Source organism: Triticum aestivum, chromosome 5D, assembly GCF_018294505.1.
Source record: "Triticum aestivum cultivar Chinese Spring chromosome 5D, IWGSC CS RefSeq v2.1, whole genome shotgun sequence".
Classification (NCBI taxonomy): Eukaryota; Viridiplantae; Streptophyta; class Magnoliopsida; order Poales; family Poaceae; genus Triticum; species Triticum aestivum.
This window is the reverse complement of record NC_057808.1, coordinates 567452391-567523306: the sequence shown is the minus strand read 5'-3', so window position 1 is coordinate 567523306 and position 70916 is coordinate 567452391. Positions and strand designations below refer to the sequence as shown.

General features: G+C 44.2%; 4 protein-coding genes and 1 long non-coding RNA gene across 17 annotated transcripts; 2 read left to right on the top strand and 3 right to left on the bottom strand.

The window, feature by feature from the left end:
- Window positions 1–5898: 5898 nt before the first annotated feature.
- LOC123126304 (uncharacterized) lies at window positions 5899–8706 on the top strand. The gene is made up of 4 exons (XR_006461633.1): window positions 5899–6287; window positions 6772–6900; window positions 7044–7088; window positions 8312–8706. It is a non-coding gene; the product is annotated as an uncharacterized lncRNA (long non-coding RNA).
- Window positions 8707–13997: 5291 nt separating this feature from the next.
- LOC123123989 (putative disease resistance protein RGA3) lies at window positions 13998–21072 on the top strand. Its single transcript, XM_044544679.1, has 5 exons — window positions 13998–14390; window positions 15039–16211; window positions 18404–19306; window positions 19522–19677; window positions 19816–21072. The coding sequence occupies exons 1-5, from the start codon at window positions 14076–14078 to the stop codon at window positions 20437–20439; spliced, it is 3171 nt and encodes a 1056-aa protein (XP_044400614.1). The 5' UTR covers window positions 13998–14075; the 3' UTR covers window positions 20440–21072.
- A 9280-nt stretch (window positions 21073–30352) lies between these two features.
- LOC123126340 (receptor-like protein 56) lies at window positions 30353–31439 on the bottom strand. The gene is made up of 2 exons (XM_044546695.1): window positions 31231–31439; window positions 30353–31034 (listed from the first exon to the last, which is right to left on the bottom strand). Exons 1-2 carry the CDS (start codon window positions 31437–31439, stop codon window positions 30353–30355), a joined length of 891 nt encoding a protein of 296 aa, XP_044402630.1.
- A 5541-nt stretch (window positions 31440–36980) lies between these two features.
- On the bottom strand, window positions 36981–39797 carry LOC123126303 (disease resistance protein RGA2-like). Its single transcript, XM_044546667.1, has 5 exons — window positions 39595–39797; window positions 38824–38845; window positions 37355–37885; window positions 37243–37318; window positions 36981–37198 (listed from the first exon to the last, which is right to left on the bottom strand). The coding sequence occupies exons 1-5, from the start codon at window positions 39795–39797 to the stop codon at window positions 36981–36983; spliced, it is 1050 nt and encodes a 349-aa protein (XP_044402602.1).
- A 7940-nt stretch (window positions 39798–47737) lies between these two features.
- Window positions 47738–58115, bottom strand: LOC123123988 (putative disease resistance protein RGA3). Of its 13 annotated transcripts, XM_044544671.1 has the most exons (9): window positions 57757–58113; window positions 57429–57698; window positions 57278–57336; window positions 56825–57166; window positions 55853–56730; window positions 54014–55192; window positions 48773–51551; window positions 48235–48621; window positions 47738–48108 (listed from the first exon to the last, which is right to left on the bottom strand). In XM_044544671.1, exons 5-7 carry the CDS (start codon window positions 56183–56185, stop codon window positions 49011–49013), a joined length of 4053 nt encoding a protein of 1350 aa, XP_044400606.1. In that variant the 5' UTR covers window positions 56186–56730; window positions 56825–57166; window positions 57278–57336; window positions 57429–57698; window positions 57757–58113; the 3' UTR covers window positions 47738–48108; window positions 48235–48621; window positions 48773–49010. The 13 variants fall into 13 exon arrangements, with proteins under 13 accessions (XP_044400606.1, XP_044400613.1, XP_044400612.1 ...); XM_044544678.1 differs by having other exon boundaries at window positions 48235–48478; window positions 48773–48976; window positions 49069–51551; window positions 56825–57698; window positions 57757–58115; XM_044544677.1 differs by lacking the exons at window positions 55853–56730; window positions 57278–57336 and having other exon boundaries at window positions 56825–56957; window positions 57000–57166; window positions 57386–57698; window positions 57757–58115.
- Between the last annotated feature and the right edge of the window lie 12801 nt (window positions 58116–70916).

The following is a 70916-nucleotide window of genomic DNA, read 5'->3' as shown; positions in this document are numbered from 1 at the left end:
AGAAGATCGCGGTAAAACTGATATCATGTAGAGAGAATATTTGGTGCAACTCAATTGTATTCCAGGGAGTCGGTCATAATATATACACAGGATGTCTTGCGTGACAAGAAAACTAATCCTATCATATCTCTAGAAGTCAACTATACCAGGCTAGAGAACATAGGATAAACAATACAAATATGTCACGTTCAACATTTAATACCCGTGCCTTGTGTAGAATGTTTCGCAAAACCTGATCTATTGTAGTAAAATGTTTAGTTTTAGTCGGCAGTGCCGGTGTACATGCAGCTACCTAGCTGGTCCCTCCCACACTAACGCCTGCCTGCATGCCCGGCCAGCCGATTTTTCTACTTACTGTTGTGTAAATCTAAAATATTTACTTTTAGTCGGCAGTGCCGGTGTACGTACACTAGTAGAAAAAGAGGCTTCCATACGCCCCCATTAGTCCCCAAAATAATAGCACCGGGACTAAAGGGGTCTTTAGTCGCGGTTCGGGAGGAGACCCGCGACCAACTATCTGGGCCCAGCGCGCTCGGTCGACAGCTGGCGAACGGGAGGGGCTTTAGTCCCGGTTGGCCTGGCCAACCGGGACTAAAGGTCCTCAGGCTGGCCCGAAGGCCTTTAGTCGCGGTTGGCCAGGCCAACCGGGACTAAAGGTTAGACCTTTAGTCCCGGTTGGCCTGGCCAACCGCGACTAAAGGGATTTGAGGCCTCATTTTCCCCCATCGCCTTTTCAGTTTTAGAAAAAACAAAAGAAAATGATGGAAATGTCATAAAAATAAAATAAAATAAGTTTTCCATGTGATATGTGGTCTAGTTGTTGGGAAAATTAACAAATATGAATTTCGACTTTATTTGCAAAATCTCTATGGAAATTCTTAAAATGGGCATAACTTTTGCATACGAACTCGGATGAAAAAGTTTTTATATGAAAAATCATCTACTCGAAAAGTTACATCCAAATTTAACTGGGGGAACCCCGTTAAACATTTTTAGAATCCCAAAAACCTAACAGAAAAAAAGATACCGGGCTTTTAAGTTCTGGAGAGGCCAAAAAATTCAAAAAATTTCAAATTGTGGTCAAACTGTGGTCAAACAATGGTCAAACCAATTATTCTAGAATATTAGTGTTACTAAATAATTATTTCAGTTTTTTTAAATTTTGGTCAAATCTGGTCAAACTGTGGTCAAAAAAGGTCAAACTAATTATTCCAGAAATATTAGTGTTACTAAATAATTATTGTTTTTTAAAACAATAGTTTCAAACTCAAACAGTGAAATGTGTCACTTCATGCTCAAGCTAAATACCTGAGGGTTAATAGAATTGACATCCTACTATTATCAGGAAAACAACAAGTGCAGACTTGGAAACGAGGGAGAATAGAACCCGGAAGTTAAGCGTGCTCAGGCTGGGGGAGTGGGAGGATGGGTGACCGTTCGGGAAGTTAGATGATTTGGAATGATGAGGGGTGATTAGAGATTAGAGGATAAATTGAGCAGTGATGAGGGGTGGTGATTAGAGATTAGAGGTTAAAATAATTCAGAAATTTGAAAATAAAAAAAATTAAAAAAATTCGCAAAAAAATTTAAACCTGCGGAGGAGGCCTTTAGTCCCGGTTAGCCACTAACCGGGACTAAAGCCTTTAGTCGCGGTTCGTAAGAGGCGCGACTAAAGGGGGGGTCTTTAGTCGCGCATATTTAGTCCCGGTTGCACAGCCGGGACTAAAGGCCTTTGCGAACCGGGACTAAAGGCCTTTTTTCTACCAGTGGTATCTTGCTACGTGCAGCTGGTCCTTCCTTCCCACACCAACACCTGCCTGCCCGGCCATCCGGTTTTTGTACCTACTTCTTTTAACACGCTCGAAGATGATCATATACCACTCGCGCAAAAAAAACAAAGATGCTCATATACATGCACATACAACCATTCTTATAAATGCACGCATCCACATCTTTTCTCTATGTGATCCTTCAAGATACTTATCGAACATTGTCGGAAAGCCTGAAATAAATTCAAAAAAAATGTGTAAACCAGTGCCAAGCTTACTACTGTATAGAGTGTTGCTCAAAACTTAAATCTTTTTTAAGGAAACAAGTAAAAAGTCCGAATAGCTATGTTAACATGGGACAAAAGATTTTGGAGAGCTTAGATCCATCGAATTGAGAGTATAATAAAAACTTGTGCTTTTCATATTAAAAATTGTAGGTATTTTTTCGAGTAAAGAAAAAAGTTGTAGGCATGACTACTGTACTAGTCTCTGTCATATATATTGTACCATTAAGTTTTTATATAAAATTATTTTTATTGACGAACTAGGAATCATGCACAAAATTAACATGGTGATTTGTGAATGGCACCTTCAGAATTAATGAATCAAGGTGCCGAAATATATGTGCTAGAGAGAGAGAGAGCGTGCGCTAGACAAATGGAATTTCGATCGTTGTCACAGTCTTGAAACTTTTGTGTACACTTAAAAGAATATTAATTAATTAATGTCTTGTTGTTTGGAATGTATGTGGTGCTAACTACTCCCTCCGTTCCAAAATAAATAAACTTTGTAGTAACTTTATACTAAAGATAGTACAAAGTTGAGTTATCTATTTTGGAACGGAGGGATAAGCATTGCATCTGTATCAGACTATCACATGCCATATATAGCCCCACAGCCGATGATAGACCCGCAACATCCCAATGATAATGTACTATACTCTCTATTGGGGTAGGAAGGTAATAACTGACTTACGTAGACTGCTTCTCTCTTGGTCGGAAACTGAGCGGGGCCGCAAGCACGTGCATTAGCCCCCCCCCCCCCCCCCCCCCCCCCCCCCCCCACCACCAAAACAATCCAATAACAATGTTTGATTGTGCACATCTATTATGTTTATACTTGCAAAATAATGTTTTTATATAAATGGAACACTTAGGATTTTAGTGCAGGCGTAACCATTTATTATACTCTTTTCACTATTTGGGCAATAATTTAATTGATCTTTTATATCTTTATTAATACAAAGGAAAAACATTTATTATACTCTCTCCACTATTTGGGCCATACTTCTCATGAGACCCACCTTTATTTCCCATCTTATGGCCCAGACTGCTCGGTCTATTCGGCCTATGGGCCTTCAGCCCACAAGGTGGAGTAAAAACCAATAAAAGGAAGAAAAGGACAAGGTATATGGGTGGTGGGCAATGGCCTGGGTGGATCCTATGTGACGCCCATAGTTAAATAGCGGAGCATCCGCCTAGTTTGGAGCTCCGCTCCGTGGGCGTGTATACTGTTTGGTTTGTTGATGTTTTGTTTTGGTTTTTCTGTTTGTTGTTTTTCTTTTCATTTTTTCGGTTTTCTTCTCCTGTTTTTTCCATACACGTTCAACAATTCTTCAATATTTTCAAAACAAAATAAACAATTCTTCTATACACATTCAACATTTTTTCGAATGCATGATTAACATTTTTTAAATACCTTTTTAACATTTTTCAGATAATTGTTCAACAATTTTCAAATACCTCTTCATAATTTTTCAACATTTTGTAGAGTGTTTTTGTAATATATTTTAAATAATAAACTAAAGCAGAAAATAAAAATAAAAAACGTAAAAAAAGGAGGCCTCCCACGCTCTTGGGCCAGCCTATCTCGGTCTCCCCTTCAGCGAAGGTTCCCACCCTGAGCGACACTCACTGGTGTGGCCCAGTTAGCATTGAGTATGGCGTTGCCGGTGCTTCCTACAAGATTTACTTATTTATTTCCGTAATTTTTTTTGTTTTGTTTACTCCCTCCGTCCCATAATGTAAGACATTTTTTGACACTAAGCGCCTTACATTATGGGACGGAGGGAGTACTTTCTTTTAAAAAAATTATTTTAACATTTATGAAGAAAGAACTTCCCTTTTTTTCATTCAAACAATATTCACGCGTCTTTAGAAAGAACAAGATGAACGTTGATGAAACGTACAATGGATATTTTTAAAGTACATAATGAACATTCCTTTATTACACGATGAACATTTTCTAATACATGATGAGCACTAAAAAAACACATGATAAACATTTTATAAATATGCACCAAACATTTTTTTGAATATAATGATAAAAATTTCAAAAAATAAAGCAAACATTTTCTAAGTATACAATAACAAATTTTAATACATAACAAATAATGTTTTCATATGCGATGAACATTTTCTACATACAAGATGTACATTGTTTAATACCTGAAGAACAGTTTAATATACTCTCTCCATTTCACGATGTAGTGCCTATAGATTTTTTGTATCAAATTTTACAAACTTTGACCAAGCTTGTAGAGTAAAATATATACTCTAGAATAACAAATACATATCAATAGATACATCACAAGACATATTTTCATATTGTATAAAATTGATATTGTAGATATAATTAGCTTTCTCTAGAAGCTTGGTCAAAGTTTGTAAAGTTTGACTTATAAAAATATCTATATGCACTACATTATGGAATGGAGGGAGTATCATGAACAAATTTTAATACAAGCTAACATTTTTAATAAAACTTAAACATATTTAATAAAATATGAATATTTTTTTTGCAGGTAAAATATGAACATTTTAGATAAAGACAGAGCTTATATTAATAAAGGCTACATTTTTAATGCATCATGAACATTTTCTTAATATACAATGCGTCATAAAAATAATATACGACGGGTATTTATGTGTACACGATGTACATGTGTCGTAGTATCCATGGCATCGTCGGACTAGACTTGTTTTTTTCCCCTGTTCTTTTGCTCTGCTCAGAGCTAGTTGCTTGTTCCCGAAGATGTTCCAGCAATATCGGCTGTTTGGCTTCTGGATTTGCGGTATTCCGGTGGAGTTAGTTGCAATGGTGAGCCAAACAATAGCTGTAGCATCTGCAGGTTAAGCTTGATCGAGCTTCAGGTTGCAAGAAAACCGCGCCTAAAAGCGATAATAACGACGAAGAGCCGGTGTAAAAAAAATACCACATTTACACCGACGACGGGGAGCCATCGGGATCCCGAGCCACATAGGTCGTGGAATGTGACATACATGATCCAAATTACAAGGAGGATTAGCTTGTTGTTGTGTCTAATTAGCTAGATTTAGCCTATCTATAAATAATGTTGTTACTATTTAAATTTAGTGATGAGTATGATGCACTACTAGGGAAAATTCTAATACTAGCACTTGAAATACATATAGCAGTAGTGCTGGGTCCAGCGCTACAGCTAAGTTGTAGCAGTAGCGCTGGTCAGGGCAGCGCTACTGGTAAGTATGGTTAGCGCTTGAATAAATGAAGCGTTGCTGCTAACCCAGCACTGCTAGTAGATGCTTTCCAGCGCTACTGCTAGTATTTTTGCTTTCACAAATTTATACCCCCTACGTATTTGTGATGTATTTATACAGACTCATGTGAGGAAGAAACATGATTTAGATTCATTTGGATGAATGAAAAGTTGAATTAGGACGACGATCCTACTAATTCAACTTTTGGTCACTTTTGATCCATCCACATGAATCTAATCCGCGTCCTTCAACCAATGATATACCCAAGCCTCTATATCCGGCAAGGTTTTCGCGCTGAGATTCAAACACTTGGATGAAAGTGACCCATGGTGAGTTGTGGTTGTGGCGTAGAAAGGCCTTGTGGATACAGGTTTTTATTCAGATTTTTTGAACGGGTGTGGCTATCGCTTTGGTTGGTTTAGCGTTTTTGTACTGCATGTGGGGTAGGCTGATGTGTTCGGTGTTCTTGCGTGCTTATTTTGCGTCGCTGTCACGTTGGAATTTGATGCTTTTACGTATTTGAATTGGTCATGCGTTTGTCTCCCGGCCGCTGTTGCCCAATCGATACGTCGCTTTCTTCTGTTCTTGCCGCTGTTGGTCAGTAGTCATGCCGCTTTCTGATTATCATCGGTGTCGCTTTGATCGTGCTTTGCGATTTGGGTGCCGATGGGCAGCGGCGTCTTCGTGGAGATATTTCGCTCGGTTTCTTCCTCCTCTCCGTTCTGTCCGCGTGTCCATCACCGCATCATGATTCCGTCTCGGAGCAGCAGCGGAGGCTATGTCCCGGCATCCTCTTTCCCAACCGTCGAGGAGGACTGCCGCGGCTCTTTCCATGGGGGCCTCCGAGATGTTGACCGGGTTCTTGCACCGGCGGCTGCCTGAGAGGGACGCCCAGAGATACATGGCCTTGAATTGGACCATCACCAGCATCTGATCCTCTTCGTGGTGGCCATGAGGTAGGGCGTCGTCGAGACCCAGTCCCGCAAGTTGCAGTTCACCTGTAAGCACGCACGATTCCCTTTGCCCCCTTCTTCCCTCTGTAGAATTTATTTTTCGATCAGGCTGCGATGTGGAAGCTCATCTTGAACTGAAATTGGTGTGTGACTGTAAGTCTGTAATGAACGAGGGTGAAGTTTGGAAGTAACAGTTTTGTATTATCTGCCGCTAGCTTTTGTTAGTTCCATGCCATGATTAGGTCTATCTTGATGTGCAAACTGCAAACTAGACAGCACAGTCTGTAGTATGGGGCGTGTATGCAGTCATCTAACTTTTGATTGATTGTACAAGTGTTGTCCTTTTATCCGTAAAACCCGCATTAAAAAGACAGATAAATCTGTATAATTTTTCCAGTACATACAGAACTCAACTTATTTCCTTTACAATTACAGAGCTAGCTGTACTTATTCCATGTTTTCTCGTGTAATTATCCAGTAAGTAAAATAATGTTTTATAAGAATAATAAACAGGCATTTATCATTGTGTAGGATTCGATTGGTTCTTTATTATTTTGTACACAAGCAGACACGTTCCCATGATGAAGTTGAGTATATATGCACAAGCCTCACCTTACGTGAGAGGAATTGTGTACCATATGGTGTGGATACGACTCAAGGGTTCGTTTTTTGAATCCCAGACTGATGTTTTACTCTGCCTTTCTTAGTTTATGGGAGTTATTTGATTCCATATAGACCTCACAATCGACTGTTGATTTTCTTTGCTTTGGAGCTTTTGACAAGGAATATTAATGTTTCAACAGGTCACTATATCTGTTGGTTATGTAAGTGCATATGGACTACAAAAGGTGAACTCACATCAGGTCTTTTGCTCTTCCCTGTTCTGCAGCTATTTTTCCAGGGTTTTTTTGGTAATGTTAACATCCATGAAATGGCAGCAAGATGCATGTTAATGGTAATCTTAACCACATATTTATTTTAGATTGTTAAGCTTTTGGTAAATGTTGTTCACCTCCTCCCCACTAATAGTGTGTTTTCTAGAGCTATATCAGTTAATACAAACCTGCAAATAAGTTATACGTGGACATGTATTTCGATGTACAAACTCCATCATATTAACTACTAATGTGACAATCCCTGAACTAATGCTGCCTTCATATACTGAAACTAACGGAAGGAAGTTGTCTTCAGTTTTTTCTCATACCACCGAAGTTTCTCAGCGTTCACAAGATGAGGATTGCTGGGGTGTGCCCTTTCAGCTGAATTTTTCACTACTAATGTAAAGTATTATACATCACATACAGAAGTGCAATAATGTAAAAAAACGCTTCTGCTGGTAGACTAAACATACACAAGTGCAATAATGCCTGCAAGGGCGTCAAGTAGATTAGAGGATCTACGTCCAAGAGTTTGCCATGTCTAGAAAGGCGTGCTTCAGGTTTCTAGGTAAAACTTTGTGTCTTTGTGTTTCCAATTACTACGCGGATGATGTATCTCTTGCCTTTTCAGTATTCATCGACACTTATATGACCGTATGATTGAACAAGAGTTCTAGATTATCTTTAATTTGTACCACTGTTTTTTTGCTCATTCTCTTGCATTTTTTCCTGTTTACACAGCTCCAACATCTCATGTGAAAAATAAGTATTATGTTGCAGCACCAATTAATTTTGTGGAGCTTTTACCTATCATTAGCACCATGGTTCAGCCTCTTGTGAATTTATCAACCTGCATTTATGGTTCAGCGGCACCCTTTCTCATCGCTTCATGTAAAGATCCGCTAGCTATAGTATGGATATTATCAAGTTACTGTCAGCTGTCCTTAGCTTTGCTTCCAACGGTTGAATGGAGGAAGGTGGAAGTAGTACTCTCACCTTCCTCTATTTCACAAGTTGTGATGTAACTGAATGTGCGATTGTTTTCCTTCTAATGCATTCTGTCTTACTGAACAAATATATTTTTTATATGATCACACATGTATCCTTTCTATGAACACAAATTCAAGTACATGATAGCATTGAATTTGTATTTTTTTTTTCTGCTGCTTAGTGGCGTTGGATCTGAACTGCAGCTTACTGAACCTGATGGAACGAAGCCGCTCTGGCAGAGCTGTAATGTTGTGGCTGTTTTGAGATTCATAGGTCTAAGGAGGATAGATGAGGAGGGAAAGGATTTCGAGCTGTGAGTTGCAACACTCAACCGTAGCAAAACCATTTGTAGTTTCAGTGTAAGACTGAATTCTGATGATGCTTAGCTCTATTGAAGCCTTAAAAAGGGGAAAAGGGTTATAGATCTATTGAGATTTGAGCTTTTCTTATTAAAAAAAAAAGATGTGTTCCAAAACTGTTCCGAGTTCCTAGAGAACTCTCCGAGAGCTACTCATTTTGCTTTTGGTGTTTCGCTGTGACTATCACTGTACTACCAATATAAATTCAAATTGGATCTGATTATTGTTTATCTCAAGTTAACCAAAGACATTCTACTTCTGTTGCGTGATGCTATTCTAATCTATATAATGTTGTAAGACAATTCGTACTGTAGGTACACTGCCATTTCTTCAGTTTGGTTTCTGGTCCATCGTTAGTTTGAGTAGATGAAACAAAACAAATAAGATACAACTGAAGAAGATAACAGTCGTCATGGACGCAAGAGAACAATAGACCAATGTTCTATTTTCTTCCCTCATCAACCCATCGCTGACCGTCTATATACCCACCAATGAATATAATGCGTTTAATCTAGGTGTCGGCATGTACTTTCTTCTAAGGCACACCACGCGTGGTAATAATAAATGTATTGCATCTAAGCTTGACGTCTCCTTTTGTAATTACAACATATCTATGTAGTTCTCTCATTTTAAATTGAAATTCATTAGATAAAACAAAGACAACATATATGCACACCACATATCAACAGGGCGTGCGGCAGGCTATCTATCCAAGACTTGCCTTTTATAGTTACAACATAGGCTTTCATTTGAAGTTCAAACTCACCAGACAAGATAAATGCAGCATATATACATATTGCAACTTTGCTTGGACAAGGGCTCTCTCTCCTCGGAGAGGGCAAGGCCCTACAAATTCAATATCAATTTTTTAAATCTTGACTCGAAATCAAACTTTGCTTCACTTTACTAATTATTGTAAGGGTTTTGCTCTACCCTAAGTTAGGGCATGGATTCTAGACCTTTAATTATGTGCATATTATACATATTTTATTAGTGAAATCAAAAGGCCTAAAAATACATGCCTGACTTACAAACCAAATGCTGACCAAGGCTTTCAACTGTGAAGCCCTCTGACTTAAATTAGATTCAAGATTTTCTACTGGTTTTTTTTCTCTCAAGGAATTTGCTTGTTCTATGTTCTTGATGGTAGTGGTACTTAGCAATGTGGCATGTGATAGAACAAGATAGTTTGGCATTGTTACCGCATAAAGCTTCATGTACTCCCTCCGTAAACTAATATAAGAGCGTTTAGATTACTACTTTAATGATCTAAACGCTCTTATATTAGTTTAGTACATATTTACATGGGCTATGAGGAATTCTTGTGTTTTCAGTCCTGTAGGTTTCCACATATCATGACATATAACTCCTACTCTTTTTCCATCATATTCCTAAGTTTGTAAAATCCTATTAACTAAAGAAGCCCTAAAAATGACAAGAACAAGGGCACTGGTTAATACAAAAGATTCCTTACCTTACCTTTCATTATCAACCATCGTGGAACCTGAACCCATGCAACGAAAGGCAAACAGAACTATATACATAACCAGGATGGGATGAAAAAGATTTACATCAAGCATGCATGGAGTGGTGACCAGTGAGCATGGTGAGCCGTGGTTCCTAGAAAAAGGAATGCACAACACGGCTGGGGAATTTGACCGGTTGAAGTGTAAAAATAGCACTTCAAATGCACGAACAAGTTCAATCCTTGACCAATGGACCTAGGCACGCCAAAAACCTACAGTCAGTCAACCAGCTAGTAATAACTAATCATGATCATAATAACAAATTAGCATGATAATCATGATCAACATCATCGGCATATTAATATAAAAACTGTTGCATCATACCATCACCAACGACACTAGCTAATAATCATCATAGTAATTACCACCAACACTATTTAATCATCATACTCATAGTGTACTATCTAATCACCATCAACACTAACTAATAGTAATAATCATCATGGTCATTACCACCAGCTATTTAATCATCATAGTCATAGTGTAGCACATCATCATCTTCAAACTCATTCTAGCTAGCTAATCACTCATGCTACTCTCTCTCAGGTAAAATAGCATAAAACATGTGTAGCACTCTGCTTCATCATATTGGAGAATGCAGATGAATCTATCTCCTAATTGTGGGCGGCGCTTCTGATTGCTACCCCCTAGTACTTCTCTGCTATGATCCTTCACAATTTTGCTCCGGTCTTTAACTATTAAGACTTGCTCGCATTGAGAAATCATGAATGCACTCATGTGCAATGCAGGATATCTTTGCCGTAAGCTAACCATTGTCATGCGACCTTTAGGCTCGATCCAACGAGGCACAACATTCATCGTGAGTCCCTGTTGAAGAACATCATAGTAACATACTTAGCAACGAAGTTTAGCTTAAAAATAATGTATGCAAAAGATGCACTGAGGACAAATAGTAAAAATCTTACCATCTTTCCTAAATAGATGTGACCGTAGTTCAACACGCATACTGGTGGTCGCACGTATTGAGTACTAATATTTCGAAGTCCAGGAAAATAACCTGTATTGACAGTATCAAGATCCTCAAGCCATAAAACATAATGACCTATCTCCTCGCAGTTTAGTTCAGCTCCGGGACAGTAGTAGGTGATGTTCTACCAAACTCTCAACATGTTTGATTGAATGGAAATAAGTTGTCAATAGAAATTAGTTGCCAAGTATTTTTAAATAAACAATATAAATTACTTAGTAAATATGGTTGAGAAACTCACATAATGGTAGAACTGGAGGCGTCTGCACATCGACCCAGATGTCGATATTACCTTCAATTTCATCTTCCGGACGAATATCAAAGGTGATAAGCATATTAGGCTCAAATGCATAAGGCTTGCATAGTGTTCCCCATTTTTTGCATTCAAAATAAGAGTAGGTGTCTGCATTGTATAATTTTATGGCAAAAGTATAACCATGCTCGGTCCTCAAGTGAACTCTCTTTACCTCCATACTGTCCATAGTACTGAAACCAATGTTATCCAAGACATAAATTCTTGCATGTCAGGGGATACGCTAGTAGAATTGTAAAAAATTAAAATTATAAGTTGAAGCAAAAGAAGCAGAAGTCATGCTTAATTACGAAAAAAGGCTTGTCGTTGTGACTTACTGTATCCACTTCGAAGGTCTCATCCAGGTAGGTGAGGCTTGTCGCACAGGCCGCACTCGTCTTCACAGTATTCAAACATAATGAATTCCCTTTCGTCGTCAGACATTTCCTATGTTCATAGTTGAAACATTTAAAATCGATCGAAGGCAACTACTAGGAAACTCAACACACAGATCACTATTACTCAATATGCAACGGGTTGACTTTAGGTCTGTCGAGTCTTCCTTCCTAAACTCTTATCTCACGTATATGGTGGACACTCCTCACCTTTTTTCGACCGTCGATGATGGTCGCTACTCCTCCTTCCCCTAGTGCATAACAAATATCTAGCACAAGGAGAAGAAGGAGAAGCGACCCCCACGACAACAGTCGGCATTCTTCTTCTCTCATATATGGTGGACACTCCCTCACTGATTTTTCGACCGTCGATGATGGTCGCTACTCCTTCTTCCCCTAGTGCATAACAAAGTTCTAGCGCAAAGAGAAGAAGGAGAAGCGACTCCACGACAACAGTCGGCATTCTTTTTCTCTCATATATGGTGGAGACTCTCCCTCACAGATTTTTTACTATCATGTATGGAACCCCGACAGACTTAAAAGTCAACTTGAAATGTTGTTTAATTCTCTTTCTAGCAAATCCAGGGCACTCGATATTTCCTACATATTCTAGCAAATCCGGCATGACCTTTGCTAGAAAGGACATATCGAGCGCCCGAAATTTGCCAGAATGAAAATGAATCAACACTCCGGCAAAACATAGGTCACTTGGAGGTGTTTGCCTGGTCATCACATTGTCACAGCTACTCATCTACTACTCTACTACATCTATCAAAACATCTACATCATCATCGACATGGGGACTTGGCTGGTCTCACCTCGAGGTCGGAGGGGGTCGGTGACGGGAACGACGGGGACGGGATGATGCAGGGGCTCCTTGATTTCTACAAAAACAAAATATAAACAAAAACATTATTAGGACTTAGTGAAATCATATGTCTAAAACAGAAACCAAATTTGTAACCCTAAAAATTGAAAAGACCTATACATTTACTAAAAATACCCTAGTTCTAACCCTAACATCTATCCATCCATCCATCTATCTATATATCCATCAATATATCCATCCATCCATTTGTCTATCTATGCAATATATCAAAAATACAATAGTTCTAACCATCTATCTATTCATCTATCTATCTATCTATCCATTCATCTATCTATCCATCTGTGTATGCATGCAATGCAGGAGGGATCGGAGGAAGGGAGGGAGAGAGGGATGTAGGTAGAGGGGGAGGGGGAGGGAGAAGTGAGGGAGAAGGGATGGAGGGAGAGGCGGCAGCGGAATATGGAGGGAGAGGGGGAGGTCGGAGGGAGGGAGGGAGAAGTAAGGGATGGAAGGAGAAGGGAGGGAGGCGGCATACCGGGCGGCGGCAGGACTCTTGACCTTCAAGTTCTTGTCGGTGGTGGCGTCAATGCCGATGTGATCTTGCCGGAGATGGTAGCTTGAGCATCTTCTTGAAGATGAGGAAGATCGCTTGTAGGAAGAGTGTGTGGGAAGATAGTGAGTGTTCGGGCGGGCGCGCGTGGGAGGATAAGGTATCAATAACAGTAGCGCTGGCTGCCCGCCCGGCGCTACTGCTAAGTCCTTAGTAGTAGCGCTGGTCTCAGACAACCGCTACTACTATGTGTAGCCCCCGCCGGTGGCCATGTGACCACTTAGCAGTAGCACTGCCTGCTGGCCCAGCGCTATTAATACTTTGTTAGCTGTAGCGCTTTCTGCCGCCCAGCGCTACTACTAAGTATCAGTAGCGCTGGCAACGTAACCAGCGCTACCACTGATGTCCTACCTATAAGCATTTCCCTAGTAGTGATGTTTACTCCCTCTGTCCCTAAATATAAGTCTTTGTAGACATTTTAATATGAACTATATACGGATATATATAGACATAGTTTAGAGTGTAGATTCACTCATTTTAACATGAACTATATATGGAGGAACTATATGCGGTTTGGCTGTTTTCGGGGCTGGACTCTATTGTGAACTTATGTAAGGCTGAGAAGCCTCCTTGAGTAATGAAATCTCTCTTCCCCGCAAAATAAATAAATAAATAAAATTAGTGATGAGTACGAGGTTTGTACTTATTTGTTCTTTTAGGACAAGAATTGGTGTATCTACACTAACTTTTTTTACTTTGTGCATTCACTAGGACGGACCGAGGTGCTTCTAGTCAGCGAAGTCTCACCCCGAAAAATAGCAGGACGGTAGTATTTAATTACTTTGCTGCTGGTACAGTGCTACCTAAGACAGTAAAGTTGGCGCCGAATAAATGCTTGGCGATCTGTTGCGAGCCTCCTCAGCATTATTGATGTGAGCTCCTCTGCGTTTACCCACGAAGCCTTCTTGCAGATCCCACCTAGAGTCTCGTCGGAGCGAGAGTGAGAGCGCGCGCTTGGCTGGGGAGCCATGGCCATGAGCGGGCTCGGCGGTGTGATTGCGGGCGCCGTGGGGAAGCAGATCGTGAGCAAGCTCGGTGAATACGCCGCGTCGGAGGTTAGTCTGCAGTGGAGGTACAGGGAGGAGGTGCTGGAGTTGGGGGAGAAGATGAAAGATGTGGAGGCCGTGCTGGGCGACGCCGACGAGAGGTCGCGCCGACAAGGGCGGCAAGGTGGCAGGGTGTACGAGCGGTGGCTCGCCAAGTTCAAGCGCGTGGCGTACGACGTGGAGGACGTGCTCGACGAGCTGGACGCCAATGAGCTCATCAGCAAGACCCAATCCAAGGTAACGACAGTGCTCTCCTCTACTTTCCCCTCTCCCGTCTCCGCCACCGTACGCCGCTCCGGCGGCTTCAGCACCTCTGAAGAGAAGGTGTCGCTCCCCTGTTCATCTTCTTCAGTTATCCAACGACCGCAACTAGCGACTCGTCTCAACGGACGGCTGGGATCTCGCCATACCCTTTCTCCACGAGCAGTTAATTGCATTCCTTGTGAATCTTGTCTGGATCCTTCATTGCGGCGGCAGCACGGATCCCCGATCCCAGCACCATCTCGCCGGCGCGGCGCTCGTGCTGGCGGCGGATTTACGAGTAAGATGGGTGGGTGTCTTGAGGATGCCAGTTTCAGAGCAAGAATGCATCGGCGGCGCCTCTCTTAATTCGGCGGTCTGTGCTGTGCAGAGGCCTCCAGAGACTAATCTCTAGTAATTTTCCGCCATGTATTGTCCTCTCGTACATTAGCCTCTGCCTGTGTCACATTGGATTTGATTGATAATCACACGCAGAAAAAAACAAAAACAAAAAACTAACCCATCTCCATTGGTCCAAACACGATACGATATTTGCCTGAGTATCGTATCGTGTTTGGACCAAATGTCTCTGTATATCTGTTTATATATGCTATAGCCCATCTCCATTTTCTTTTATTTTTACAGGTCAGCTTCTGGTTTTCCAGACACAACCAACTCCTGCAGCGAGTAACCATGCCACACAAGATGAAGAAGGTGATGAACAAGATTGACAAAATTAAAGAGGAGGGCAGTAGTGAGCTCAATCTTGTGCCTCGAGAAGCAAGGGGGCAAGGGAACAGAAACAATGAAACTTTTGCAGCCAACTGGAATGGTGATGGCATCAAAACTGGAATGGCGGGGAGGGTTATCGAGAAGGAGAAGATAATCAGCCTGCTGCTCACAAGTGAAGAAGCTGACCGGAATATCTCCATCATTCCAGTTGTTGGCCTTGGTGGCATAGGCAAGACAACATTGGTTGAATCGGTTCTTGCAGACAAGAGGGTCAACGTCTTTGATGTCTCAGTCTGGGTTCATGTGTCGAAGCAGTTTGATTTGAGCAAAATTGGGAGGGCCATCCTGAAAAGCTTGAATAGCAACATCAACAACCTTAGCGATTGTACTATGCAGTTTCTGTCTGATAATCTGACCAAAGAACTTGCTACTAGAAGATACTTGATTGTCCTGGATGATCTATGTGAGGAAGATGGAAATAACCTTGAAGAGTTGAAGATGTTACAGCATGGCCGCAAGGGTAGCCGCATTATTGTAACTACCCGAAACCAAAGCGTGGTGCAATGCTTGCGCACTGGTTTTCTTGCAAATCAGTGGAAAATTTGTCCAATTCCTGAGTCTGAAGTCATCAATCTGGATGTTTTAAACCCTGATGACTGTTGGGAATTGATGAAGCAAAGGGCATTTGGGCCTGGTGATGACCAAAGTAGCTTGGAAGAAATCGGAAAGCAGATTGCAGGCAAGTGTGGGGGTTTACCACTTGTTGCAAACGCTCTTGGGCAAGTAATGTCAGAGAGAAAGAACGTCGGGGCATGGGAAGATATAAGAGACACCAAGGTTGATTTGGGTTTGAGAGATCAGAAAGAAACATTAGAGAGGCTAATGCTGAGCTATTACCACATGGAGCCAGAATTCAAAATGTGTTTCACATACTTGGCAACCTTCCCCAAGGGCTTTGTCATGCACAGGAATCGTCTAATCCAGCAATGGAATGCACTTGGATACATTAATTCAAGGCACGATGGTCAAAGGTGCATCAACTACCTTCTGGGGATGTCCTTTCTTCGGATTCCAGGTTCCACTTCGGTTAGTACCTATAGACACCATTTCTCTTTTTAGTATTATGTTCTTTTCTACTTATTTATACTCTCTTATGGTTCTAGATTACGCCCTACACTTTGATTTTTAATTTATGTTAATAATTTTGAATCAGACATGTTACATAAACTTGTTAGATCCTTTGCTATAGATCTATCCAATAATATCAAATATTAATCCTAGTTAGAGCCACCACCTGTGCATGGTTGTTATTCTTTTCTCGTGAGAATTTGTGGCATTCCTTTAGCAAGCCGCCACTTTTTTTGGAAAAGGAAGATAAATTTCTCTAGGTGCAACCGCCTATATGTGTATTCATTTAATCATTACGGAAAACAGGCTTTTGGGCTCTAGCTTAATTTAGTAGAGTATCAAGCCACATGATGTCATTTGCTAGAGCTACCAACTTAACATTACAACACCGCAATTTTGTTGTAAAGTTCATGCACTGATTATATAGAAACAAAGAAAATTGCAGCACATTCGGTGGTGTGTGACCATGAGCAGTTCCTACACTCTGCCCATGGCGTTCCAGTCAAGAGTGCATTCACACCTAAAAATTTCCACATCTGGTAGTATCAGTTTAAACCTGGTCTAAAGCTCTAGTCACCCAGAGATAGAGTTAGGCGACCCGGTGTCACCCAGGGAGCAACACAGGAGTGGTTCCTTCAATAATCATTCATCTTCATAATTTGTAGTTAGTAATCAAGGTATGCATAGTTTCACTTAATGAACTGGTTAACAAAGAATTCAAACTTGACATCCAGAGAAATTATTAAAATCCACAAGACATATCTAGACAAATATTTATGAAAACAATTCCTCATATATAGCATATGCTTAATTATCCAAATTTTGATGGCATAAAAACGACTTATGAAAATCCATGGTTTCTAGTAAAAATATTGTGTAAGAAAATTGTTCTATATAAGGGCTCCATTGATTTTGAGGAATTTTTGATTTTACTGGACAAGCTTAATGTTTTCTCTTAAGCCCATTTTAACATTTCATATTATCAAGGGATTTTACATTTCTCTTTGCAGTACGATATTGTAGTAGTTACCTCTGCAGGTTAGTCCAAGTCCGTTGCATTTCAAAGCTCCTTCAGAACTTGTCATGCATGATTTAGTCCATGATCTTGCATCAATTATTGTTGTTGATGAATTTACTGATCTGGATGCATTATTGAGGAATTTATTGTTGTTGCATCAATTATTGCTGTTGCATACTAAGTTGAGGCAATAAAGAAGAACACCGGAGATGATGCGTGCCCGTGGCCATCAACAAGCGTCTACGTAGGCGTTTTACAAGAGAAATCAGCGATCTGATTGTTGCGTACTTGCGTACGTGTCACGTGCTTGTGTATCCGGCCGGCGGCGAGTCTACTAGCGTAGCTTTTCTAGGTCGCTGTCTACGTCCGGTACAGGTCGGCTTGGAGCAACTTCGTTTCATCGTGCGTCGCCGGCCGAAAAGTATTGGTCGGCGTGGACTGCGCCATGGCGAGGAAGGAACCTGCTGTGATTGATAAACATTAGAGTACCCAAAATGCCCTAACTAGTCAATATACTACCAAAAATCTGTTGTAGTATTGGCTTATCTGGACCCTCCAAGCCACAGAAATTAACGGCCCAAATTAATTTGATGTACCGTAAAAGGTCTCTTAATATATCCATTTCTAAATTGAAATTTATTATTAGTACTGATAACTTTAATTTTTTTACTTTACTAGATCAGTTTTTTTTACTATGTTAACTACAGTTAGGCGCCCCGTTGCCAGCCAGGAGGGGTTCCTTTAATAATCACTCATCTTTATAATTTGTACTTAGTAAGGAAGTTAAATATCGTTTGGAGTTAGTTGAAACTTGTTGAACTAGTTAGTAAACAAGTCAACTTGACATCCAAAGAAATTCTAAAATTCTAAAATATATCTAGAGAAATATGTATGTAAATCCATTCCTCATATACATCATGTAATTTATTAGCTTTACATGCTAAAAACAATTTATGAAAATCCATGGTTCCTAGTAAAAAAATGTGTAGGCAAATTGTTTTGTATAAGGGCTCCACAGATTTTGAGGAAGTTGCAATTTTACTGAACTGGTTTAACATTTTAACATTCCCTATTCTCAACTGATTTTACATTTCTCTTTGCAATACTATTTTGATAGTAGTTTCCTCTGCAGGTTAATCCAAGTCCATTGCATTTCAAAGCTCCTACAGAACTCGTCATGCATGATTTGGTGCATGATCTTGCATCAATAATTGTTCTTGATGAGTTCATTGATCTGGATGCTACCAAGAGCGCCAGCTGGAACAAAGCTCGCTACTGCCGACATGCACAGTTAACCAACTTCAAGAATGATCCCGAGGTTTTCAAATATATTCCAGGCAAGCTTAGATCCCTCCAATTTAGGGATTTGGGGGGACGCCAACTCCCTAAAAAGGCATTTTCTCGGTCCAAGTACATACGTGTCTTGGACCTAAGTGGACATTCAGCTAATGGCCAATCTGCTCCAAGTAGTGTGGTGCTGCCATCTTCCATTAATCAATTGAAACTAATTAGGTATCTTGATGCCACATGCTTGCCAATAACATCACTTCCTAAGTATTTTCATGCACTTCAAAACATGGAAACTCTTATTCTGTCCAATTGCTTTCTTGAAACCTTGCCTGACAGTATTTGTCGCCTCACCAAACTTTGCTATTTGGACCTATCTGGCAGTAGCGGCCTCGGTAAGCTACTTGCATCACTAGGGGAGCTCTCTCAACTCTTTTTCCTTAATCTATCCGGGTGTTCTATACTCCAACAGTTGCCTGAATCAATCTGTGAGCTTACATGTTTACATCACCTGGACATGTCAGATTGTTGTGCTCTTCAAAAGTTGCCTGATAAATTTGGTGGCCTTCTTAAACTCTCATTCTTAAACTTGTCAGGATGTTCGAAGCTCACCAAACTACCTGACAATGTAAGCTTTCCGTGTTTAGAGCATCTGAACCTATCTAGTTGCCATGAGCTAGAAAACCTGCCAATTGATTTCGGCCACCTTCAGAAGCTTGAGTTCATGAACCTCTCTGGTTGCTACAAGGTTCCACTGCTACCAGTATCATTTTGCAACTTAATCATTTGAAATACCAAGATCTTTCGGATTGTCATAACCTCAAAAGACTCCCTGAATGTTTTGGTCGCCTCTTTGAGCTTGAATATTTGAACCTAACAAGTTGTGCTAAGCTTCGACTATTGCCCGAGTCAATATGCAAGTTGTTTAAGCTGAGGTGTCTCTATCTGTCATACTGTCTGAAGCTTAGGGAGCTCCCCTCCTCATTTGGTGACCTTAAGCTTCAAATACTGCACATGAATGGCCTTAGAGATATGGATGACTGCCCTGATAGCATTGGTGACATGACTAGTCTCACCCAGTTTGTGACTTGTAATGCAACTTCTGGTTTGCTTGATGAGGTTAAAGAAATTGGAAGGCGTCTAAATCTTGTGGGAAAAGTAGTGCATCGTGTACATGAGATAAAGAGTGGAGAATGTAGCAGTATAGTGGATCTTGTGGGATTGGCTTGTTCAGAGCTGATACTTAAAGACCTTTAGAATGTCAAGCGTCCAGAAGATGCAGACAGTTTCAAACTGCGTGATAAATCAGATATCCGAGCACTAAAACTTTGCTGGGAAAATGAAGGAGGTGAATCTGTGCTGGACAGGCTCGTTCCTCCTCGGACTCTTGAAAACTTTGAGCTAGTTGGGTATAGGAGCAATGAATTCCCTGATTGGATGTTTGACATCTCGTCCTACCTGCCTTTTCTCAGTGAACTGACTCTTTATGGTTTGGAAGAATGTGATAGTCTTCCTCCATTCGTGGCACTGCCGAATTTAAGAAGCATATCTCTATACAACATTCCCAAGATTAGAAAAATTGGCAAGGAATTCTATGGAGAGGGCAGACCTTGTATGAAACTAAGAGTACTGCGATTGGAGTTGATGGAGAATTTGGAGGAATGGTGGACAACAGAGTCAAGTAAAGAAAATGAAGAGTTTCTAATCCCTAATTTGCATTATTTGGAGGTAGTGAACTGCCAAAAGCTGAAGTTCCTGCCATATCCCCCAAGAAGTATGTTTTGGTTTTTGAGCAACAACGAGACAGTTTTGCCTGAACGAGGATTTGGAAAGCTCTTGTCTTCCATTCTTTCCTTCTACGATGGTTCTAGAGAGTTGTAGTTTCTCTGAAGACAAGTGGGAGAGACTTCAACACTTTCCCACCCTTGAGATATTTCAGTTAACATCCGTCAGTGGCTTGAGGACTTTGCCAGAGGTCATACGATGCTTCAGCTCTCTCACTGTACTACATTTATCTATGTTGAAGGACCTGGAGACACTGCCAGTATGGTTGGGCCACCTATGTTCTCTAGAAAAAATTGTAGTCTGTGATTGCCCTAGCGTGACATCCTTACCTGAAAGCATGAAAACATGGATGTTGTTAGAGTGCAAAGGCCTGGAGACATTACCTGAATGGTTGGGATAGCTGACTTCTCTAGGAGAACTTAAGATCAATGATTGCCTCAACCTGACATCTTTGCCTGAAAGCATGAAGAACCTCACCGCTCTTAAAATACTGAAGTTGACAGATTGCGAAGCCTAGCGACATTACCTGAATGGTTGGGACAGCTGACTTCTCTAGAAGCACTTAGTATCAAAGATTTGCCCCAACCTGCCATCTTTACCCGAAAGCATCAAAAAGCTCACCGCTCTTAAAATAATACTCTTGTCAGAGTGCAAAGGCCTGGAGACAGTACCTAAATATTTGGGACAGTTGACTTCTTTGGAAGTACTTTTCATTGGCAGTTGCCCCAACCTGACATGACTTCTTTAGAACAAATTTTTATCAAAGATTGCCCCAACCTGACATATTTGTCTGGAAGTATACGGAATCTCTGTGCTTTGAAGCAACTCGATATTGAGGGATGTCCAAGTCTGGCTGCGAGGTGCCAAGGGGAGGATGCCGACAAGATTTGTAACATCCCCAGAGTCGAATTCAGCTGAGTTGTTGTACGATATTGGTGGTCTCTTATGCATAGCTCAATCTCTGACGGCATCGTAGCCCAGCCACCTGAACATCTTTTCTCCCAGTGGCTACATACTCCATACTTGCGTTGGAGGCTGTCCTGTTGGCCCCAGCTGCTGCAGAGGACGTAAGCGGAATTACCACTTTTTTCTTCTTCTTTGTATACAATTTTCTTATAAGATGCATGCAGCCTTAGTCGTAGCTAATCTTGTCAACTGTAAGAAATATAGAACTTTGCATCAAAGAAGTAATTAAAGGGACTTGGAATGACTGATCAGTACAACTTCTTATTGATTCCCTTCTCTATTTCTACTGCTTACTTGACTTGAAAAAAGAAATCTTTTCAAGCATACAAATTTCATTGTGCCATTACATCTAGCTGACATCTACCTGACTTGGTTAATCATACATGTAGGTTTGCGTTTGCACAAGATGGATTTCACAATGTGAAAAACGAGGCAGTGCACAAGGAAGAGGGTCAATTCTCTCCAGGGAGCAGTTTCTTTCAGACAAATCTCACTGGGATTCTCAAGGAACATATCTTGATGTCAGAAGAGCTCTGGAGTAACTGACTAATGTTGTTCTATTCTAGTGATTGTCAATACTCACTGGTGTGGTTGAGGAAGGAATTGAACGCCATGGTTCTTCTGCCCGAGGAGGGCTCCGAGCCTTCTATATATTTACCGCCAGCTTCAAGGCCACGACACCGTAAGGTTATTCGTCGTCTGCTCATTCTTTCATATATGTAATGTAATTTTTCGTTTGCGTCACTGCTCTTACTTTCTATGCCTGCTAATGTGGCTACTGTCTTCCAGAGAGGAGAGGAGCGCATATGTTGTGTCTGGCTGTGCAAACTGCAAAATACTATCGGGTGTGCTGGCTGGTTGGTTGATGTGTTAGTACTCTTCAAGATTTTGTCCTGCTGAATTGGGAGCAGTATTCATCTGGTTTTGTAAAGTCATCTACTGTATAAGATTGTCCATGTTTCATGAGTTGTTTATTTCCATGCAGCAGGCCGCAGCAATAGGATAGCTCTGTTTCTTTTTTTGTTTGTTCCCGTTTAGAATCCCGTGCGTGCAGGCCGCTGCTCAATTCTTGGTACAGGTCCTTGTGTTTTGGTTCATGAGTAGTATTCATGCTGTTTTTGGTTCAATCTTCCATTATGTATTGAGAACGGCATGTCCTTGTATTTGTGCCTCTTTTGTTTGAGATGACAGTATGGATTAATACAGGGCTTTCCACCTCTCTGTCTTTTCAAATTATGCTCAAGCAGCAGCTAATTTTCATTGTGAGCTGTTTGATGGGCGTGCTGATCTATATTAGGTTTGCTGTACTAGTATAATTAACTACTTCCTCTGTCCGGTGAAGAGTATACATCTAGAAATTTAGGACAAATTATGGAGTTGAGTAAAAAAATGCATTGGAAAGGTGCAAGCCACTATCTCTCTCCTCTTTAATTACCCACCCTCCAATGAGCTAAGTGCATGTAGAAATTACGAAGACCATGTGTAGATTGACCATGTGTAGATTGCTATTGGTCTTGATTATCGTGTGATGAGAGAGAAGTATTTTTTTCCTACTTTAAAGTGCATTGGGAAGATAGAAGTACACTCTTTTGTGGACAAAGTTTGAACCTAGATGTACACTCACCGGACGGAGGGAGTAGGTTAGCTTACATGCTCTCCTTCATGCATTAATTAATTTCTGCAAACAAAATTACATCGTCACTGCTTCAGTTTTGATCTTCCATGTCTTTGCGCAAAATCAATCCAACCCACTAGTCTACTCCATCTGATTTCAATTTACAGGGTCCAAAAACAAAACTGTTCGTTATATCACAATTTGGGACTTATTTCAGTTTACATGAAAAAAAATGTTGTTCGCTATATCTCAGAGTGAGTCCAGATCTGGTGGACATAATCAGATCAAGGAGCCTTTTAGCCGTTTGCTCCTGGCTTTTTTGCTAGCTACCTCATGATTATATTCAGTTTGACATGCCCTGGCACGACCGTGCCTCTCGAAAACTGAAAAAATGCGTTTTTTTCTTTCGCAAGTGGCATGATTTTGCTTCCGCGAAAGGCACGGTTTTGCTTTCGCGAGAGGCATGGCCGTGCTCTTTCAGAAAGGGAAAAAAGTGCTCCCGGTTTGTTTTTTCGTCATTTTTGTTGTGATTTTTTTGCCAAACCCTATCAACAAGAGACCTAGTTTTGAAGATCTCGACGCGAGGAATCCAATGATGAAAACGGTTCAAGATTCGGACACACTGTTTAAGAGATAAAACATTTTGAATAAACGGATCTACGAAAAAAGAAAAAACTCCCAGGTTGTGACTTGTCACAATTTGGGGAGGTGGGAATGATCTTTGGAAGAAGTACATCTCAATTAGTGATTTCAATAATCCGAGCCCGAGCGCGTAGACCCACAAAGACTCCCTCACCTGCACTGGCCAGCAACCTTCAAGTTGGGCCGATTAGCTTCATACTTTACTTTTTATTTCTTGCATTTACTTTAAGATTTATAAATAAATATTTATTCACAATTATTATTGTATTTATAAAATATAAAATGAAATTTTTAGAAAACATGTTGACCATTTTTTAAACATACAGTGAACATTTAAAAATGGGCATTGAAGATTCTTTTAATACACAATTAATATTTTCCAATAAAAGATGCGCATGAAACAAAATACATGATAAGAATTTATAAATACGCATGGAATTTTTTTAAATATCATCCTAAATTATTTTCAGTAAACACCGTAAGGATTTTTTAAGTACTCCCTCCGTCCCAAAATTCTTGTCTTAGATTTGTCTAGATACGGATGTATCTAATACTAAAGGATTTTTTAAGTATATAATAAAAAAACGAGAAAGCTATATTCCTACCGGCAGGATTTTAGTAACAGATCCGCACGCGCTGGATGCCATACGACCATCGCGCTTCAAAAGTAGAGTCCGCTGAAGATAACGTTTCGCTGGCCTCCCCGCCTGTGCGACAACTGCTCCACGGAGGCGTCGTCATCCTCCCGCTGGCCACACACCCCATGTCCCGCCGCGCTCGGTGCGCCCACCGCCGGCGAGCAGCACCAGCAGAAGCGCCCCTCGAACCTCCCATCTGCCCCTGCTCCTTCCCTCTCCCTTCCTTCTCCCTACTCCTTCCCTTCTCTTCTTTCGCTCAACCACTCTGTCTCTCGGTTACACGGCCGCCGCCCGATACAGCGCCGTCTCCGACCTCCCCTACCTCGTCCACGTCTGGATCTGGCCATTCCCCGACACCCTGCACCCCTGCGCCGCCGGTTTCGCTCCCGCCGGCCTCCCCTAATCCCAGAGCGCCGTCGCAGCGTCAGCTGCATCACGCCGAGGACGCGTGCAACCGCAGGTCTGATTTTTCCTCTCTGCAAGAATCTAGCATCCCAATCCTCTTGTCGTCAGCGGCGAGTAAGAGACCATGTGCGTCGCCCGACGAGCCGCTACTTGAGGCTGATGTAGTCGCATGGTTTGGCTGCTGCCATACCTATTTTTTTGTGCAAATACAAGGTACATGTAGTGTATACGGTTCAAAGTTGCAGGTCTGCACTTTACTACCATCGATGGGCATCGCAGGAGGTAGAAACACTCGTCGGAAAGAGAAAAGAAAACTGCACATGATCCAGCTGACTACCTGCACGCGAGTACGTGACTTGCCACCTCTTTCATGATTCCAAATTCCTGGAAAACCTTGTGATTGTGATCGTTTGAGGACAGTGGTCAACAGCCACCAAGGCGAGGCCACAAAGGATGTGCAAAATCACTGTCAGCTCAGCTTGTGATGCATGCGACTTCTAGGAATTGGGATTGATCCATTCTTTGCTTCGTCTCTCTCTACATTTTCCTCCCTTAATTAATTTTGCTATTTTTTCTCTTCGTGGATGCCACGTGAAATGAAGCCAACACTATGCATGGTGGCAGGAGTCTCTGCAAATTACTTGCTTTATTGTTTTGCATTTGGAAAAATTAGTAGCTGGATTTGTAGAGTTTTTCTCATTTCAAATGTTATAGACAGCTAGAAAGACAGTCTATTGTATAAGCTGTCTATACCCCCACCTCCCGATAACTTCTATACAAATAACATGATAATTTATGCACATCGGAGCAGATGACATGTGTACAACCCATCGGCAACTTATTGCCCCCCCCCCCCCCCATCCCCAATAACTTTTCTGCAAATTGCATGATAATTTTTATGCACAGCGGAGCTAATAACCTATGTACGTACCGCAAACCTGATAACTTAGGTACAAATATTACAATAACGTTTTCCTGGGTAAAAAGTTGTTGAATACACATAACCCGATAACTTCTGTGTAAAAAGGTGATAGTAGACACACTACAGACCTGATAACTTAGGTACAAACAGCACGGTAACTTTTCAACAAGAGGCGGGAGTTGTTGGAAAACATACCGCCGGTAACTTTTGTGTAAAATGGCATTGGAATATACGTACCACGGACGTGATAACTTAGATACAAAAATTGCGAAAGTTTTTACCTGCGGAAAATATCTGTTGAATGCGCACCCCTGGTAACTTCTGTATAAGTAGGATGGTAATAGGCAAACTACAGACCTTATAACTTATGTACAAAAATCGCGGAAATTTTGAACACCAAGTGGGGCGGCACCGCCAAGGCAAAGGGCGGCGATAACTTATGTGCCTCGTTGCTAATAACTTTGACGATGGGGTCATAAAATGTACCCACGGCAACTTTAATGTTAATAGCACTGTAAGTCACTCATGGAAAACCTGATAACTTATGTACCTCGGTCCTGGTGACTTTGCCGCCGGTGGGGGGGGGGGGGGGGCGGGAGGGCAGGGTGGTTGATGAAATATACCACCGTTAACTTTTGTGTGAATAGCATGGTAACTCACACGTCGCACACTGATAATTTATGTATCCCGGTCCTGATAACTTTGGCATGGGGTGTGTGTGTGCAGGGGGGGGAGGGGGGGTGATGAAATACCCCCTGGTAACTTTTATGTGAATAGCATGGTAACTCACATATCACAGACCTGATAACTTGTGTACCTCAGTCCTGATAACTTTGGCATGGGGGGGGATGAAATATTCCCTCCGTAACTTTTGTGTGAATAGCATGATAACTCACAGATCAGACCTGATAACTTATGTGTCTCGATTCTGATAACTTTGATGAGGGAGTTGTTTAATAACATACCTCGACAACTTTCGTGTAAATTTTTTTGGTACTATATGCATCTTATACGTGATAACACATGCACAATCACCGCAGTAAGTTTAACCCGAGCTGATAAGAAGGTTGGAAGGTTTATGTCCCGCTAATATCTGTTGAAACAACGTGGTAACATATGTACACATGTGTGATAAATTATTAAGCCTAGAACTGGTAACTTTTGATCCGAAATAAAAGTCGTCGGAACATATCAACATAGGATCTAGTTTCGACGCCCTCTTCACGGTGTGTTTTTTATGTGAAGGCGATTTTTTGATCGGACCGAAGGTTTGAGCTAGAAAACATTTTGAAGTTTGAAACTTAGGGGAATCAAGGATGACATCAACTTTTCGGTCTTCTAAATCATTTGCATAGGGGGGAATTGGAGGACCACTTTTTATGCCCCGGTAATTTCTATATAAATAAGATGGTAACTTATGGATCATATATGTGATAACTTACTTAGTCTGGGTCTGGTAACTTTCGATCCGAAAAAAAGTCATCGAAACATACCAACATGGGATCTAGTTTCGAAGGTCTCGTCGTGACGAATCTTTATTGTGAAAACGGTTTTTCAATCGGAGCGATGGTTTAAGCTACAAAACATTTTAAATTGTGAAATTTGATGGAATCTTTGCTGATGTCAGCAATTCTGTCTTACATGCATGCATGCATTTTTTGAGACATAAGCATGCAGCGCTCTTTCTTTCATCCACGTCAGTCACAATTAAGAAAAGAAAGAAGGGCTCCCGAGCAAGGGTGATTGATGGAATATAGGAATCGTGTGGATTTGTTGCTAATGACCACACAGTCGGACATTAGTCGCGTCCATAAAAAAATCCTAATACATGACAAACAAAATTTTCATACATGATGCACATTTTTTTATGTACCTGTAAGAACATTTTTAATACACCATAAAAAATTAATACATGGTAGTCACTTTTAATTAACGATAGACCTTTTTAATAAACCTGAAACATATTTATGCTAACTCTTTTTAATGTGTGATGAACATTTCCCTTAAAATAAATAGATGATGAACATTATGTTATTAATATGTGATGGACACTTTTTTAAAGCAAGATGAGATGTTGTAAGAAGAAAAATGAACATCTTATACACGATGAACATCTGTCTATGCTCACATCAGCTGTCAGCCGGCTATATCCATTCAGTAGTTGGTATTTGAACTATGTTTAAATTTTGGTCGAACTTTAAAAAAAATATGGATTATGATTGAAGTAGTTCAAATATTTAGTTGAAAAAGAAGATGATTTGGTTGATCTGGGTGCCTATTTTAAGGTGCTGTTGAAGACGGCCACTTCTCATGCCCAAAAAAACACCTTCTGATGCCCATTCTTTTTTCTCCACCAACTTTTCGTGCCCTATTATATGGAAGATGTTGGAAATGCTCATATTCATGTAAGTACGCTAGCTGCTCTACGACAACGTACATACAAGTCGTGGTTCAGAATTTACCTTATGTTCACACGTTCAGATGTAGTAAACATAAGTACGGGTTCCATTGCTAACTTGTACGTACTAAGTAGGCCTGAAAACTAAATTAATTTTAGATAACATTTCAAGTTAACAAGCGACACTACGGCCATGCCTGCACAATTGTGAGGGTCATCCTACATTCCTACGAGTTGGCTACAACCAAGACCAAATATAGGGTCCGGACGAATTGAGAGTGAACAACAACAATATTTTTGTCTGCCCACTCTATATCATCAGTGCAGGTGATCTCAGAATTTGGATTCATCAGCACGCTGGGTTCATCATGGCTCACAAGTACAAACCAATAACGGTTACATGCATCATGCAACATTCATTATTACAAGTTCACTGAAAACAAAAAATGCATACACTAGCACAAGTCTCTAAATACACGTTATTCACTTTCATTTATTCATACAACTCATATGATAGACTGACACTTGTCATACGCTGATTCATTGTAGCACTAGAATTGTAGTTACCTAGTCTTGGCTAACCTGCCCCAAGTGACAACTATAAACACATAGGCTTTATCATGCACCTTGTCAAAGAAGCGAAAATAAGCAATCCTCCATGCTATCTTGAAGAGCAGAGCAACAAACACAACCCAGAGGCCAGCTACAAATCCTGACCCAAGTCCATAGTAAATGAACAACATCGATTCTGAAACTTCTTCACTTCCCTCTTGATGGTCAGGCTGTGGTGCATTATTGTTGACAGAGCAATTTTTATGAAGGATAGGCCCACAAAGGCCAATGTTGCCATTGTACATGGATGGGTTCTCCACGTAAAGAGTTTCAAGTTGACCTCCTGATGGTATTCTTCCTTCTAGATGATTATAGGACATGTCCAGAATAATCAAGTACGTTAGATTTGATATGCTTGCCGGGATTTCTCCTGAAATGTTATTATTCGAGATGTCAAGTGACTCCAATGTCTGCATGTCCCCAATCTTGTTAGGTAATCCTCCATTCAATTGATTCCAAGACAAGTTCAGATTCATCAATGCAACAAGGGATGTTATTTCCTCTAGAATTTTACCATTTAAATAGTTGCATGAGAAGTCAATGCTCGATACCCCCAAAGCAGCATAACCATTGTATTTAAGTTCTTGCCTCTTGATGATTACATGCATATCAATTGATGAAATGGAAAATTCTTCAATGGTGTTAGAATCCAGTACGTATGAAGTTGTCATGGATGTTAGATTTGATAGATGATGAGGTATGGATCCTGATATCCTATTAGCCGCAAGATTCAAATGATACAGTTTTCTGAGACTTGTGATGTTATTTGGAATATGACCATAGAACATGTTATTGATCAGCCGTAGAAACCGTAGTTCCTCCATGTTTCCAATCCACATTGGCAATGTACCGGAGAATCTGTTCCTCCCAGATCTAAAAAGGATAGCTTTGTGCAGCTTTCTAGAAATGGTGGAAACTTGCCAGAGAAGCTATTGTTGCTTAACAATAGAAACGAGATGACTTCTGTGTTGAAACATTTAGGAAGTTCTCCTTCAAGAATATTGTTGGCCAAATTCAAGTCGGATAATCTCAATTCACATACAGACACAGGATTTGACCTGTAATGTAATTGGAAGATAGATCTATCCAATACAGGTTAGGACCCCCAAAATCTGATGGCAGGGGCCTGATAAAGTGTTTCTTGGTATGTCCAACGTGCTTAGATTTCTGGGCAATTGAGGTATTCTACCAGATATATTGTTTGAACCAAAAAATAAACTTTCCAATGACATGTTACCCATTTTTTTGGCAATGCACTACTTATTCGGTTATTGGAGATATCCATGAATGTGACCTTTGAAAAGGCATTAGAGAACCAATCTGGAAACCTATCGGTTATCCTTGCGCTTGAGATATTAAGGAAAGTAAGTTCCACTTGCCACTTAAGCCATGCAGGGAACTGAGGCCCTATCTGGCAAGATCCAAGATGCACTTCTTGCAGTCTAAATGGAGGAACCCATTCTGAACCCACCTTAATCTCAAATTGATTATTAGATAAGTGTTGTTCTGTAATCATATTATCATTCAAGTATAAGATCTGTAAGCTTTTTAAACCATGAAAGTGCTCTTCTGTAACTAGACCACCCAAGTGATTGTTACTTAGATCCAATGAACGCAAATTCATGAGAACGCCGATTTTAAGATGGCACATGTCAAGTCAGGTGGTTGCCCGAGAGGTCTAGACCCCACAAATTTGTGAGAATGCCGATTTCAGATGGCACATGTCCAGTCAGGTTGTTGCCAGAGAGGACTAGACCCCGTAAATTTCTAAACCGCCCTATAGATTCTGGTATAGGCCCAGTAATGTTGTTCTAGGAGAGCCAAAGAACGACTAAGCTGGTGCGGTGTCCCATCCAATCTTCAAGAGTTCCTGTCAACTGGTTTCCGTCCAGGTACAACTCCTGCAATTTGTTTGACGAACATTGCGGCAGCTTCTCCGCTTTAATTCCGTGTGTGAAAGAATAACCAAGGTCTAGGAACCTCAAGTTGCATAGGTTCTTCAAGTCTGCCGAGTCCATGCTCATATTGTTAGTAAATTGTGATAAGGATAATTCTTGCAAGGATACCATACCGCCCAATGCATCCGGAAGCTGACCATATAGTCCAATGTTAGCTTCAAGGTAGAGATGCTTGAGTCTTGTTAGGTTCCATAACCAGCAAGAGGCAATCGGGTGGTCAAAGTTGTTTTCAGAGAGGTCGAGATCCTCAATGGTTGTACTGAGGTTTAATTGTGGGAGCGACTGGTGGGCACTAATTAGCGCACAACGATGAAGATGAAGGGACCTCAAAGACGGAAGGGCGTTGACCACATGAGGCCAATCGGCTACTGTGCTCAGGTCTACGGCACCCAGGTTGAGATACCTTGGAAACTGTAGACGTGTTAACCATGAGAGATCCTTGGAGGACACATAGTTATAGTCATAGGGTGAGAGGTCAAGATAGTGCAGCTTTGAGAGTTTGCCAAGGTGGGGGAGGCACTTCCCCGGGAGAAAACTTTACATGGGATAGGTTAAGATACCTCAAGTTTTCCAAAGAACCCAGAAAGGCAGGAATACGGCCGGTAAGGTTGGTGGCGCTGAGATCAAGATGCTCCAGATGCGGCAGGGAGAGCAGAGAAGGACTTATCTCACCGGCCAGTCCCTGGCCTCAAAGGTTCAGCGCGACGACATGGCCAGTCCGGTTGCTGCACCGGACACCTCTCCACCGGCAGCAGTCTTCGTCTTTCCGCCATGAGGCGAGGAGACCAGCGGTGCCGATCTCGCCGGTGATGCCTCGCTTGATGGCCAGCAGTGCGTCCCGCTCCTGCGGTGTGCAGGCGGCTGACACATGGGACGAGGTGGCGAGCAGTACGGCAACGACGCCGGCGAGGAGGAGCAGCATCTTTGCAGGAGGGTGCATGGTGATTGTGGGCACTGGGCAGACGGCAGCGCACGGCATGGTGAATGATTGTGGCTGTGGGTAGACAGTAGTGTGCGCACGGCATACATATATAGCTTCAGCAGTTTACATTTATTAATTATTACTAGAAGAACGCCCGTGCGTTGCAACAGGGCCATATTAACTTTAAGAGTTTAATATTAATCGTGCTAATATTACATTTAATATTCTCACACATATCAAGTGACATTGACGACCTTTTTTACCATCAAATCCTCACACACACTCTCTCCCTCCCTCTTCCTCACTCTCTCTCCCCCTCTCCCTCTCTCTCTCTCTCTCTAACACACACACACATATCCATCTTATTGGATACGGGATGTAGAGGTTAATTGTTTCCTTTGTTTGGAGATTGAATTGTGCACGAATCGAATACTTTATGACAATTTGAAAGCGGGCACTTTTGCGTGTCTAGCATACCAAATTAGTGAGAACTTTAAAGGGAAATATTCATATAAGCAGGCGGCAGTGGAGTAGAAACTGCAAGGCAATAGTGAGTCTACAATTTGAGAAGCTCTAACACTTGGAGAACATGTAAGAGCTAGCCTTAAAATGGCCCAGCTTCATCCCAGCTAGGAATTCTTCCGGTTAAATAAGGAGTAGAACAACTACGTCCATATGTCGTGGATCAGCAGAAACACACACCCTAGTTAACTCACCCATTTGAATGTCTTGCAAATTCACCGGTAAATATACCAACATACATAAATAGTTATGGTTCTTCTGGAAATTGCTTTACCACACACAACACAACGCATACATGCATGGAATGGAAAAGGGGGGAACATGGAACTTGGGGAAAATATAATGAATCAAACTACGGAACAATGTGAAGTTGGTGTTGGAGAGCTTTTTCTTGCCATCCTACCTCCACTGATGACACATGGCGTAGGTGTCCGCTCCTCCTTCCTGGAATCACCATTCAAAACAATGGTTTAGCAGGAGAAAAAGATCAAGAAACTCAAGTAACAAGGCATGGATCTTTTGCTGAAGGAAAGTAACAGTGTAACTATATGTGCAGTAGCCAGTAGGACTACTGACATGCGCACCGCGGGGCGGGGCTGATGCATAAGCACAACATGGCCTTGTTGAAGCCAAGGAGAGACCATAGGTCGGCTGCGCTGCGGAGTCGGGTGCCATCGCGTCAGTGACCAGGTCCAATGCATCTGTCTGAGCATCTCTTGCAACGGCGTGCCGCGCGCAGTCTTGGACCTGAGACCGGCGGCAACCCGCATCACCGTGCGCCCCTGCGTGTCCTCCGCGTCGGCCTTCTTGCGTCCTCCCGGATCTGAGTATTTGACGAGGTTGGGGATGTAGGGGAAGGGGCCATCGGATTAGAGCGGCTAGGGCTCCACGGATGACGCGGGTGGTGGCATGCACGACGACCATAGCGCCACATCGTGCGCCGACATGGGAAACGCGGGGTGGCCGGAGGCGTGGTGTGATCTAGCAGGAGGTAGCACTCTACCCCTTTCTTCTCTCTAGGCACGTCCATCTGCAGTTAATCGATCGGATCAAAGGGGATTGCCAGCCAATTTATTTCCTTGGTCAACACATGCTTCACTTGGAAGGAGGGATTGCTCATTGATTTCCTTCCTTGGGAGGGACTCGGGGGAGGAGCGAGCAACGCAACAAAAAATCAGAGGGATTGTGTATCGATCGGTGGAACAGGGTAACGAATGGTTTTGGTACGTGAATTGATTGTGATACGTGAATTGATTGTTGCCTTGTACGTTTGGTTTTGGTATTTGAAGATTGATTACCATCCGTTAGTTGGGTTACCAAAGAAGAAATCAATCACCATATGTGAATTCATTGTGTTACCAAATAAACGTTGGGTTTGTCCGGCCAGTGGGAGGGGGGCGAATAAAAAACCTACGAAAAAAAACCTACGAAAAAAACCGGCGAAACTGGGAGGTGGGATCGTTACTGTGGGGGAATTGGGAGGTGGGAGGGAGGACGAAAAAAACCAAAGGAGGTGGGACGAAAATTAACCTCGGAGACTACCAAGTGAGACATTAGGAGTAGAGATACCAAATAAACGTTGGGTTTGTCCAGCCAGTGGGAGGGGGGCAAATAAGAAACTACGAAAAAAAACCTACAAAAAAAACCGACGAAATTGGGAGGTGGAATCGTTACTGTGGGGGAATTGGGAGATGGGAGGGAGGACGAAAAAAACTAGAGGAGGTGGGACGAAAATTAACCGGAAAACTACCAACTAAGATATTAGAAGTAAAAATTCGGTCGGTCGATACACAGTCGGAGTGGTCATTTTGGCTCGGCCACTCAGTGAGGAAGTGATCCCGGGCAAGACACGGCCACGGCAATGAAGCTAGCGGAGCCAAAGCCCGCGCCCTTCATCTTTCAGCTAGCTAGCCAGTCCGTATGTATGCATCATGGCGTACGTATGTCTCTGCTAATTACGAAATAGTATTGTTTCGCGAAAAAGAAACGTCCCCGGGCAGGGGTATTTCCTAGTGCGTAACGGCAATAAAGTAAAGATTGCGGGCGTGCCAGTATACATCCGTATACAAAATAAATAAAGAAACAAACACACATAGGAAAATACTGCTTTATTAATTCTCATGAGAATGCTTAATTTTATTGTTGCTGATAATCGAAGTGGGAGCGTGACCTGAGTCCTCCCCCCCTCCCTCCCCGCCGCTCCCGCGAGCGACGCGGGGGAAACCCTAGCCGCCGGCTCTCCGCGCCCTCCCTCCCTCCTCCTCCCCTCGCCGCCGCCGGCAAGGGCCAGCGGGCAAAGCCCGGCTGGCTTCGGCGGCGGCGGGGCCTCGTTTCCCCTCCCCTCTACTTCCCTCGGCTGGCGCGGGACGGCCCGGGCGCGTGGAGGCGCTGCACTGGCGCGGGGTGCAGCGGTGCGGCGACGGGGGCTCTGAGCGGCGGCGCACGTGGTTGGCGGCGTCGCGCGCGGGGCCTCCTCTTGCGGCGCGGCGGCCGCGGTCTCTGGTGGTGCCGCACCCGTCGGGTCTGGCCAGATCTGGCGCCGGCGGCCCGGCGGGTGGCGGGGGCTGCGGGCGGCCTGGACCACGGGCGACCTCCCCTGCCGTGGCCGGCGGCTGGCGGGGCAGGTGGCGTGGCGGCGGGGCCTCCAGTTTGGGCGGCGCAGGTACGGGCGGCGGCCTCCTCCGGCGAGGGCACCCCTCCCTGGCGACGGGGGGAGGTGGTGCTGATGGTTCCGGCCGCTGGACTTGGCCGTGCGGGCGGCGCGTCGGCGGTGAGCATGGATCTCGATTTGAAGACGGCGACCTCCGCGTTCTCTGGCCGCCCACGCCGACTCGGTTGCCGGCGACCTCGTGTGGCTGGTTTGGTGGTTGGTTGGAGTGGGCTATGGATGGGGGGAACCCTTGGCGAGCTGCGGCAGCCACAATGCCGGCGGCGCTCCGTCGCCGTTCTACTTCTTGGGGTCGGCATCGAGTCCTAGCCCATGCTCCTCCTCTCCTTTGTCCCGGGTGAAAACCCGAATCCCCTTGGATTGGGCGGCGACGGCGTCTTGGCGTCGCTTTCTTCTTGAAGACGCCGCCTTTGGGACGGGTGAGTGGTGGTCGCGGCTTTGGCATGGTCGGTTGCCGGTTCTTCAGTGGGTCATGCTCGACAATGTTCGGTGTTCTTCGTGGCATAGCCCGAGGCGGTGGCATTGATCGGAGTAACTTTGCCGGCGTGGTAGCGTGTTGCCATCCTCTCCTAGTCCATCCGGGATCAAGCGTGCTCCCGGATGGCCGGCAACGGTATGTGAGTTGACGGCTGTGCGCTTCCACCGGCGGCGGGCCACTCCATTAGCGTGAGCGTGTCGTGGGCATGTCCTGGAGTTGCCGGGGTCCTCGATGTCCTAGCTTCTAGGGTTGTCAGGGCTGCTGTTGTCCGGTGGCATCTTGTATCCTCTGTTGCCTTCTTTTTTCCTTCTTCTTCTTTCTTTTTGTGGTATCGATGGTTGTATGCTCGGCTGTTGCTTTATAATATAAAGCAGGGGGAAACCCTTTTTCGTAATTCTCATGAGAATTACAAAGTGCGGTTTCCCACATGATTACAAATATTGTGCCACAGATAAGTAATCTGACTAATATCCGGCGGCCGTGGAGATTTTGGTTCCCGGAGCCTCGTAAGACCATCCGGTTAATTACATCTGCCGGTAAATCCCGCAGAACACCTCCGATTAAGTTGCCCTGATGGTCGTCGTCTTGAACCTGAAATGTTCTCATGATATGCTGAGAAGTAAAGGTGGCAAATACGAATGTTCGAAGGCCTAGTCGGCCCTTGGTATGAAACGTCCGGCCTCGACGGCACCGGGTTCATAGTAAAGTCTTCAAAAATGTGTTGGGCCTCGTCGGTCGCGAACAAAGTGAGTCCGGCTTCGTCGGCCAGGACAAAAGGGTTCCGGCCTCGTCGGTCACGGAAAGGGGTAATGTTTCCAAGCCTCGTCGGTCAAGGAGATAGTGCGTTCAGCCTCGTCGGTCAGGACAAATGATTTCCAGCATCGTCGGTCACGGAAAAGGATTGTGCTGCAAGAGACTTGCTATGAAATATCCGGCCTCGTCGGTATCGAATGATCAAATAAAGTGCATTGGCACTGTTAATCATTTTGCACATGGTGTGAACCAGTTTATCCTTAATCAGGGAACCACGGTCCTCAATGCATCACTCGATCGCCACATGATCTTCAGTGTGCTACCAAAATATGTGACTTTGCCGTAGATCGGCTCGCTCACAAACATAACATGGAGCTGATGGAACTCCTCGTCACACCACTCAACCACGTATGATCTTGAGTGTGCGGGGGTGCATGCACAGGGCTTCTTCACACATGATCTCTGATGGCACACATACTCTGAGAGTTTTACAGTGCACCTCTGATCGTGTCTTTGTCGACTTATAAAAATTTCAGGGCCTAACTCATAATGGTTTGCCTGTGATAGTTTTCTAAGTGTAACCGTGCCGGCCCTACACATCAGCAAGCTGATCCCGATCTCACCAAATTTTCTGAAGGTATCCTCATGTGCCAATGGGGCTGAAAATGTTACACAGCCTTACTTGGCGTGTTTTATATCTCGTAAAACTAGCAGCTCAAAACTACATGCCTGCTGTCCGGAAAAAATCTCGGACCAAACCTCAGTTGGCTGTAATTAGCATGTACAAAGATTGCTGATCTGCTGGTTTATTGTTCCTGCCTCAAACATCATGTACGTACATGCCCATTTCATCATCTGGAGCACAACATTTGTTTTCTACTTGCTTGTTTTTTGGGCACACGCATCAAGCTAATATTTGAGAAGCAAGCGGATCACATGATCATCTCACCATTTCTTCTTGTAGGAGCAACGCAGCCTGTCGGCCACCGTATGCGTATGTTGTACATCTAGAAAAGGACCAAGGGTCCAAGGCACAAAACGTGCATGGTTAAGATAGCGGCCGGCTATGTACGTACGCCTCGGCCAGCCTTGCGCGTGTACGCGTGCGTCTGTGTATCCTGTGTGCTAGCCCTGTTATTCACTCTCTCATCTTTCTATCAAGGTGTAGGTATGCGTTTTTGCTAAACGCCCACCTGTGCCTGTATCTGGATCGGTGTAAACTGATTAAATCTTCTGAATCATCTATTTCATCTGCACATGTATCCGAGTTGGCGAGCAAAGCCATGGCCGGCGTAAAATCCTTCACGACCTTGTTCATCACTTGTACCTCCACGGGCTGGCGAACTAATCCACGACCTGTATAAACCGATCACATTTTCTGCCTCAACCCTACTCATCACCTGCAAAGCAGAGATCATCCAAAACAATCAAGTATATTCTAGTAGCAAGTTCTTTGCTCAGATTATCATACAGAAACTGCATAGTACAATTGTTAAGGTTGATGTTGCTAACCAAGCTTTTCAGGATGGCACTCCCAATTTTGTGCAAATCAAATTCCTTGGACACATGGACCCAGACTAAGGCGTCAAAGACACTGACCCTCTTATCTGCAAGAACCGATTCAGCCAATGTGGTCTTGCCTATGCCACCAAGGCCAACAACTGGAATGATGGAGATATCCTGCTGGTTAGCTTCTTGACTTGTGAGTAGCAGGCTGATTATCTTCTCCTTCTGGGCATCCCTCCCCACCATCCCTGTTTTTCTGCTACCTTCTGCCTTTGCTGCTTGAGGCACATGACTGATTATCTTCTCCCTCTCTTTACTCATCCCCACCATTCCAGTTTTGGTGTCATCACCATTCGAGGTGGCTGCAAAAGTATCAATGTGCCTGCTCCCTTGTGCCCTTGCTGCTCCAGGCGCATCATTGAGCCTCGTTTTGCCCTCCTTTTCGATTTCATCTATTTTCTTCATGACCTTCTTCATCTTGTGTGGCATGGTCATTCGCTGCAGGAGTTGATTATTTCTGGAAAACCATAAGCTGACCTGCAAAAAATCACATCATTTTCGGATTAGTCTCTCATCTGAGAAGAAGGCCGCACGTTAGTTAGAGACTGTACTAAAGAAGGAATGTATAAACAAAGACGGGCTATGGCATTATAATCAGATATAAGCCTATTTTTTTTACAAATTTATCCATTCAGATGTGACCCAGGCAGAAGCTACTACTGTAGTACGTACTAGAGAGGAAAATACAGACTACTAGTACGGATTAATCTCTGTCGGCCTCTGTACCAGAGATGGCTTCTTCTCCTGAAACCGAGGCTTCTCACCGACGCAGTTGAGGGAGAATCGCCGGATCCTCAAGCCACCATCCTAACGACGTCATGGATCCATCTTCGTTAGGATGGTGGCTTGAGGATCCGGCGATTCTCCCTCCACAGATGGAACTCCTCTACAACGAAGATTTAAAACCCACAACAACAGGGTTGTCGCCGCCACCACTTTACCCACAACCGCTAGAGCTAGATCCGGCGGCGAGATGCCGCCGGTGCCGCCGCCGCCGCCGCCAGTGCCTGTCAGGTGAGAACGTATCAGGTGCACCGAGCCAACTCATGCACCGAATGCACCCATGTTGTATGAGCCATTGGATAAAATACTGAAGGATATGATCAGGCTGGTCGTTGGATTGTTGGAACATTGCAAAATAGTCCATTTATTTACCAAAATCAACCTGCACTACACATCTCCCTCTCCTATAAATAAAATTACGTGTTTAATTTGTTTGCTTCAAACAAATAGGTGTCATATATTTTAAACTAAATGTCCGATTTCTGATCCGTTTTGACTGACATCTTTGCTTTGACGAGATCTTCAAATCAAGATAAATATTGAGTATGTCTTTAAAAATTAATATGTTTTTACTTTTTAAAATTTAACTCAAAACTTGACTGCAACACAGACATGTTATGCATCCTTCTCACACGCGCGTTCCGGGTGCAAATCCTTGTAATACATCACAAGTTCTGAGTCAAGCTTTAAAAAACCAGCAAATAATAATATTTGGAAACATATTGAACATCAATCTTATTTCGAATATCTTGTCAAGACAAAAAAGACAGTCAAAACGGATCTTAAATCCATCATTCGGTTCAAAATATATGAACCATTTTATGTTTGGGCCAGAAAAATAAACATACGAATTTTTTTGATGGGAGAGTGTGCCATGGAGTGCGGGTTAGTTTGTAGAAGTTGCAAGGTTGTCTTTGCAAAAAAGGCATAGTCCTTCTTTTGACCAAGATCTGGCCCATTAATTTTTCATCTAAGGGTCCTGAAGCCACCGGCGCATTGGGTGCATAAATTGGCTTGGTGCACCTGATATGTTCTCCCTGTCAGGTCCCGGAGGGGATCGACAACGTTTATTTTTTATTTTATTTTTTGTCAGAGAAGATCCACGAAGTTAATTGCTCGCTGAGAAATGGTATGGTGAGATCTCAGCCGTCCGTTGAGACCGAAGGTGTCACTGCCAGTCGTTGGTTAACTGAAGAAGCAGAAGAATAACAGGGGAGCTGACAGACACCTTGAGTCTTCAGAGAAGATATAGTGCAGAGCCAGATGAAAAAAAAGAAAAAGAAAAAAACGGAAGCCGCCGGCCGGAGCCGGCGGGCGGGGAGGAGAGGGGAAGAGGATACATTAGTTACCGCGGACTGGGTCTTGCTCATGAGCTCTTGAACTTGGTAAGCCACCGCTCGTACACTCTCCCGTGCACTCCTCCTCGGCGCGACTTGTCGTCGGCGTCGAGCAGCACAGCCTCCAGATCTTTCATCTTGTCCTCCATGTCCAGAATGTCCTCTCTGTACCCCCACTGCAGAGTGATCTCCGACGCCGCGTACTCGCCCAGCTTGCCCACGATGTGTTCCGCCACGCCACCCGCAATCACACCCCCGAGCCCAACCATGGCTGATGGCTGCCCAGCCAAGCCAAAGCTATTGCGCGCTCTCTGTATCTCTCTCTGTGTGTGTGCGTGTGTGTGTGACGAGAATGAACGAATGGAGTAGTGCTCTCTGAATCGTAACAGGAATTTGTCAGAAACTCATGTCCCTCTCCACTCACCTGCCTTATTTACAGTTTAGCATCAGTAGTTATGTACTACTCCTTTTGTCCCAAAAATAAGTGTATTGATTTACTGCAACTTGTAGTATTATGGTATTTTTATTTATACTAGCTATATTGCTCGACTATCACAACAGTCTATCGGTTTTGTGAATATGTGATACAAATAGCATACTTTTACACTACTCACCCGTCAAGTTCAGCATTGTTGTTTCCCATAAATTATAAATATATTATATGTGCCTTAAAAATCTTGAAACATCAATCAAAACTAATAATAAAGGTATAGTCACACGTAGGATGGATACTGTTACAAGAGACACCCAATATAAAGAAATGCACTCTTACTACCAACGCTCTTGAAAAGAAACAAATACACAAATGGACTCTGGCTCTCATATGAGACCTTCATTTTTGTAATTGTCACAAATAGACAAATGAGGGATGACACTCCAACTCAAAAGCTTGCTATATGTTTCAGCTTCATGCATCCAACCGACTATCATCGCTTGAATTACAACATATATGATCGAACAGGTCAAACTACGAAAGACCTCACCCTTGTACCATATTTATTCTACGACCGCCGTCTTTGTTCCATATCTCCTCAATATTACTAGACGTCCCATGTTTCAAAATGCAACATGGCCTCTAGCTTCAAATCTTACACTGGTGCTCCCTTCTTTGTGAAACCAGACAATGATTGTTGGACACCAACGTTTACGTTCTTCTGACAATCTCTCATGTCGAGGGCCTAACTCATTGTCCTCTTAGGTGTATTTTTCCATAGCAAAGCATATGCTCTTGTGCTATTCTTTTTAATGAAGGCTAGTAGCAGCTTTACGGTGTGTTGTGAAATTAACTGATCAAGCTACTTGGACTCTGCCGAAAATAACCATGCTCCATCATGTTGTCTTGCAAACACTAGATTGTCATAATTCATTAAATACACTAGATTGTCATGATCCCCCCTCCCCCCAAATGCATCTTGTGCATGGAAGCTTAATTTACAATTATTTCTACATTGCCTCCTCGTTCTTCGAAAAGGAGGGTCGACCACTGACCTCCGGTTCAGTTCATGCACGTATCCTTATATATTATTGGTTACTCACACCTTGGAGATCTATCTGATAGTCCGCCTTGCGTCTCTCACCCCCTCGCGTCGCCTCCCCTGGGCGACGCCAGGGGACCCAAACCCTAGCACCGCCAGGACCCTCCCGTCTTCTCTCCTGCCGCCGGCCAAGTCCGCGGTGGCGGCGGGCCCGACGCCAAAGCGCTAGGGCGGGTGGTGTGCTGCGAGATCTCCCGAAGGCGGCAGGGGCGACTCCGATGTTGGATCCACGAGCAGCAGGTAGGGCGGCGCCCCTTCCGTGTGCGGTGACGGCCAGATCTATGGCCAGTATGGAGCTCTTCCCCTCGGTGGATTCTGTGCCCGGAGATGGGTGGCGGCAGAAGCCGTGGATCTGGCGTCCCGTCCAGGTCCGCCCCGGCGTGGTTTTTTCCAACCGGCGGCGCGTGGAGGGACCGACGAGGGGCGGCTGGAGGCTCCCTGCCGGTGTGCCGATGGTGGCTTTCGTCTTCAAGGCGAGGCTCCGTACGGTTCTAGTCAGCTGCGAGATCGGGGGGCCGTGACTTCCGGTGAAAATCGCGCCGACTACGTTCATGGCGAACGACGGTGGCGTCTGTGACGTTGTTCCCTTCTCGAGGCATCGTTGTTGCTGGTCGTGGTAGCCCACTCGTGATGCCCCGGGAGAAACCCTAGATCTGGGTCTACCGGATCGGATGATGATGGCACCCTCCATATCGTTGTCCCTCATGGGGGCATCGTTTTGGAGCATGTGCTGGCTAAAGGGGACAAGAGGGGGAGCGGTGTTACATCTACCGCAAGGCTGACGGCGGATATGTGCAGGATGGTGGCGTTGTCTGGCGTCGTGATGGCGTCGACGGCAGGTCAGGCAAGGTCGATGCGTCAGTTTCTGCTATGGAGATGGACCATTGAATGATGGCGGTCAGAACATCTGAGAGTGCGCTGGTCCGGTGTGTGACCCGCTTCCTGTTATGTGGCCGGGCTGGGGCATCCGGCTTTAAATGTTAGGATTTGATGCGATATCTGTTTGGTATTTGGCTCGGACATTCGGCACCTCTTCATCAAAGGGATAGGAGTAGCAACAAGTGTTGCCTAGATGGTGGCTCCATGCTTACTGATATACTCCCTGCATTCCTAAATATAGGGTGTATAGTTTTTGGCACGAAAATTAAAGAACGCACATGGAGGGAAAATTTCACAAGTTTTGGGCGAGATTATACCTGACTAATTGACATGATAAAATAGAGGAGCTTGCCTGATATAAGGAAATGTAATCAAATTCCTTCAAAAATTATCCAAACGAGCGGTGTAACCCAATACACCTTATATTTCGGACTTTTTCTCAAAAATCTATACATCTTATATCAAGGAACGGAGGGAGTATTACTTTGTATGGTCTTCGTGAATAATTAATAAAATGACTGTATGCATCGTCCAGATGCAGAGGCCGAAAGTACATTCTCCTTTTCAAGAAAAAAACAATGCCAATCAAATTATATCATCAATGCAAAAAATGGCTTACGAAAAGGAGAAACTACAAGGTGATGCCATCAAAAAGGACAATTCTACCCTGAACCCATAACACCAAAAAATGAACAAGCACACAACTCCTAGAGAACGCCTTCAGGAAGCATTTACCGCACATGCACTGATGTTGACAGGTCCAGCCAAAGGTCGAAAACGGGATTTTCATCCTCAAAGTCAAGCTTCGAGGCAACACTTTCAACATGGACAGGACGCAAGCATGTCAACATTCCCTGATGATCTTTGGCAGCTGCGAGGGAAGAAGAGAGAGAAGTGGAGGGGTGGCGGCAACTAGGGTTTTGGAGAGGGGAGGGGCACCTATTTGTCTGTCCACTAAGTCCCAGTGGGTCCTTCACCTTGTGTCCTCGTATGTGGAAAATTGATACGTATGATGTCCCACACATGGGAACCCAAAATGTTCTATGGTTAATCAAGGCTACTTGTAGTTGATGGCATCTTGTAAAGTAAACTAATCCCGCTATTTGGAGTCTTTCCGGGAAATGACCATGATGGATCCTGGTGTTCTGAAGATATTAGGTTATCCTAATCGAAACTAATTTTTAGGTACAAAAACAAAATATATATTAAAATTAGAGTCGTGAATCCTCGAGTATTCTTTGGCCGCGCGTCATAAAAAGTAGAGGTTTCATTATTTTTTTGGTTAATGTACTACTCTCTCTGTAAAAAAATATAAGAGTGTTTAGATCACTAAAATAGTGATCTAAACACTCTTATATTTGTTTACAGAGGGAGTAGTAAATCTAGCCAATCAACATAGTACTGGTCAATATCATTTAGTACAGCTTGTTGATTTTCGTGTTGAACTGACAGCTTACACATGCTTTCGTGGTTCGTGCAAGAACGTGATTAGGGCATAGTTAAAACATTGAGGCATGACCACTTTAACCCATTCACCTAATCGATGAATTTCTTAACTAATATACGAGTCAGGCTGATCACTTTAACCAAGTTGCATGTGATGGCATAACCATGCTCCATCTTATTGTCCTGCAAACACTAGCAAATGCTGAATCAGACTAACCAAAGTAATGTATATGATTCTAGGAATATTAATTTGTAATTTTTTCGATGTTATCGCTTGTCTTCGTGAGGTATAACGCTAATGCATGTGCTCCGTGAGTGTTCATTAGGCTGGTTGTAATGGTAGTATCATAGCTAGTATCATGCATGTCAACTAGGCAATTTTAATGATGTATCATAGAATTAAATGAAGAAAGAGAGTGTTAAGTATCATATAATGATACCGTATTATAATAAATGTTATACTACTATGTGTCATGCATGGCAATAAATAAAGTACTGCATGATACTACTATATGATATAATGCATTAGGGAGATAGTATCATACACTAGTATAATATGCATGATACTGATATACTCCCTCCGTTCCTAAATATTTGTCTTTCTACAGATTTCAAATGGATTACCACATACAGATGTATATAGACATATTTTAGAGTGTAGATTCGCTCATTTTGCTCTGTATGTAGTCACTTGTTGAAATCTCTAGAAACACAAATATTTAGGAATGGAGGGAGTATGATCATTAGGTCTGCATCATTAAAAGTAGAGACTCATTGATTTTATGTCGTTGCAGTCAATAAAGCGAATCAAAATTTTGATCAATAGTGCACAACCTTATTGAATAAAAATAAGGGTCTGGGAAGCTTCACAGACTTTTCTGGTTTATGCAAGCTAACCTAGATGTACGAAAACTAAACTCATTGGTTGCTCCAGAGTCCTTGTATTTTCTTGTCGATACCACACAACATTTGCAGGACACCTAAGCTTTCCGTCAATCCCATAGGCATGGCAGTGGCCTATCACATTGGCTTTTTAGGAGGTTTTCGTAGAAAAGCATGAGCTCTGTCTCTGCTAGTCTTTGTGTAAACTAGGTATCATCTCGGCCACTTGGAATGTTTAGGGGCGATAACCAAATTCAATAATGATGCCTTTGAACCCTAGGTTGTCTGGATCCAATCTAGGAAAACCCGTATGGTTCTTGGAATCTGAATTTACAAATTCTTAGTACATCTTATCTCTTAAGCCTGCGTCGTGACCAAGCGTTGATCCATGTGCAATTCACGTGGATTCGCAAGTGTTCTTTAGGCATGCGGCATAAAAAGGAGAGACTTGACTAAATGTATAGGTCACTTCGGCCAATCGACATTTTGACCAATATTGTAGTACAGTAAAGCTTGCCGCACTGACAGTGTTCACATGCTTTTCTGGTCTGCAGAGATAGCTCGATCCGTCCTTGGAGTTGCGCCTCCCGTTCAAACCAAAAGAAGAACGTATCATGCTGCCTGCAACTAATCAACATGGTGGACAGCTATATTGGCTTAAACACAGGGATCAACAAAAGGAAAGCAAAGGAATCATACCACCATTTTGCAGGCCTAACATAATTGCGGTGATACAAAAAGGACTTAGTAGTTGAAAAGTTAAACTGCTATCTCTGGGTGGAAGGACATGCATGGTACTATATATGACTTCCTTCATCTAGTTGCTGAAAGGAGTATTACATACTGATAAAAAGTAAAACTGCTATCTTTGGGTGGAAGAACATGATTAGAAGGATTACTTCCGATCAAGATTTTTTTTGGCAAAGAGATAGCGAGAGAAAGAAATATCGGTTGGCTACATGCAGTGTGGTTTGCCGTTCCGAGGACCAAGACAGGTTGGGCATTCATGACCTTGAGGTTAAGAATAGGGCCCTCCTCGGTAAATGGTTGTTCAAGTTATTGAAAATGGTGTATAGCAAATCCTCCTAAGGAGAAAATATGTGGGTTCAAAGGCGGTCCAAAGTATACTGGAAGCCCGGGGACTCTCACTTTTGGGCGATACTAATGGCAACGAAGAAACATTTCTTCCACTATGGTTCCTTCTTGATTAAGGATGGCTCAAAAATTAGATTCTAGAAGGATAAGTGTCTAGGTAATGCTACACTCTTGGAATATTATCCAGCTTTATACAATATTGTGCGTCACAAGGGTGTTACTATCGCCAAGGTTTTGGAATCATTTCCGCCAAATATAAGGTTCAGAAAGGATTTAATTGGACCTAGATCCAATCGTGGAACATACTACTCCAGCGGTTAACCACAGTACAGTTGTCACAAGGGTCCGATGTATTTCATTGGAACCTACATGGGAATGGGAAATTCTGAGTGGAGTCTATGTATAGAGCTTTGATCCAGTCTGACATGCTAGTTGATAATAACAAGAAAATCTGGAAGATGAAGATACCTCTTAAGAATAAAATATTTGCATGGTATTTTCGTCGCGGAATCATTCTTACTAAAGATAACGTAGTAAGACGAATTGGCATGGAAGTATTAATGTGTCCCGCATGATGAGACAATAAAACATTTGTCCAATGTAAATTGGCTCGTTTTATATGGCCAGTCATCCAGGTAGCTAATCGCTTATATCCTCCTTGTAGTATCATTAATATACTGAGCAACTAGTTACATGGGATTTATCATAGGTTTAGAACTCTTCCCAGGGTGGGAGCGCATGCCGTTATTTGGTTGCTTTGGCTATGTAAAAATGAATAAGGTTTTTAACGATAAAACTACTTCTCTTATGTAGGTTATCTATAGATGTACCGACACTCTTCGTTTATGGTCCTCTATACAACGCTTGGATAATCTAGACCTATTTACGGAGGTGTGTACACGATTGAAGGCTACGGTTAGGGATACTTTTACCCAACATGGGTGGTAGCATGATCTTAAGATCCCCCCTCGCCCTCTGCTTTAGGGGTTATACGGACTGTACATGTTTCTTTGTATTTTACCATTTTATTTTTCGTTTGCGTCAGAGGACATTGTTTGGCTCTCTGCATCTTAGTTATGCTGAGACAGGATGTAATGCTTAAATCTGTTAAGTAATAAAGTGCCCCTTTTCAAAAAAGAACTCTATATTAATCAATAAAGTGGAGAGTATTTAGCTTAAAAAACTAATATATTATCTATATATATATATTATTTAACAATAAAAAAGTTCGCATGCATTGAAAACTAGAATATTCATGTACTTATAAAAACTGTTCTCACATTTTGGAAATGTTCGTGTATTTTTTAAAGTATTTGCATGTATAAAAAATGTTCATCGTGCATTAAAATAAATTCAATATGATTTTAAAAAATGTTCACCACGTCATTTTGTACTGAAAAAAGTTCAACATTATTTGGAAAAAGTTCATGGTGTATAAAAATGAAGAATATGTATCTGTAAAATGTTCAACGTGTATTTGGAAAATGTTTCCTGTGTGTTTGGGAAAAGTACATATTTATGAAGAAAAATCACTACATTTAAATTTATTTTAAATTTCATTAAAAAAAGAATGCAAAGTAAAACAAAAAAAATAAACCTAAAAAGGGAAAGAATAAAAGATACAAATAAATGAAATCATAAGGAGTAAAAGAAAATAATAATAGGGAAAAAAGAGATAAACAAGAAAAGGAAAAAGAATCAACAAAAAACTAGAAAAGCAGGAAACAAGGATAAAGATAAAGATAAAAATAAAAATAAAAGGAAAATCATACAAAAACCAGGTTCCAAATAATACAGTGGGAAACCAAGAAACAAAGATAAAGAAAAAAAAATAGAAAGAAAAAAGAAAATCAGACAAAAACCAGGTTGCAAATAATACAGTGGAAAACTAATATTCTGAAGAAATCACAGGAAACCAGCTGTAACCTAAGGAATGTATCAACCAGGTTGCAATATTTTTTGTCAAAAACAAGTAATCATACAAGAACACACTGAGATTTATCTCGGACCAAAAAAGAAACTAACACTTAATGGAATACGACATAAGGCTCAAGCAGTTCCAATATTATTCCATAAAAAACACTACCATCTGAGAGAATAAGCATACAAGATGGTAAAAACAGAAGTGCACCGTATGTTGGGGAAATATAATTCCATTGTTTTGTTGGCTCAACTACAGGAAGAAAAGCAGGTAAACTAACCTAGTTGGCCCAAATACATCAATAAATAAATAACAAAAGGAGGATTTAACCAAAAACAATGACTTGTACAGTTGTACCTAGGAACGCATTACTGCCGCCACCATTTATAAGCATCAAAAGAAAATACTCCAGGAAACAAGGGAAGGGCTCTCTCAAGAAAATCGGAAGACAGAATCTAAATCATCATCTTCATTTGTATATGGAAGTTGCAGCCAGTAATGGATCGATAACAACAGAAACATGCCATGGCATGGCAGCAGCATGATCAGCACGCATGCACTGGGATTGATTCTAAATGAGCCATCGAGAACCTTATAAACGACTATACAAAACCTTATAAGCGACTATATACAAAACCTTATAATTAAATGGTCATCTGCTCACAATCCAGCATGGCAAAAATAGACAACAAGGGACGGCCGTTGGAGAGTAACTTGTGTTGTCTTTCCATTCACTGGGCACATTGATCATGTCCTGAAGCAACTGACCAGGCACACTCGGTACCTAGTGATTTGCACAGGCAGGCCCAAGATGTATGCTATCTGGAGAGAGTAACCACATTAGCAAGTATAGAAGTAAAAGTAGTAACTCGATAGATAAATTGCATACATGAATGAATGAAGCATTGCCACAAAAAAAAATCGCTCTGTTGAAATTAGTAATCTTACATGGTTCCTCTCCTCGAGGCCCTGGAGTCACGTTCAATTCCTTTCTAACTCACAACGGTAACAGTAGTAGTACAACATTAGTCAGTCAGCTACTGGAGAGCTCCTCCGTCATCAAAATACGCTCCTTGAGAATCCCAGCGAGAACTTGGTCTCAAAGAAACTGCTCCTTGGAATTGCCCACTTCCTTGAGCTCTGCCTCATGCTCTTTTTGCAAGGTTCAGCAACCCGGAACAGCGATGTAAGCGTGCACGCATAATTGACAAATAATAGTCACGTGGATGTCAGCTGGATGTTATAGCACGATGAAAATTGACTTACCTAAAGAGAAGAAAACCAATAAGAAGTTGCATTCCAGTGACGCATAGTTGTTTGATGCAGGTTCAATTTCTAAAAGTTGACAAGATTAGCTACAACTTATACTGCATCTTATAAGATAACAACTGCAGTATATATGCTTCTGCCCTTGAACTGTACAGAAAGAAACAAAAATTCTAATGCATGGTATTTGGGCACAATACGCTTGCAACACACTGCATACCTTCTCTGCAGCAGGGATAGAACACCGGGAGCAAAAATGGAGAGGTGGGCGGCAACAATGGCCTCAGAGAAGATGCTGAGGAAGCCGGGGTCGTCGGTGCCCACCTCCACCTCCAAAGGGCAGAGGGCGTCCGGCGTCGAGATGGAACTACCCAGCTGTAATATCCCAGTTCCTCTCCTGCACTTGGCCAAGGGTTCCCCAGTTCTGCATAAGAGACCAACAATTTTGTACAAACAGCTCAGTTGAATTCGACTTTGGAGATGTGACAAATCTTGTGGGCATCCTCCCCTTGGCACCTCGCAATTAGACTCGGACATCGAACAATTCTAAGTAGCTTCAAAGCAGAGAGATTCTGTATGCTTTCAGGCAAACATGTCAGGCTGGGACAATCTCTGATGAAAAGTTCTTCTAGAGAAGTCAACTGTCCCAACCATTCCGGTAATATCTCCCGGCCTTTGCACTCTAGCAACCTCAGTTTTCTAAGAGCGGTGAGATTCTTCATGCTTTCGGGCAAAGATGTCAGCTTAGGGCAATTGTGGATGTGAAAGAGCTGTAGAGAACCGAGCTGACCCAACCATACCGGGAGTGTCTCCAGGTCATTCAACGACACCAACCATAGTCCAGTGAGAGAAGTGAAGCATCGCATGACCTCTGGCAAAGTCCTCAAGCCACTGATGGAGTATACATAAAAATTCTCCAGGGTGGTAAAGTGTTGAAAACTATCCCACCTGTCTTGAGAGAAACTACAGCTCTTCAGAACGATCTCAGAAGGATGAATATAAGAGGAGAGGTTTCCAAATCCTCGCTCTGGCAAAACTGTGTCGCTGTTGCTCAAACCCCAATTCATACTTCTTGGGGGATATGGTAGGAACTTCAACTTTGGACAGTCCACTACAAACAAAAAATGCAAATTGGGGATTAGGAACTCTTTGTTTTCTTCACTTGTCTTTGTTGTCCACCATTCCACCAAATTCTTCATCAACTTCAGCGTCAATACTCTTAGTTTCATACAAGGTCTACCCTCTCCATAGAATTCCTTACCGATTTTCCTAATATTGGGAATGTTTTTCAGACACAACATTCTTAAATTTGGCAGTGCCCCGAATGGAGGAAGAGAATCACATGCTTCCAAACCATTAAGAGTCAGTTCGCTGAGAAAGGGGAGATAGGACGAGATGTGAAACATCCAGTTAGGGAAATCCTTGCTGCTATACCCAAGTAGCTGAAAGTGTTCAAGAGTCCGAGGAGGTACGAGCCTGTCCAGCACTGATTTACCTTCTTGGTTTTCCCAGAGAAGTTTAAGCAATCGAATATCCGATTTATCACGCAGTCTGACTCTGTCTGCATCTTCTGGATGCCTGACATTTTGAAGCCCTGCAAGTATCAGCTCTGAACAAGTCAATCCCACAAGGTCCACTATACTGCTGCATCCTCTGCTCCCTATCTCATGTATGTCATGCCTTACTGTGCCCACGAGATTTAGACGCTTTTGAATGGCTGGAATCTTCTCAAGCAGCTTAGAAGTTGCAGTATCAATCACAAACTGGGTGAGACTGGTCATGTCACCAATGCTATCAGGGCAGTCATACATATATAGAAGGCCATTCATGTGCAGTATTTGAAGCTTAAGGTTACCAAATGAGGAGGGGAGCTCACTGAGCCTCAGACAGTATGACAAATAGAGACACCTCAGCTTAAACAACTTGCATACTGACTCAGGCAATCGTCGGAGTTTAGGACAACTTGTTAGGTTCAAATACTGAAGCTCGACGAGGTCACCAAAACAGTCAGGGAGTTTTTCAAGGTTATGACAATCTGAAAGATCTAGGTACTTCAAATGATTAAGTTGGCAAAATGACCCTGGCAGCATTAAAACCTTGTAGCAACCAGAGAGGTTCAAGAACTCAAGTTTCTGAAGGTGGCCAAAATCAATTGGCAGGTTTTCTAGCTCATGGCAACTCAATAGGTTCAGATGCTCTAAACATGGAAGGCTTATATTGTCAGGTAGTTTGGTGAGCTTTGAACAACTTGACAAGTTTAAGAAGGAGAGTTTAGGAAGGCTACCAAATTTATCAGGGAGCTTTTGAAGAGCACAACAATCTGACATGTTTAGGTGGTGTAAGCATGTAAGCTCACAGATTGATTCAGGCAACTCTTGGAGTATAAAACATCCGGATAGATTGAGAAAAAAGAGTTGAGAGAGCTCCCCTAGTGATGCTGGCAGCTTACTGAGCCTGCTACTGCCAGATAGGTCCAAATAGCAAAGTTTGCCGAGGCGACAAATACTGTCAGGTAAGGTTTCAAGCAAGGAATTTGATAGAATAAGAGTTTCCATGTTTTGTAGTGTATGAAAATTCTTAGGAAGTGATGCTATTGGCAAGCCTGTGGCATCAAGATACCGAATTAGCTTCAATTGACTAATGGAAGATGGCAGCACCACGCTACTTGGAGCTGATTGGCCTTTAGCTGAATGTCCACTTAGGTCCAAGACACGTATGTACTTGCACCGAGAAAATGCCTTTTTCGGGAGTTGCATCCCCCCAAAATCCCTAAAGTGGAGGGATCTAAGTTTGCCTGGAATATATTTGAAAACCTTAGGATCATTCTTCAAGTTGGTTAACTGTGCATGCCGGTAGTAATGAGGTCTGTTCCAGCTTGTGCTTTTGGTAGCATCGAGCTTAATGAAGTCATCAACAACAATTCTTGACACAAGATCATGCACCAAATCATGCATGACGAGTTCTGGAGGAGTTTTGAAATGCAATGCACTTGGACTAACCTGCAGAGGTAACTACTATCAATATAGTATCGTAAGGAGAAACATAAAACAGCGACAATATAGCAAAGTAAGAACATAAAATTGAAACTTCCTGAAACTCTGTGGAGCCTTTTACCAAGAACTTTCCTACACAAAGTTTTAACTACAAACTATGGATTTTCATATAAAAATATGAAGTTTGGCTAACTAACAGAGCAAGTAGAGCATATTTTGCATACAAGGAATGGTAGTACATACATATCTCTGTAGATATGTTTTTGTAAATTGTTTGAATTTCTTTGGATGTCAAGATTGACTTGTTTACTAACAAGTTCAATAAGTTTCAACTAATTTGAAACTATACATAGCTTGCTTACTAACTAGAAATTATGAATATGACTGATTATTAAAGGAACCGCTCCTATGCCGCTCCCTGAGTGGCACTGGAGTGCCGAACTCTAGCCGCCGCCAGTTCCTCCACATCGGTGGTGGCCCCTGCCCCAAAGTTGGTTGGGGGGGGGGGGGGAGTGCTCACATTCATACTGCTCAGGGTGGAGGAAACGGAAGGCAAACATTACTCTTAGCTAGGGCTAGTGTGGTATCTTCTTCGGGAGATGGCACTCATGGCTTGGGGTCTGACAGAGTGGAATGCTCCCTTCGTCCCAATTTACATGGTGACCTTGCATTTCGTGATTGAAAATTGACCATCAATTTGAAAAATAATATGTGAGTCACATGTCATACAAATTGTACCACTGGAAACATTTGGAGTATGAATTGAATGATAATTTTTGTGACATATAACTCATGTTTTTATCGACCAAATTGAAGGTCAAAGTTGAACCTTGAAATATGTGGACACCGTGTAAATAGGGAAGGAAGAACTACAATAATTTTGAATAGTGCTACCATATGCACTTGGCCCATGGTTATGTCTTATCTGAGCCAGATTCACGTGAACCACATAAAGGAATATGAGTCATCTCTCGTCATTTATTCCTGTCAACTGTCTCTCTCAATACCATTGCCGGGAGGGGCCTGGCATGTGTGACCACCTTTGCAACCCTAAGGGACTAAACCTAAATCCCTCTCCCGAAGCCTAGCCTCCTTTGGTCCCTCATCCCCTCATAGCTGCCCGGTGCCACCCTCTCTCTTCCCCATATTGACCACATGACCCGTCGCCGCCGCCAATTGCCACTTCACCAGCAGCCGTTTGCTAGCCCGATCCTGCTGGCCCGCCCTATAGCTCTCCTGTTCGGCTATTCCCCATGGTCGCTCGCTGCCCCGCTCCTCCAGGCCGTGCACACTAAAACGCTGGCACGCTCCCGACCTCACCTCTGGTTGGTACTAGTAGTCATTGGTCACAACACCTCCCTGTGTCGTGGCGCCTTTCCAAACTCTCCGTCATCCAGTGACCATGCAACCACCATCGTACAATGTTGTTGCATCAACAACTCAGACAGGGCAGGAATCCTCTGCGGGTATCGGGGACGAGGAAAAGCTTGCCCTGTGAGTGGGGATAGGGACGAGTAGTGGGGGAGGGCGAGGAATACACGACAATACCTGGTCGGGTTTCTCACTGTTAGTTTGAACTCAATTAAATTTAATGAGTTTGTCGCCATTCCCAAGATCACTGTAGTCATGGTCCATGGAATCACAATAATGATGTGGGCTGCCTAGAGGACAACCCAGAAGATTCTAGACTACCGGAGGGCCATGGGCAGAGTGTAAGGATTAGTGCTCATGGTCACGCTCACAAACACCACCGAGTGCGCTTGCACTGTAATTTCTTTGTTTCTATTACCAGCTTGTGAACTTTTATGTCGATCCAGGTTTGTTCCCGCAAAACTATTGTGTTGTAATGTTAACCTGGTAGCTCTAGCAAATGACATCTTGTAGTTTGATACTCCACTAAGTTAAGATAGCGTTCGAAAGCCTTATTTCTAAACTTATTAAATTAATATACATGTAGGGGGGATGTATCTTCCATTGCAAAAAAAGTGGCGGGTTGCCAAAGTAATGCCACAAATTCTCACTAGAGAAGAATAGTACCATCCACATAATTTGGTGGACTCTAACTAGGATTGAATCACCATCATATATATGTTCTAATTTTGTGGCACACAATCGAGACATTAAATCCAGGAATCGAAGGATAAGAAAGAATCTAAAACTAAAAAAATATAAAAGGACAAGTAAGAATCTAAAATTAAAAATATATAAACCCAACGTAGTCAAAATAAATGACCTAGTAAAGTATAAAAATGAAGTTATCAATGCTAATAACAAATGAAAAATTTGGAGATGGATATATGAAATCATTAACATAAATGAAAAGTCAAAGTGTAGGGACTAATCTAAACCATACCAGAGTACAATTTATGAAAGCGTGTTCTTGTCTATAAATAGAGTAAAACAACATAATGGTAAAAATGAACCAGCCATACAACGGTACAAGAGAAATGGTGTCTATAGGTACTAACCGAAGCGGATCCTGGAATCCGAAGAAAGGACATCCCCAAAAGGTAGTTGATGCACCTTTGACCATCATGCCTTGAATTAATGTATCCAAGTGCATTCCATTGCCGGATTAGACGATTGCTGTCCATGACAAAGCCCTTGGAGAAGGCTGCCAAGTACGTGAAACACATTTTGAATTCTTTCTTCATGCAGTAATAGCTCAGCATTAGACTCTCTAATGTTTCCTGCTGATGTTCTTCTTGAAAATCCAAAACAACCTTGGTGTCTCTTATATGTTCCCATGCCCCCACGGTCCTCAGCTCTGACATTACTTGCCCAAGAGCATTTGCCACGAGCGGTAATCCTCCACACTTGGCTGCAATCTGCTTTCCAATTTTTTCAAAGCCAGTATGGTCATCATCAGGCCCAAATGCCCTTTGCTTCATTAATTCCCAACAGTCACCAGGTTCTAAAACATCCAACTCTATTATTTCAGACTCAGGAACTGGGCAAATTTTCCTCTCATTGGCAAGAAAACCAGTGCGCAATTGTTGCACTATGCGTAGGTTTCGGGTAGTTACTATAACACAGCTGCCCTTTCGGCCATGCTGTAACATCTCCTTGAGCCTTTCAAGCTTATTTCCATCTTCTTCCCAGAGATTATCCAGAACAATCAAGTATCTTCTAGTAGCAAGTTCTTTTTTCAGACGATGAAACTGCAAATCACAGTTGTCAAGGTTGATAGTGTTATCCATCATTCTTTTCAGGATGACACTCCCAATTTTGTGCAAATCAAACTCCATGGACACATTAACCCATATTGAGATGTCAAAGACACTGACCCTCTTGTCTGCAAGAACTGATTCAGCCAATGTTGTCTTGCCTATGCCACCGAGGCCGACAACTGGAATGATGGAGATATCCTGCTGGTTAGCTTCTTCACTTGTGAGTAGCAGGCTGATTATCTTCTCCTTCTCGATACCCCTGCCCACCATTCCAGTTTTCATGCCAGCAGCATTCCAGTTGGCTGCAAGTGTTTCATTGTTTCTGCTCCCTTCTCCCCTTGCTTCCTGCGGCACAAGACTGAGCCTCGTTCTGCCCTCCTTTTCAATTGCGTCTATTTTTTCCATCACCTTCTTCATCTTGTGGGGCATGGTCATTCGCTGCAGGAGTTGATTGTTTCTGGAAAACCATAAGCTGACCTGCAAAGATAAAAGAGTTTAAGTTAATAACTTCAGTCTCTAAGAACATCTTTTTTCGGATTCTCATCTGCCTCGCTGATTGAGAAGGACGCATGTTGGTTACAAAAGAAGGGATATGTAAAGATGGGCTATGGCATAATCAGATAAAAAATGCTACACTTACGGGCAGCACACAGGCAAATTAACTTACGGACTACCTCCTAACCAATCCCTTCGCCCCCCTGATTTACACAAAGACATTTGCTCCAACAACAATAAACGCAGAATGGATTTATTCACACACAAAAAAAGAACGCAGAATAGATCCCTATCTTTTTAGATTAGATGAAGAAGAATAAACATCTCAGATATCCCATTAAATTAGCAGGAAAATACTGAGTAGTCTCTGGAGGCCTCTGCACAGACCGCAGCTCACCGCCGAGACGAATGCCGAAAGATGGCTTCTTCTCCTGAAACCGATACTGTGTTGCCTCGTGCTTGCTGGCCACCGCTGTGGAGGGATTGAGATCTCAGCCGTTCGTTGAGACGACTCGCTCGCTGTTGGTCGTTGGATAATTGCATGGTGCAACCCTAACAGCGAGACAAACCTACAATACGGAAGCCGCAAGAGCGGCGTACGGCCAGCGACGAGGAGAGGGGGAGAGGGGAAAGTAGAGTTACCTTGGGTTGGCTCTTCTTGATGAGCTCGTTGGCTTCCAACTCATCGAGCACGTCCTCCACATCATAGGCCACACGCTTAAACTTGGTAAGCCACCGCTCATACACTCTTCCGTCTTCTCGTCCTCCTCGACGCGACCTCTTATCGGCATCACCCAGCACGGCCTCCACATCTTTCATCTTCTCCCCCAACTTGAACACGTCGTCTTTGTACCTCCACTGCAAAGTGACCTCTGACAGGACGTAGCTGCCCAGCTCGCCGCCAAGCTTGCCGCCGAGGTCGCCGACCAGCTTGTCGAGGACCTGCTTCCCCACAGCAGCCGCAATCACGCTCATGGCGATGGCGATGGGAATATTGCTCCTGTGCTGTGCTTGTGAATTCTCTGTGGGGTTAGAATCAGATTAGGCAGGCCTTTGATTGCTGTGTGAGCATTGGGTTCAAAACAAGAGACAAGGAGGCCTTTCTGCTTTGCTTTGCCTTGCCTGGGCATCGAAATTAGGATGCGCGCGATGATGGAACCAAAGTTGCAACAAGCCTCGCTTTTCAAAAAGCATAATGGATGGAGTGAGCATCTTTCTTTTCTTCAGTCCAAAGACATTCTAGAATGTGTGTGCACTGGCCGCTGGCCGGTGCGCGGAAAGCGCAACTGAATATGTAAACTAACTGCCACTTGCCATGCTTGACGAATATACTAATAAATCGTTGTGAGGTGCCCCCCTTCACAATCATGCTTATTGCTTAAAGTAGTTGCCGAACCACTTTATTTCATTTTTTGGTGATGCAGAACATGAAGCGGTTTGCAGAAATTTTAGAGAGCCCTCTGCAAACACTAACAGCAGAACGGGACTGACGAAATAGTTGGGTTTCTGAATTCCTGAAACTGCAATAGCCCAATCTGTCTATGAACGAACATTAACATTGAAAGACATCACTGCTTGAAGTTGCAAGGGGACATATTCAGAACAGATGTGTACCTGTGACACTGAGAAAAGAGAGCAGATGTTGATCCCCAATAAATATGGACCCTTTAAAAGGTCACCTCCTGCTGCAGATGATGAATTTCGTAGCACCCAGTTCCAACTGAAGTAACAGCAGAGGCAAGAGTTTATGAAAGAAAAGAGCACATAATGCATTGATTGTGTGAGCATTGGGTTGAAGAGAGAGACAAGGAATCCCTTTTGCTTTTGTTTGCTTGGGCAGGGCATTCAAATTAAAGTATTGATGATAGATTGGAACCCAAGAGCATAATGAATGGAGTGGGCATCTTTCTTTTCTTCAGTCCAACTCCAAAGACATTCTATCTATGCGTGCCGTGCCTGTCCATGAGATGAGATACATAAAGTGCCACTGAATATGTTAACTGAATGCTTAAAGGAAAGCAGTGCCCCCTTCACAATCAAGATAATTTCTTAAAGCAGTTGTCGAACCATTAATATTTCATTTTCGACGCGGAAGATGAAGCAGGTTGTTGAAATTTAAGAGCGCTCTGCAAACACGAGCAGCAGAATGTGATGACAAATAGTTGGATCTCTTACCTCCTCAGCTGAAAGCCTGAAATGGTAAGAATCAGAACCCAACCCGATCAGTGTATTAACGACGTTAATATCGAAAGACATCGCTGCTTGAAGGCTGACTGAAGGTGCAAGAAGATGTATTGAGAACAGATGCGTAGATGACCATACAAAGAAAGTAAATAACAAATTTACTGCTGATATGATATCCCCGACATATTATATCCCCAATTAACATGCTTGTTCCCGGATCTTATAAAAAGTCACCAATTTAGCTCGTCCTGTTGTTGCAGCTGATGAACTTCGTATTTCGTAGCAGATCCATCCATCCATCCATCTGAAAGAAACAAATCGCAGTTAGAACATGGACATGGAAACTGTAGAACACAGCATACATAAAAAAGGACAGAAGAAGCAGGAAGGCCCCAAAGCTGTCTCCATAGCTTCCTTCCACAGATGAATTGACAGAGGTGGCGCGTGTCGGCCGGGGCACCTCCGCAACATCCGACCCCCGCCGCCCTCATCTCGATGGCATCCGGACCCATTCCGGTGCCACCCGGACTCGACGACCTCTTCCCACACTGGCCCAGGCACCCCGCCGGCGGCTCATCAACCACCCCCACCAGGATACGCCAACACACAGCCCAGATCCAGGCCGCCGCCGCCGCTGCGCAGCAGCTCTGTGCCTCTGTCCGCCGTGTAAGAGTTTTCCTGTTTGTCGAGCGATTCTTTTTTTTTCCCTCTTCTTTCGAGGAAAAAAATAATGTGACTCATGTAGGAATAAAATCTTTAGATCAGCTCGTCCACGCACGATATTATATATTAAAGTGAACCATAGTAGTTTTGTTCTTGGAAGTGCTTATGAGTATATTTAGCCGCGAGTATTAATTCACCCTTTTTAGAGACTTAGCACAAATGCCCGTGCGTTGCAACGGGAGAAAACACCAGCCCATACGAACCACAGTTGGCTGAGTCAACACTGTGTCATGGGACAACGATCGCTGATGAGAACAAAATAGATGGATCATATGAGGATACATATCGTAACTTTGAGCTCAGGACATGGGGTATGATTCTGAGTCAATTGATCCACATGAACAACATTAGCTTAGAATAATAGCAATATCAGTATATATGAAGTAGTAGCAACAACAATTTAATCAACTAGAATAATAACTGCAGCCTCAGCAAGCAAATTAATCTAGATGGATATTACCTGCAAAATTTCCCAACGTGCGCATTGAAGTGAGAAAAAGTATATCACATGCAATGCACCTAGACAAATAACTGATGCCCTCTATTTGAACTATCATACTAAATCTCAGTAGGCAATCTTCCTAGAATAGCACTAGTAGAAAGAGGACCTTTAGTCCTGGTTCATAAGGGCCTTTAGTCCCGGTTCTGAAACCGGGACTAAAGGGTCGTTACTAAAGCCTCCCCCTTTAGTCCCGGTTCTTACACGAACCGGGACTAAAGGCCCTCCACGTGGCCGCTGCCTGGAGGTCCACCTTTAGTCCCGGTTGGTAACACCAACCGGTACTAAAGAAAATTTTATGATTTTTTTTATTTTTTTTATTTTCAAATTTCTGAATTATTTTAACCTCTAATCTCTAATCACCCCTCATCACTGCTCAATTTAACCTCTAATCTCTAATCACCCTCATCATTCCAAATCATCTAACTTCCCGGACGGTCACCCATCCTCTCACTACTCCGGCCTGGGCACGCTTAATTTCCGGGTTCTATTCTCCCTCGTTTCCAAGTCTGCACTTGTCGTTTTCATGACAATAGTAAGATGTCAATCCTATTAAACCTCAGGAATTTACCTTGAGCATGAAGTCACACATTTCAGTGTTTGAGTTTGAAACTATTGTTCTAAAAAACAATAATTATTTAGTAACACTAATATTTCTTGAATAAGTAGTTTGACCATAGGTTGACCACAGTTTGACCATAGTTTGACCAGATTTGACAAAAATTCAAAAAACTGAAATAATTATTTAGTAACACTAATATTTCTTGAATAATTAGTTTGACCATTGTGACCATAGTTTAACCAGATTTGACCAAAATTCAAAAAAACTGAAATAATTATTTAGTAACACTAATATTCTTGAATAATTATTAGTAACACTAATACTTCTTGAATAAGTAGTTTGACCATAGTTTGACCAGATTTAACAAGAATTCAAAAAAAAACAGAAATTTGAGCATAACTTTTTTTCCTTTTAGAATTTGAGGATTCTAAAAATTTGCAAACAAGTCGTAGGCGGTCAAAATCGGATGCGGATTTTCGTGCTGAACATTTTGATATATTATACGTTTTTTCTGACATCGTATGCAAAAGTTATAGCCGTTTTACATTTTCCCTACACTTTTTGCAAAACATGTCCAAATTTAAGTTTTTAAATTTTCCTAACTAGTACATGTAGTAACATAACTACATCTGGAAGGATTTTAATTTTTTAAGTTTTTATCATTTTCTTTTGCTTTTTACAAAACTGAAAAGGCGATGGGGGGCTAGAGTTTGAAAATGGGACCTTTAGTATCGGTTCGTGCCATGAAGCGGTACTAATGCCTCAAACCCCATTAGTACCGGTTGGTGGCTCGAACCGGGACTAATGGTCTAACCTTTAGTACCGGTTGATGCCACAAACCGATACTAATGGGCATCGCACCCTTTAGTCCCGGTTCGTGGCACCAACCGATACTAATGCTTGTACGGTGCCCTAGCCGCTCGAACCGGGACTAATGCTCACATTAGTCCCGATTCGTAATGCAACTGGGATTAATGCTCTTTTCTGGCCGAACCAAAGCCATGTTTTCTATTAGTGTAGGTGAATCAAAATGAAAAAAAAAGTGTTCCACTGAGAACTTCAATATCCTGTCGTAAACACAAGGAACCTACAAACGTAGTCTAGAAAAACTGATGCATGTGCTTTGCTACAGGTTATTATCCGGATCGTAGATTGTAGCAGTCGAAAAATAAAACTCATGTCCTCTGGTGCCATCTCCTTTAGATATGCACTGCTCTCAAGTGGAAGGGCCGTGGTTGGATAGAAAGAAATGAGTTAATAGAATAGTCAGAACACCTTAATTCACAGGCATGCCTGAGATATATCTCACGGTGCCTACAAAGTAATGCTATGGTGCTTACCATCATAACTGCTAACTTACCAACGGATAATTCTAAACACACGGATGATTACGGGAGGTTCACGGGCCTCTCTACACTAATTATCACTGGCTCCCCTGATTTTGAGGGTGGGGCCGTCAACCTCTCTAATCTCGAATCAAACACTGCCAGTTAACATCATCACCATGCCACATCGTCAATATGCACACTGTCCACATCATCACCATGCCACATCATCAATACTAAATGGGAGCAACCCACTAACCCCACTAACCTATTTATCTTGACATGCAACCTATCCACTTCATCACACACGTCCCACACATGCCACACCAGCACATGCAGCCAGATCATCATTTTTATTTTAGTGTTCCACCACTAATTTCCCCCCTTATTTTTAGGTAACTGCATCGGCGTACTGAAACACATATGCATGGAAAGTTCAGCAAAACGAATACTAGCGGCTTGATTCCCCATTAATAGTTCAGTTTCCAACCATAGGACAAAGAGCCCTGCACCTCGATCTCCCCACTCAAAAATAGGTCAGGTTTTCCCTTGCCTAGACACAGCTGACGTCCGTCAATTGCCCCCCCTCTCTCTCTCTCTTGATCAAAATGAAGGAGCCACGGGTAGGCGATCTCCGCATGAAGTCTACTACTCTCGCACGACCGCCGGTTTGTGTCGCCTGCAACTCCTCTCTGCGCGGGTTGGGCCACGATTCTGTTGTTGGCCGCCGAGATCGTAGGAAAGGCACAGCCAAATCGGCGTGTGTGCAGGCTGATCTTCTCCTTCTGACCTTCTCCAGCACGCCCGACGGTCTTCCTCGCCTCCATCTCTTTGGGCGTTGGGACACAGACGGACCGTCGGACCGTCGCCAGCCACCTAGAATCCGAGGTCGTTGGTGAATGCATAACCTATGAGGCCGTTGTGCACCATTGCTCTGCACCATGGCTGTCGTCTACGTTGACTGTCGTGCACTTTGGTATATCTGACAGCTTTAGTTTTCAGCTACCTTTCATTTCTACTATCCCTGAGCTCTTGGCTTTGAATTTTTCAGATCGCACTCCAACTTGAAAAGTGCTCAAAGTTTTACCTCCAAGGGTCATTGCTGCTTCGTTCATTCTTGGGACTCTTGCTACTAGGGAAACAAACTCTCATCTCTTCATTTTCTTATTTACAGTAGATGAGCTGAGCACATGCTTCTGCTAATATTCTATTTTGTTACCTATACTGTTCGCATGAAGCTCCCATCTCTGAATTTAATTAGTTACTGTTGGATGAGCATGCCCTTCTACAAACCAAAATAACAACACATGATTCCTTTAAGCAATTTCCATCTGATTTGTAAATGTTGAGTAACGTGATTGTATTAGGAAACATAGGTTAGACTAGGAAATATTCTGGCTTGTCTTGTACTCCAAGTAAATCATGTACTCCTATATATATGCCCACGAGGCTCAAGCAATACAACAACTAATCCATCATATTCCGCAACAATCCCTCTCTCTCCCTTCTAACATGGTATCAGCCTAATCACGATTCAAACCCTAGCCGCCGCCGCTTCCGCACCCGCACGCCGCCCCCGGGGTGGTTGGCCTCCATGACCGCCGCCGGGGGCCGCGCCGCCCGTACCTAGGGTTTGTCCGTCGGCCGTGTTGGCCGGCTGCCCTAGAGAGTCTTTTTCCCGAGCCCTTGCTCCGGGTTATTTCGCTCTCTCCCCGGTCGCTTTGATCGGCGTTTTTCTTTTTGGTTTTCCGATCTGCTTGATCGGTTTGCGTCGCCCGTCGCCGCCGTCGACCCCGTGCGCCTCTACTCCAACACCGGCGCGATCGGCCAGCTTCTTCACCAACCCGGCGGCCTCGCGCGTCGTCCGCGCGTCTGCCCGCCGGTCGCCCCGACCCGGCAGCCTCGCGTCATGCGGCGGCCCTCACCGCCGCCGTTCGCGCGCCGACCCGCCCGTCGATCTACGCCGGCCATCACCACCCTGCTCCGACCGGGACTCCTGCATCACCCCGACCCGGCGGCCTCGCGCCATACGGCGGCCAATCATAGCCGCCCTGCCGCCCGCCGTCGCCGGCTTCATCTCGGACTCCGCCGCCACCCCGCCTCCACCAAGCGGTGTCCCCGACCTCGCGCGCGATTGGATTGATCACCTGCCCGCCGCCGCGATCCGCCTCAGCTACACCGTGCGACCGACCTGGCCCGTCGATTGCGCGCGCCTTCGCAGGCCCCGTGAAGATCGTCCCCGAGTTTAGCGCGCCTCTCCACCGATCGAGCATCGGGCTGCCACTGCGTCGCCCCGTCGGGCCGCAGCGCCGCCGCCTCGTGGTTCTTCCCGCGGCTGCATCGACGCGCGTGCTGCCGCTGCGTCGCCCCTTTGGGCCGTAGCGAGCGTGGCACGCGGTCTCCGCCGCCGCCCGAGGCCGTCCCCACGGCTACACCGACTCGTGAACCGCTGTTGCGTCGCCCCTTCGGGCCGCAGCGTCGCGGCCCGCGGTCCCCGCCGCCGCCCCGAGGTCTTCCTGCCGTCGTCCCGACCCTCCTCCCGCCGCTGCGTCGCCCCTTCGGGCCGTAGCGCCGCGGCCTGCGATCCACTCCGCTGTCACCACGCGTCGACCTCCCGTGGTATGCGCCGCGCCGTCTCCCTTGGCGCGGGAACACCACCGTCCGCGCCGGTCTTCGTCACGCTGTCAGGGTTCTTCGCCTGCCTCGAGCACCGCCGCCGCACTCCTAACCTAGCCGCCGCCGCCGCTACCTTCGTAGGCGCCGCCGCCGCCCGTCCACCCCTTTCGTCTTCGTCCAAGCACCAGCCCGTCGCCAGCGTTGTCGTCATCTACCCCGACCACTTCGTCTACTCCGACCACCGTTGGTGACATCGGCCCCGCGCCGATGGACGCCACAATCGTCGTCGAGTTCTTCTCTGCTGGCCCCTCCGACTTCTCCGACATGGCGTCCAGCTCGTGCAGGTCCCTCGTCTACGCATGCCCGATGCTGGCAACACCGATGCGTGCCTTCATCCACGATGTGTCCCCGGGCGTGGCAAGCCTGGTCGGCGCTTCGTCAACTTCGCCTTCGTCCGTCTACACATGCCCGGTGCTGGCAACACCGGTGCGTGCCTTCGTCCACGATGTGTCCCCGGGCTTGGCAAACCCGCCGCGACGCGTCGTCAACACCATCATCCTTCCGGCGCACCACTACCTCGTCACCACTGCGCCCATGACTAACTTGGCGCCTCCTTGCGCCCGCGGCTCCACGGCGACTTCCTCGACACCGGCCACCCCGACTCGACATCGACCACGACATTCTTCGCACGGCTACCTCGACCACGGCTCCACCACCCACGCTCTTGGCTACATCGACAAACGGCACAAAGGGCTACCGCCTGCTTGAGCAACCACGTTGGTTTCCACTCCAGGCACGACTCCGCGATGCGTCGACCGTTACGACTGTGGGGGGATGTCCGTTGGCTTGCCTTCGGATTCTTCTCCAGTCTCACCGTCTGCGTCGCTCTGCTGTTTCCATTTATTTCAGCCTCATGTTAAGTTTCTCACAGCTAGCTTGACTATACAAGTTTAACCTTTGCAATAATGTTTCTTTTTTTGCCATATGCAGGACATTGTCAACCACGCATGCAAGGTTCTCACAAACTACTCTTCCTCCTCACTAAATCTGGTGTACTATTGCTTAAATGAATAATTAGTCCTCATTGGGTTGATCAACTTTGATTGTTTTCTTTCTTAGTGGAACTTTAATTATGCAAGTAACTGCATGAATAAAGACTAATCTATCTTGGACAATTTATATTTGCTTCTTTACCATGCAATATCCTAATGACAGACTGCTTATCTTATAGATATGGTCACCACTTTGATCTATATTCATTGCACTAATGGCAGACTCTGCAACTTCAACCCAAAATAACTCTCATTTGGTTTTGTTTGCTTCGATACCATGTTGAGAACTTTGAACACTTTTCTGAGTGGTAATCCCTTTTATGCCTGGATTTGCTAATGCCATCATGATTTCTCTACTCCCCACTCCATCGATCGTCGTATTGAGTGATAGACAATTCCCGCAGCAACGCGCGGGGTATCATCTAGTTGTAATAAATGAGGCAGCTACAAGCTCAACTATTTTTTTTAGAACGAAGGTTCAAGTAGAGCCCGGCTTTGAATTAACAAAGCCATCAACCGGCCAGGATTACAACTCCAAATATACCACTCACCAACTAAAGCAAAGAAAATAGACAGCAAAGATACAGGGGCGCCAAGGAACAGCTCACAATGCACATACTACAAGCTAGTTAGAAAGATTGGCGTAAAGCATATAGCTTGGAGATGCCACTATCCTCTTGCACGCCGAAAACCAAGGCGAAAGCGAAATCCTGGTCAGGAGAGTGCACCGACGATGATGCAAGGCACGCCGTTGCCAAAACCTGGGCTTGAAGAAAGACACATCCATCCAGATCCATCATCAAAGAAGGCCCCTGCCTACTCGCCTGGCTCGAAGGCGCCGCACCGTTGAGCGATGGACATGCTCACCCTAGAGCCTAGATGGATGGCCTCGAAGAAACCACTTGGGCGGACCAGGCGTTCCCGACATGCCGACGACGACTCACCTAGAGCAGAGCAACACCATATGCCAAAGTTCTGACTTGGAAGAGGGCGAGCGGTCAGAATGCACAATTGGGCAACAGCGAGGGCCAAGAACAAATTGGGAGCTTCGGCTCGCTCGACGAGCTGAAGTGCAGCCACCGTAGGAGGGGAACCCTATCCCCTCCCGTCCTGGAAGATCCAAGGCACCGGAGGAATAAACTGCAGCCCGGCGAAGAGCACCATAACAACTTGACCCAGCACCAAGGGAGACACCGCCACCGCTGGACGCACGCTGCCGCCGCCGACACACTCCACCTACACCACAACGAAGCCCACAACCCATCTTTGTTCCCAAAACAGCGCCTTCAAAAAGGTTACGGCGCCAAGGTCGTCGCCGCTGCCCAACAAAATTGAGGATTTCTCCCGGGAGACAAAGGGGAGGGGGATGGGGAGCAAGACCTGAACGGCGCCTCCGGGAAGGTGCGCGGCGCCCGCGGGCGTCGCCGCCGGCATGGCTGGCTGGGGTTTCCCCCGGTCCTACATCCTGACACCCACTCCCACCCGAGCAAACCGAGGCCCCTCGATGAGGCAGGCCGGATCTGGGGAGGGGAGGAGCTTGCTGGAGAAGAAGGGCAGTGGGGGCAGCCAGATCTGATGCAGCCGGAGCAAACGCTGTCGCCGTGCGCTGGCCCGCATTATTCGGGGATCTTGCCGTCCACACGGCCGAGAACCGCCGACCTGCGCCCGCGCCACCGGATGCCGAAGCCGGCGACGCCTCACCAACCGGGGCCGCCGCCCCAGATCCAGAGGCCCCCCACGGACGAAGCGAGGCGGCGAGGGCCCCGCCGCCACCTTCATCGACGGTGCGCCAAGCTTGCTCGGCGTCAGCAGTCTCCGGCAGCGGCGAGGGGAGGGCGAGCAGGGGAGGGAGGCGGCGGGGGTAGGGTTTCGCCCCTCGGGTCGCCCGAGCGGGGCGACACGAGGGAGGGGAGCGGGCCAGTTGATATCGTTCCACAAGCTAACTATTACTACTTCATAAATCAAATTAACTGCGAATGAGTCGGACACTCTTACTCTTTATTGGAACCAGTCACCTTGTGTGCACTATCAGCTACAGAATGGTCGTTCACAGACTTCTCGAAAGAGCATAACCCATTGAGCAATGCTATGTGCACGACAACTACATAGACGATTTGCGGACGATGATTACATCCACCGGCGGAATCTTGTCCAACGCCGAACAACAGCCGCTGGATTCATCAGTCGTGCACAGATCGTCCAGTGTTTGTCATGTGTGGAGCAATTTCTTAACCCATTTTAGCTTGACCATCTATTCAGAGGTACTCCAAGATGCGCAGGTGAGTAAAACACCACGCTCGCCAAGGGTCAACAGTTCAACACACATATTGGCCATACTACTGTTCAAAAAAATAATATTACCATACTTCAGTTGCATCTCGTGCAGGTGTGTAACTGAAGAAGAGAACGAGGTTGAACCTACGTCCGAGGCTGCCTTGGCTGCTAGGCGGGGCGCTCCTTCCCCTATCAATACAGCTGCACCAAGTTGTCTGGGCGCGCCACTTGCTGTCATGATGACGCCCAAGTCCAGCGGTGTCACTTCCGGTCCGGAATCAGAAGGGTCCATGTCGGTGCGCAGCTTGAGCAGCGCGCCGACGCTCGCCCACCAGGCGGCCGTGCCCTGCCATGATGTGCAATGCATATCCTACGACATCCACCTTCCTCTGAGAGCAAGCATGCTCGTCCTTGGAACCGAGCCCGTCATGGATTGTATCGCCAGTTCGCCACGCGCCACTGCGCGAGTGCGCATCTTCCGCGTCGACCTTCTTGGCAGCCGGGCTCTGAACGGGCCGTGGAGGTTGTGGACACCGTGTAAATAGGGACAGAAGAAATACAATAATTTTGAATAGTGCTACCATATGCATTTGCCCCATGGTTGTCTTATCTGAGCCCGATTCACGTGAACCACGTAAAGGAATATAAATCATCTCTAGTCATTTACTAGCATAGCCCGCGCGGCGGCACGCCGCGCCCGATGATGCATTCTATTTATACGGATCGTAAAGACCATTGTTATATTTTTAATTATAGAATCATACATCACTAAAACCCAGAAAGAGTAATAAAAGATGAAAAAGGAGTACATTATTGCAGCCATGTATGATAAATACTGATGAATGAAAGGTTACTACTAATAAGGTCTACTTATTGACACCTTATACAGCCCATTCTATGGAACATATCATATAGGATGATGCAACCGCATGAAAGTAAATGATTGCAGACGGCCCTAGTTGAGTTAAATCATCCTAGTGTAGCCCAATGTATGATAGTGCTTGTAATGAAGTGGTAAAGAGCTTTTACAAATTCCTATATCTGTCTAAAGGGTGTCTTCGCTCCTGTGTATGTCATTATGGTGAACTATATATGCACCTAAACATAAATTCATACATAATTATGTAAGGCTTGTTGTAATCTATCAAAAGATGATAGAATTGTTTTTTGAACGGATTAGTCCCGGTTCAGTCACGAACCGGGACCTATGGGGGGTATACGTCCCGGTTCGTGCGCCCAGGGGGCCGGCCGGGCCTCGTGGGGCATCTGTCCCGGTTCGTCTTGACCCATTTGTTCCGGTTCTAGGCACGAGCCGGGACCAATGGTCCTCGCTCCTGACCCACACCCATTGGTCCCGGTTCGTGGCTGGAACCGGGACAGAAGGGGGCCTTTAGTCCCGGTTCCTGTCACGAACCGGGATCAATGAGTTGCCTATATATACCCCATCGCCGCAGCAGATCAGTCCACACTGCTCTGTTTTTTCCGGCCGGCGAGGGGAGAGCTTTGTGGTGCTCTAGCTCACCTCCTATGCACATGAAGTGTTCGATGAAATGCCCTAGCCACACTACTTAAGCTTTCTCCTCTCGAAGCTCCTTGTCTAATCTCCATTTTCCTCAAGATTTGTCTAGGTTTGCCGGTCCCTCTCCTGTCCCGTCCCTGTCCTCACCGCCGTTATTCGCCCGCACCGATCTCGTCGCCGGCACCACCGTGGTGAGCCTCTTGTTCTTATCTTCTTTCTAAAAGAAAAAATTATCCACACCTACCCCGTCAATCTAACCTTAATAAGGACTATTCTCTATGTTTGGGAGCAAATGATCTACACCTGCCCTGTCAACGATTTGCACCCAATTTGCATGATACATTGCCACAAGAGAAGGACTTATCTTTTGGGAAGAATAAATTGCATGTCAATTCAACAGTGCCACGGAATCATGACTATGATTTGACCGAGCCATTTAGTGCACCTACCAACCTTGACATTGCAAAGCAACAAACGACTACATCCGTTCGATGCAATAGTTGTGGCGCTGGGGGACACGTGTCATCATCCTGCTCTACTCTGCGGCCGAGCAAAAGGTGGCGTTGGGTCCCCAAGTTACCCCCCAAGGGCCATCGCTCCGCATTCTGCCTCGACCTCTGAGTCATCCACTGCGCCTCTGCAGAGAGCTCCAGCCATGGCCAACTTTCCCATCAATGTCATCCCCTACCTCCCGCCGGGGATGACCGTGGAGCTCGGACTGCCGGATCGCAGGGTGCGGGACGATATGGTGATTGGCCCAGTCCCTCCTCTGCGTCACGATTTCCTCGCCATCGTGGAAGCCAATAGAGTCATCCCCTTCCATCGCAAGGCAGCGCTCCGTCACATCATTGAAGGTTTGCTTCAACATTCTCAGTTCTTTCCTACGGAAGCTGGTGATCATCCTCTGGGGTTGGTATCTTTGGCTTTGAGACCACTGTTGTGAGGGATGCTGTAGTCGGTACCATGTTTGAGATTGATGAGGATGAGTTTGATGAACATGTAGTGATTTCATTTGTTCCCCATGAAGCTGCTCTTAATATGTGGGTTACTTCATTTGGGCCAGAGATTTGGTTGCTTTATACGTGCACATGCAAAACACTATCACATTTTCCATGCTCATAGATACTTCCGCGCGACAAAATCTCGTCAAACAAGTATTACCATGTATGATCAGTCACGTGTATGTGGAAATATTTATGCACCGCCTGTACATTTTATAAAGCAGCACGTACTATTTACGTACGGGCTACAATACATACATATCGAGCCATGCACGTGCTATAGGATAATCAGTCATGGAGCATCCATCTGTCTTGCCGACGCTAAAAACTAGGGAATTCTGACAATATGCAAAAAATGAACTTTTGTTATACTATATTATAAACAAAGGAAAAAAAATTCTAAGGTAGGCAGACAGTATAGCGTGCGCGCTCCGCACGGCAATATATATAGCTCCAAGTTATTAGTCCGACCGTCCACGGTCCAGCGTCGTCGTTTTGGTTCAGCCACTCACTCATTTTTTTTTGAAAAAGAAGGGGGCACCAGGCCATCTTTATATTTCGAAACAGGCCTTAGCCTGAAGAACAACGTGCAGTTAGATGAAGCTTGTGGAGTGCACTTTGGTGCAAACTGTTGGGCTAAGTCCTCCACATGGAGGTGTGTTGGCAGCCCAACATCAGCCCACAAGTCCAACACATATGAACCGTTGATCTGTTCTGCATCCGTTAGTGTTTCCTGGCGAAGGGAGCAAGGAGAAAACCCTAGCCACTCCACCCCTGTTGGTGGTGGCTGCCATTTCGTGAGAGTGTGAGAGAGAACACACAACCTGAGAGAGAGGAAGAATAAGAAGTAGAGGTTCTGTCCAGATTTGCTGCATCTGACTAGACAGTGTTCAAGCTGGTGGTTGGAGGCTCAAACGTGCTTGGACCGACCCCAAACTTGGTGAGCTCGTTCCTTACTTTGAGTACTTCGATCTGGTTAGCTGGTTTGAGGATTGAGTCAGTGAAGCATCAATTTGAGAGTGGTTTTGTCAGCTCTGACTGCTGCAGTTTCAGAATAGAGTAGTTTTGGGAGACGAACAGTTTGGGTAGGCAAACGATGTCCGATTGAGCTGAAATTTGAAGGGGATCTCAGGAACTCATGTGTCTACTTGTCTGCCAAATTTGGTGTTGTTTGGTTCAGCGGTTTAAGAGCAGTTTGCAAAACACTGGAGGGTACAGAAGCTGTGTAAACTCTGCTTTGCTGAAATCTTGTCTCTTGTGGTTGTTGTTGATGTTGCCGGTTGGCAACGTGGAGAGTGTGTTGTAAATCTCTCTAGAGGTTCTAGAGAAGACTTTGTACTCATCATTCTCATAGTGAAGTTGCGTGGACCGATCGGTCCACAGCCGTGGTTTTTTACTCCTCAAGTTGAGGAGGTTTTTCCACGTTAAATCCTGTGTCACATGTGCATGTTGTTTGTGTTATTCCGCTGCTTACTTCTTGGTTGAAACTGTCCTCGAAGTTCATCACAAGTGGAGGGGGCTGTGTAGTGTGCATATTTGCCGTGTCGGTGAATTTGTGCAGCGCATTGTTGCTGTCCAGCCCCAACAAAGTGGTATCAGAGCCTTGGTTTGCTTGTGCAAATTGCTGAGTTTCTTGTGATGAAAGATGAAAGTGAATACCAGCAGGATGATATCTTTGAATGGTACAAATTATCAAGCATGGAAGGGCAAGATGGAGGACTTGTTGTATGTGAAAGAATACTAGAAGTCAGTGTTCTCCACTGAGATGCCGGAGGCCATTGAGGAAGGTCAGTGGAGGGTACTTCATCGCCAAGCTTGTGGGTTTATTCGGCAATGGGTCGATGACAATGTTTTGAACCATATCATTGATGAGACACATGCACGCACCTTATGGCAAAAATTGGAAGAGTTGTTTGCCCAAAAAGAAGGTACAAACAAGATGTTCTTGAGT

What these genes read in the sequence shown, in the direction of transcription:
- LOC123126303 (XM_044546667.1), bottom strand. Translation starts at nt 39,797, where the DNA reads ATGGTTGGGCTCGGGGGTGTGATTGCGGGTGGCGTGGCGGAACACATC. An exon ending in TTTGCACCCGGAACGCGCGT is followed by an intron (nt 37,886 to 38,823) that starts GTGAGAAGGATG and finishes GATTTTTTGCAG; the next exon opens with GTCAGCTTATGGTTTTCCAG. An exon ending in GGATGATCTCTGCTTTGCAG is followed by an intron (nt 37,199 to 37,242) that starts GTGATGAGTAGG and finishes CGGTTTATACAG; the next exon opens with GTCGTGGATTAGTTCGCCAG.
- LOC123123988 (XM_044544678.1), bottom strand. Translation starts at nt 56,185, where the DNA reads ATGAGCGTGATTGCGGCTGCTGTGGGGAAGCAGGTCCTCGACAAGCTG. An exon ending in TCAAGAAGAGCCAACCCAAG is followed by an intron (nt 55,193 to 55,852) that starts GTAACTCTACTT and finishes TTATCTTTGCAG; the next exon opens with GTCAGCTTATGGTTTTCCAG. An exon ending in GGATTCCAGGATCCGCTTCG is followed by an intron (nt 51,552 to 54,013) that starts GTTAGTACCTAT and finishes TTACCTCTGCAG; the next exon opens with GTTAGTCCAAGTGCATTGCA.
- LOC123123989 (XM_044544679.1), top strand. Translation starts at nt 14,076, where the DNA reads ATGGCCATGAGCGGGCTCGGCGGTGTGATTGCGGGCGCCGTGGGGAAG. An exon ending in TCAGCAAGACCCAATCCAAG is followed by an intron (nt 14,391 to 15,038) that starts GTAACGACAGTG and finishes TTATTTTTACAG; the next exon opens with GTCAGCTTCTGGTTTTCCAG. An exon ending in ACCTCTCTGGTTGCTACAAG is followed by an intron (nt 19,307 to 19,521) that starts GTTCCACTGCTA and finishes TACTGTCTGAAG; the next exon opens with CTTAGGGAGCTCCCCTCCTC.
- LOC123126340 (XM_044546695.1), bottom strand. Translation starts at nt 31,439, where the DNA reads ATGCACCCTCCTGCAAAGATGCTGCTCCTCCTCGCCGGCGTCGTTGCC. An exon ending in TGCCGGTGGAGAGGTGTCCG is followed by an intron (nt 31,035 to 31,230) that starts GTGCAGCAACCG and finishes TCCCATGTAAAG; the next exon opens with TTTTCTCCCGGGGAAGTGCC.